Source organism: Halichoerus grypus, chromosome 8 (assembly GCF_964656455.1).
Source record: "Halichoerus grypus chromosome 8, mHalGry1.hap1.1, whole genome shotgun sequence".
Lineage (NCBI taxonomy): Eukaryota > Metazoa > Chordata > Mammalia > Carnivora > Phocidae > Halichoerus > Halichoerus grypus.
In genome coordinates, this window is record NC_135719.1 from 21,304,382 (window position 1) to 21,376,470 (window position 72,089).

At 38.8% G+C, this 72,089-nt stretch overlaps 1 long non-coding RNA gene across 3 annotated transcripts; it reads right to left on the reverse strand.

Moving 5' to 3' along the window:
• Nucleotides 1–37,663: 37,663 nt before the first annotated feature.
• Nucleotides 37,664–50,049, reverse strand: LOC118541384 (uncharacterized). Of its 3 annotated transcripts, none has more exons than XR_013450118.1 (5): nucleotides 49,623–50,049; nucleotides 47,498–47,605; nucleotides 42,908–43,044; nucleotides 39,954–40,060; nucleotides 37,664–38,153 (listed from the first exon to the last, which is right to left on the reverse strand). It is a non-coding gene; the product is annotated as an uncharacterized LOC118541384 (long non-coding RNA). The 3 variants fall into 3 exon arrangements; XR_013450117.1 differs by having other exon boundaries at nucleotides 39,931–40,060; XR_004920088.2 differs by lacking the exon at nucleotides 42,908–43,044 and having other exon boundaries at nucleotides 39,931–40,060.
• Between the last annotated feature and the right edge of the window lie 22,040 nt (nucleotides 50,050–72,089).

Here is a 72,089-nt window from a genome sequence, read left to right on the forward strand (position 1 = left end):
ATCAGTGGGGCCTCTTCAGTTGAGAACAGCAGAAATTGACCCTGATTTAAAAAAAGAAAGAAAGAAAGAAGAAAAAGAAAGAAAGAAAGAAGAAAGAAAGAAAGAAAGAAAGAAAGAAAGAGAAAAAGAAAAAGAAATTGACCCTGATTAAATCATGCAGAAAATAAATTTATGTAAGAGTGTTAAATAGGTTATATCACGAAAGGTATGAGAACGGGACAAGGGTCAAAGACACAGAGCACTTAATAACTAATCAGTGATATAGCCTGAATTGCTGGGACTTGATTGGACTGGCCTAGTTCCTTAGCAGTTTGTTTTCAGTGTTTCTGAGTGCTTATGTGTAAGGCTGATTATCTCTGTTACTACTATTACTACTACTGTTACTACTAGTAACAATATGGCTATATGACACATAATGAGATCCTACTCCATGGTGTTAAATGTTTTACGTGCTCATACAAACCTAGAAATTAGGAGTAGGCATATCTCCATTTAACACAAGAGGAAACTACAGCTTGCAGAAATTGACCTTCTGCAAAATGGTTAGCAGGTGGTGGGATTGGAAACTCAGTCTATATGAAGTCCAAGCTGTGTTCTTGTTTTTCTTTAAGATTTTATTTATTTATTTGAGAGACAGATCAGGAGCGGGGGAGGAGGGGTAGAGCAGGGCAGAGTGAGAGGGACAAGTGAACTCCCCACTGAGCCGGGAGCCCAACTCCACTCAGGGCTCAATCCCAGGACCCTGGAATCATGACCCAAGCCTAAGTCAGATGCTTAACTGACTGAACCACCGAGGCGCCCCATATGTTCTTAACTTCTATTCTAAATAATTCATTGTGTCAACTTAAAATATGATCTCAGTTAATATTGTTTAAGGAAGCACAGCGTATAGAATAAATTTATTTTTTTTTTATTTTTCTCCTGGTCATTTTACTGTTTCCTTTAGGCCTCCTGTAAACCTGTGTGAATAGATACTTATGATTAAAAATCCAGTGCAGGGCGCCTGGGTGGCTCAGTTGGTTAAGCGACTGCCTTCGGCTCAGGTCATGATCCTGGAGTCCCGGGATCAAGTCCTGCATTGGGCTCCCTGCTGAACAGGGAGCCTGCTTCTCCCTCTGACCCTCCCCGCTCTCATGCTCTCTCTATCTCATTCTCTCTCTCAAATAAATAAATAAAATCTTTAAAAAATAAAAATAAAAATAAAAATCCAGTGCATCTGATTTTCAACTTCCACTTAAATTTTACTACACACATACCACCAAGGAAAATAAGAAACCTGACTATAAGGAAAAGAAGAAAAGTTTTCTAAGATATGCTACCAAAGCATGAGTGAAACTCAACTAAGACTGTGTAATATACTAGTTACATTTTGAAAGGAACAGAATGCTTTTCTTACTACATGACAATTAGAAACACCATTTTAGATGTAAAAGACCTTTGAAAGACATCTTCATTTCCAGAAAGCTACCACCTCCAACATGGAGCACTTGACATGGGAAGCACAGGTTCTGCAGTGACTGTGAATTCTGGAAAGAAAAAGAGTAAAAATAAGTAAATAAGTAAATGAATGAATGAATGAATGAATGAATAAATAAATAAATGAATAAATAAATAAATAAATAAATAAAAATAGTAAGGAGAGAAGTTGATAGGGGTAAACTTAACTATCAGACTCATGATCAAAATCAGGTACAGAAGCTCTCGGCCAAAAGAATGCTGACATTGGTAGACTGTTGGCAGCTCTTGTAAGCCACGAGACTTCTTCACTGTACTCCTTGTAAACCAATCTTCCACTGTTTATATTTAGCTTCTGGTACAGATAGAAAGTGAGGATGCAGAATGTTTCTCACTGTAAATTAATTTTTCTATTTCTAACAAAAAACAAACAAACCAAAAAACCCTTGGAGTTCAGATTTCTGGTTAGGCAGAAACACAAGTGTATTAATTTCTTCTAAGGTAAGATATATAGAAAGACCTTCCTGTGTTTTGCTTTGGGTTGTTTTTTTTGTTGTTGTGTTCAAAATAGACTATTCAGTGGAATGAGACACGACTGATGAGAAGAATATATGCAGTTATATTCATTGCATTTGGTTAAAAATATTGTTTCCGTTTGTCACCAACTGATGGCCCAAATTAAGATGGAAGAGGCTTACCTCCAAAATAAAAGTTATTTACATTTCTATCTCTCACTCAAAATAAATACATACCTTCTGTCTGTATAATATGCAAACTAGAATCATTTAAATGAGGGGGAAAAAAGTAGTCCTGCCGAAAATAATGTTTTGCAAAGTTTTCAGGGAAGTGGTTGCAGCCTCTTGAGAACACTTTGAACCAGGGCTCAAATAAATGAGAGCGATGTCACCTCACACAGACTCCTAATCAGTCTGCTTTGTTCGGCAGCTCCTGTTTTCACTAGAAGTTCCTTCCTGATACCTGCACATATTCTTCTATTCATATGTAAATTGAATTAAAGCTGTTATTCTTTCTTCCCCACAATCTGATTTTAAAGTAATAATAAACTGTAGGCGAGGGTGCCAGGAGTAAAGGAGGCTAATGGACGCTGGTGGGTTCCGACTTGGCACCAAGGACATGGTAGCTGTCTTTTAGGAGAAGCTGTGCCTCTCTTTCCCCCAGGGATCTACTGGAACACGAAGGGGTGATCACTGGAGCTGTTATTGGCTTTAGACATTTCCATTGATAGGACATTTGGATGCCAAAGGCAGTTTTATGGCTCTCTAGACGGCCGTGATCACGGAGGAGGTGTGTAGATGGTCCCCGCTCTCTGTCGGGGGAGGGAAGATAGTCCGTTGGCCAGAAGAGGACAGGGAATCACACACCCTGGGTTCAACTCCTGGCTTTGCCAGTCACCTGCTGGACGCCTGGAAAAAGCCACATGAGATTACTGGGGCCTCCCTTCTTCTGTGTGCAGATTAATTGCCCGTGGCAAATGCTGTGGGCAAATTTCAAGGGCAATTGAGTCCTGTGTGCTTTCCTACTGCTCCCCTTTTGTTTATTTCCCTCTCTGTCTCTCTCTCCTTCTCTCGCTCCCTCTCTCTGTTTTGTTTTTAAGGTCATGAGATGCCAATTTTATGTGCAGTTAAGTTGTGCACGTCCCAAGCTAACTAGAGCACCTCAATCCACACTTTAAAAACATCAATTATAAACATATCCATGATATCTGATGTCTTAAGGGAGTAACCTAATTCTGCTTTGATGGAGTCATTTTATGTGGATGCTTCTTCCTATTTCTACAAGAATGCTGTAGTTATTAGCGTAAACCAAACAGGACATTCCACTCTTATGTGCCTTCATTTCTCAATCTGTTAAGAGGTTTTATGAGACAAAGAAACAAAGCACATCTACAGAGTGTCTCAATTTTTAAAGAAAAGAAAGGGTTAATAATGCAATTTCTATAAATACAGAATACCTACAGCTCCTGCTTATAATGTGCCCCGGGTTGTGTTCCCTATTTAAAATGATAGCTTGTAAGTATAATTTATTAAAGAACTTGAATTTTAAAAAAAGAATATAAAAAGAATTCTAAAAAGAATAAAAAAATAAAAAAGAAAGAACTTGAATAAACTATTTTCTCTCAGAGAGCTTTGTTATCAAGAGAGATGTCCGGGATCAGACAATTGCTCTTAAATCCCTTCTGTCAACTAACAACTGTGATTTTGAGAAAGTTACTCTCCTATAAGCCTTAGTTCCCTCCTCCCTCAAATGAGGTTGGGGGTGGGGGTGGGGCTTACCTGGTAGGATAGCTGTACAGATTAAATTAGATAATACATGAAAAATTCAGCCTCCATCAGGAGCTCAAAAAGCAGTGACAGTCATTATTCACAACCTCCCAAAAGTTCCTTTCATTTCAGGAAGACCGTGTGCCGAGAACCATTTAGAATCATATCGAACGCACGCCGGAAGTGTTCGGGGAAATTAACCAGGTTCTAAGAAAATAAATGTGTATTTCAGCATTTCAACCGTATTACTGCAGTCGTGTGGGCAGAATGGTGGTTGTGGGCGTCCCGCTTTTGCTCCCCTTCCCAGCCCGCTTGGCCCTGTTCCAAAGCCCGGAGGTGAGCAACCAACACTCCTTCCACTGATGGGGGCCAAGGTCCCTCCATCAGCTCTGGGTGCGGACCCGATAGATGTCCATGTCCTTATCGCTGCCCCCTTCCCGCGTCTTCAAAAGCTTCCCCTTCAGGCTTCTTTATAATTATTATAAATATACATATATTTAATATATTTATAATTTGCGTAGTGTAAAATTTAACAAGTGATGTTAGAGATAATAAACCCCACAACTTGCTATTTCTGTTTGAAAACCATGACACAGTGTGGTGAAAGCACCGAATAGTCTGGGGTTTGTTCCTGTTTGCAAGGGCTTTTGCTTCGCATATTTTACTGTCAGTTTCTTGACATTTTTGTCAGCTTAGAACCGGAGGGCATAGGTGCTGGCGGCAGGTCTCACCACATTTTTATTCTCCATTGCATTTTCAGAGACTAGGAAAAAAATACAATAAAACCGGGGGGCAGGCAGGGATGGGGGCGCTGAGGAAGAACCGGGAAGAGAGGTGATGGTGTCAAAGGCAGAGCAGCGTGAGGGGCCGACTGTGAAAGTCAGAATGGGCGGTTTTTCCACTGGCAGCTCTCGCTCCCCATCCAAGGTGAGCCCCCCACGCCCCCGCCCCTCACCCCTTCCTGACACAGAAGTGCTGAGATTTGCTGTGAAAGACAAGACACTTTCTCATTTCCTCCTTACGCAAGGCAGACAGAGGGAAATATTTGAATCTGTTGGCAAAAGAAATCTTTTTCTTTCTTTTCAACCCCCGACACCCTCCTCCCCACGACACCGCCCTCTCCAACAAACTGCATTTCAGGGCAGTGTCTGCACAAGACAGCTATTGTTTTCCTGGTAACATCAGCCCTGGCTCATATCAACCCTTAAGGTTTTCTGCCTTTTAGAACTAGAAGCCTTTATTTATTTATTTTTATTTATTAATTCATGTCAAAAATGTACATAACGACATTCAAGAAGTGATAATGTGGGAACACCTTTTCTCCCCACCCCAAAGCTTTTGTAAACAAAGGGGGAGAGAAAAAAAATGAACAGACTATCCTGGGCATCTTTTCGAGTTTGGCCCCCAATAACAGTTAAATAACAGTAGTGACATCAGCTCTATTATATATAGTTCAGAACCATCTTCCCAAGGAACCCCCACCTAAATTTTATTTTAATGTCTCTACATTTTATTTTTTATTTACTTTATTCTCTTTTCTCTTATTTCTCTCTATAGGAAGATTTTTCCCAAACTGTCCATGAAGTGGGAAAAATGTGTTTTATTAAGTAAAGTTGGATAATGCATATTCCCAAAGTTTCACCTAAAACGGAGCCCATTTTATTCATCAGAACATTTATTAATATGGAAGGGGGGCACAGAGCTCTGGGGTTAAGGGTCTGTAATTCTAACAACAGAGTTCTAATAGTAACCTTTTTGAGCACATTGATTGTAGGTTTTATTTAGTGTATCTGATTATTTGCTTTAATTGCAGAGGAAGTTCAAGTATTCGTTAATTTCAGGGAAGGCCAAAAGTTACTTCACAAACCATTACCAGAGTATGCTGATGTTCTCTTGGATATTAGAACAGAGCATTGATTAAGGCTTTAAAAAAATAGGGAGACAAGTGTGACAATAAATAAAATAGCTTTTAATAGCCTGCCTAGATGACCCTGTTGACATTAACAATATAAACAAAGTAAGATGGGGAACATGGTTAGGAGAATCACAGGAGGAGTATCTTGGTGAACATCTGCACACACATCAGTAGGGTGACCTCCTATCAGCAGAATTATTGAGTCAAAGGATTGCATTTTCACAAATTTGACAGATGTCACAAACCGCCCTCCAAGCAGGTCACATTGATTTATACTTCCCCCAAGATCTTTATTTATGCCTATGGTTCTTTTCTGTTAATTTTTCCCTTTCATATTACTTCATTTCTCTATCGGGCTCTAAATGAACTTTAGCTGATATTTGGAAAGGATTATATCCAATCTATAGATTAATTTGGGGAAACTGACATCATTATAGCATTGAATCTTACTCCAAAGGAGCACAAAATCACTTTTTTGCCCTTCATAGAATTTAGTGTTCTGTAAATGGGTTATGGATGATTCTTGAGGTGCTTAGGCATTTTAGATATTACCTTGTTATTTTAGATCAGGGATTGTCTGTTCTAAAGAAAACTTATTGGAACCCAGCCACGCCCATCATTTACATACAGTCTACCCTGCTTAAAGTTGTGTCCTTGCAACAGAGACCATCAGACCTGTAAAGCTTAAAATAGTTACCATCTGGCCCTTTACTGAAAAGTTTGTTGACTCCTGCTTTAGATCATTTGTTTCCTTCCATTATATTTTCAGTATTTACTTCTACATAGAAAATTTTTATTTGTAACTTCTCATTACTAAATTCCCTTGTTTGGAGTAATTTCCGATGATTCCCCTGAGGTTTCTAGGAATGCAAGATAGCATACAAAAATAATTATAATTTTATTGTCATATTCCCACTGTATTTATCTATTACTTTCATTTGTCTAGTTCTACTGACATATATATAATATTGTATGTGCTTCCTTTATATATAGAGTTATGTTTGCTTCTCTCTCTATATATTATACTGTTTATTCCTTTTTTATTAAAATACATTTCAATCAAAAATGGATGTTGAATGTAGTCAAGTGTTTTCCCACACCACTGAGATATGTTCTCCTTTGACCTTTGGATATGATGCATTTTTATGAATAGATTTTTCATTTTGAAGCCATTGGGGAAGAACTCCAACCACTTGGCTGGAATATGTTCTTTTTAATGACCAAGCTGAATTTTCTTTGCTAATAATGTATTAAGACTCTGCATCAGGGGCGCCTGGGTGGCTCAATCAGTTGACCGTCTGACTCTTGATTTCACCTCAGTTCATGATCTCAGGGTCATGAGATTGAGCCCCACATGGAGCTCGATGCTCAGCAAGGAGTCTGCTTGCGATTCTCTCTCTCCCTCTGCCCCTTCCCCTGCTCATACTCTGTCCCTCTCTTTTTCTAAAATAAATAAATAAATCTTTAAGAAAAAGACTGCATCAATATTCAAAAGTAAAATATATCTGTATTTTTTTAGTTCTGTGGTTTGTAATTTTAACATGTTAATGTCATGTTGGGTCTATAAAAATAGGTTCACTATTTCCTCTTTTCCCATGCCTTGGATTAATTAAGAGCATCAGAACGGTTTTTTTCCTTGAATAGTTAAAAGAATACCTATGAAACCATTTGGGCAGTGAGGTTTCCTGGACAATGTTGCTGTAATACATCTGACAATTTTCTACATTGCTAAGGGACAAAACGCTCTGCATTTATAGGAAGGAATTCAGTATCTTATATTTTTATTAAAAACTATCCATTTCATTTAGACTCTCTATTTGGATAGAATGTATTTAGATAATGCATTTTTTTCCCAGATCTGTAAAGATTTTAAAAATTTACTTTTCATGTATCCTTCATGATATTATTTATATACTTTAGGAAAATGAGAGTGAAATCAAGACAGAGAAGGATGTGTGATGAGAGATACGGTATCAATACCACAGGATGATTCACCAACTATATTTCCCTGGGTCAGAGCTGTCTAAAAAAGCAGTTGGCAAAAAGTAAAATCAGTGGGCCCCTGGACAAAGAAAATAATGAATTCTAAGTAATAGATAGAAAGGATACAAAAATGAAAGTTCTAAATGAGAAGGTGAAGAGGCATCTTTCAAAAATGAATGTAATAATTAGATACTTAAAGATAACAAACAAGGTTGTGCAGAGAATCTCTTTGGACAGTTCTGAATCAAACCATAAACAATGGCATGGTTATGAGCTTGTTGTACAGAAGGAGTTTAAGTAAAGAGAATATGTACAACCTGAAGATGAGGGGCATCCTTCACTCACATGGGCATTATAGCAGTGAATCGCCAGAAAAGAAAATATAACCAGAGCCCCCTATTGGTCCTGCAATGGCCAATATTTCTATAGTCATAATGTGTCATAGGTATTTGCAAATTTAGAATCAACCTAAAGGCAACACTTGAAAGGTTTTGATATGGTCTGAAAGTGATTTATATTTGCTGAAGTGTGGAAAGAAAGAGGGGGGAGGCTGGTGGGGAGGAACACAGGAAGGAAAGTTAGGGGCTTCAAATCCCCATCTTACACAGAGGAGAGCAAAGAGATGCTTTAACAAATAATAAAACATGGAACAGACTTTGAGGAACGTCATTTAAAATTATAAAATAACCAATGAAAACCAAAAATAGTAAGTTGATCTACCTGTCCAATGTTGTGGAGGTAGATAAGCAGGCTATTTATCTTCTTTCTTAGTGAGAATCAATCATTGATGTCTAACATTGACAAGCCAAACATTTCTTTTCTTTTCTTTTCAAGATTTATGTATCTATTTTAGAGAGAAAGAGCATGGTGGTGGTGGGGGGAGGGCCAGAGGAAGATAGAGAGAGAGAATCCTGAAGCAGACTCCCAGCTGAGCATGGACCCCCATGCAGGGCTTGATCCCAGGATCCTGAGTTCTGTGACCTGAGCAAAAACCAAGAGTCAGATTCTTAACCAACTGGGCCACCCAGGTGCCCCTTATTTCATCTTATCTATTTATTTTAAGTAGGCTCCACATCCAGCATGGAACCCAAAGTGGGGCTTGAACTCATGGCCCTGAGATCAAGACCTGAGCTGACATCAAGAGTGGGTGGCTTAGTCACCCTGGTGCCCTCACAAGCCAAACATTTCTATGAACGTTTGCTAGAGCTGTGGTGGTAGCTCTAGAAGGACTAAGAATAGAAATAAATAAGCATGGTTGCCTTTGGAAAGGAGGACTCTTGGGTGGGAGAAATTTACTTTGGAAGAGAGAATATAGCCTTTATATTTTAGTTGATAATTTTCTTCCTGCCGTGTTCATATATCAGTGCCGTAATAGTGTAAGAGTTTGTATAAGTATGGAATTTGTCTTTAGATAACTGATCTTTTTAGATTTTTTCCCCCAAGATCAGCAAATACACGAATGGAGACAATTCTTTGAAATCTAAAAAATATCCAGGTTATCATACAGTCAATCTTCGTTCAGAAAATCTGTATACTACTATGCAGACTTCTAAATCTTATTGCTGTTACCACTGTAAAGTTAGTTTTCTCATTTATTGTTTGGCTTAATTAGCTCAACTTTATTCAAAGGATCCGAAAACATATTTTTTGAAGATTTTATTTATTTATTTGAGAGAGAGAGACAGAGAAGAGAGAGAGAATGAACGGTGGGAAGGGACAGAGGGGGAGAAAGAGAGAGAGAGAGAAGCTGACTCCCTGCTGATCAGGGACCCCAATGCCGGGCATGATCCCAGGACTCTGAGATCATGACCTAAGCTGAAGGCAGATACTTAACCAACTGAGCCACCCAGGCATCCCCTGAAAACATATTTTATGAAACTTACCATGGTGAACATATTGTTGAATATATCTTGCCCTATCTCACTTTGTGTTGTATGAAATGAGTCAGATGAGTTAGATGAATCCTCATAAAGGAGATCTAACTTCTGGAACATTCTAATTCTCTGGAGGAACTGATATCATATTCCTTATTGAAAAAGAAGAAGAAGAAGAAGAAGAAGAAGAAGAAGAAGAAGAAGAAGAAGAAGAAGAAGAAGAAGAAGGAGGAGGAGGAGGAGGAGGGGGAGGAGGAGGAGGAGGAGGAGGAGGAGGAGGAGGAGGAAAGAAAGAAAGAAAGAAAGAAAGAAAGAAAGAAAGAAAGAAAGAAAGAAAGAAAGAAGGAAGGAAGGAAGGAAAGAAAGAAAGAAAAGAAAAAAAATAGCTAGTCATTTAGCCCAGTGATTTCCAGAACCAGTTGAACATCAGATTCACTTGGGTAGCTCAGAAAAAGCACAGATATTCTGGGTTCCCTCTGAGAAATGGCTGAGTAAGTCTGTGGGGGACCCCAGGAATCTCATTATCTTAAAAGGATTTTGAAGCATATTCAGGTTGGGAACTGCTACCTGCACTGCATTGGTTTCCTTTTTCCTGGCCAATAGGAAACGCCGAGCGAAATTACCTCTTCAACTTTAATAAATGTGAGCCTCCACAACCCCTGTATCTTTTCCCCTTGACCTTGGTTTTGTTTTGGTTTTTCTTTTTTTTTTTTTTTTTTTAGTTTCACTTGGCTATATCCTAGTCTTGATTTGATAAAAGTGAATGGACTTTCTAAACAGGTGGCTTAGATGGAGTTTGTTTTTATGCTACTTTTGTAATCCAAGAAAATCTGTTCTGCTAAAATCTATAGCTGCCTGGGAAGCAGGGCTTTAGCTGCCCACTTCACATGTTTCCCCCAGGGCTGTCAAAAGGACGGCAGTGTGGATATGGCAAGTTGCCCATATGCCCAAGTACAGTGGTATGTGAGCGTGAGCTCATCCAGCAAGAACTATGTATTTGCACTGTGTACAACTTGCAAAGAACAAAAGTCTTGAATAACGTGGAGGAGAGGCAAAGTTGTCCTGAGGAAACTCTCAGTGAGAATTCCGTTGTGGGTAGGGGAAAGATAGCACTTAGAGTCCTGTGGCTAGTATGGTGTTTAAATGTTTTGGGTGGAGAGGAAAAGTCATGCTTTGGATTTTTCTGTGACACAGATAGCTCGCTGTGGTATCTGCTTTTGCTATTTCAAGCAATTTTTAAAATCTGGATGTTGAGAGGTTATGTGTCCGGAGGCTCTCACTTCAGTGGGCTCTCAGAAGCAAGCTAGCAAAAAATTCCAGAAGTGACTGGAAAGTGTGATGGCCGCCACTGCTTGCCCTGGTTTCAGAATTCTTTCTCCCTTGATCTTCAAAACCAGACTCCTTCTAATTAGCATGTTTACAAGATATAAGGGAGAACAGAGTTGGTTATCAAGAATTCACCTTGATGTTGGATTGTCTAACCCACAAGGGTCACTCTTTCTTTCTATCTTAAAAGGCACTGGAGGAGGAAAGCAGTGAGGGGGTGGGAAGGAGATTTTCAAGTCCCGAAAGCTGTGTGGTAAACAGACTCAGACAAGTGAACTACTCTGGAATCACTGATTTTCGACTGGACATCACAAGGGGGCTACTGAGTTTGAACAATGACCCATTAGCCACAAGCCCCCAGGCAGGTGTCTTCAGAACTATGAAGAAAAAATTAAGCATGAAAAGTTTGTTGTATGTCTTGCTTGTGTTATAGTCCTAGCTGAGACAAAGTGAGTTTTGAGGAGTCCTGTCTTCTCTTCCCTAGTGAGCTTGGAATTGGATATTAAAGAAGAAAAACAAAGAGATATTTGTCTTAAAGCTTAGAGCACTGAACAAAACAGAGTGTGGGAGGCCAGTTAACCCTTCTCATGTGCTTCCAGAAAGCTGTTGCTTCGCTCTTTACATCTACACACATGCTCATAGAAAAACAAAAAAACATATAATATCATGCTCATTTGTACAAGGAAATACTGACTTGATGTATATGTGACACTTTAGTGTAGTTAGAAAAAAATGGTGAAGTTCATAGATTGGCCACTTCAAGAAAAGATGTTTGCTTTCTGCCTAGATCAAGGTAATGAGATCCAGATTGGGGGGAAAACGTTACACTACTTAAAACAAAATAGCATTTATTTCTCACTGTCCTTAGTGTGTGAGAGGGGAGATGCCCTTTCTCTAAGTTATATAATTAGCAAAAGTACTAGTGGTGGGAGAACTCTGGACAGGTTTGTGCATTTAGGATTATTTCTAAAATTTCTAAATATTTGAAATAAAAACAGAATCGTGGTAGACTGCAAAGTAAGTTCTTATTCTACCAAACGATCTTCCCCTTGCCCCCATTCCTCCCCATATGTGCCCGGAGAGAAAAAAGAAAAGTAATTCAAAGACTTCTCTAATGTTTGAAATACTAGAGGCTAAGAAATTCTAAGAGAATTTAGATAAATCAAAAATTCTCTTCCTTTCATCTCCTATAGTATGGAGTCTCCAGCAGTGGTACAAGGAAGACCCATGTGCGAAATACACCATGGATCCTCCTAATCCTCATTCAGTTGTAGGGATCAGTGATTTCAGAAACCAATAATTCTTGCAAAAGAACAAGCCAGGGGCTGTGTGTTATTTCTTTCACATCTATGGGCAAAAACAGCTTTCTATAACAACAACAACAACAACAAAATAAAACAAACAAACAAACAAACAAAAACCAATGCAATCCTATTGCCTTGAATTGCCTTAGGTAGAAATCATCTCTTTTCTCCCCCTCCCCCAAGGAGAAATTTTTGGCCACTTGTCGAGTGCAATAAATGCAGTTTTCCTGTCACTGAAATTTCTCCCCACTCCTCACTTGAGAGGACTAAAGCTTGTGCATTTCCAGGAATGTCCGCCTCTCTACCCCCTCAAAATGTTGCCCTACCTCTCACCCCATTTAGCCATGGGAACATTACAGATGATTAAATGAAGTTTATATGTGATGACAAGATATTACATTTACAGCCTTTTGAACTTTCTCCTACAGCACCCTTAGGTCATATGAGAACATCCAAGTAGGGACTCTGAGGAGCAATAACCAAAACCCTCTCTCCTCTTTGTTCCACCACTTTCGTAACAATGAGAAGTTCAGAGTTTTGATGAATGAGCTTCCACCACATGCCGGCTGCAGGTTTCAGGAGCCGTTACCAAAGCAGGTTGCTTGTTTCTCATCAGGAAGATGAACTGAGAGCTAACTGACCTTCATGTCATGGTATGTAAAAGTTCTGAGTTGTTTTGCTTATGGCCATTAACAAGGTCTTGGCTCAATAAGGAAAGTAACCATTTATTGACCATTTTCCCTATGCCAGGCCCCATATATGTAGCTCCCCTACATTTTCTGTGGAATCTTTTCAACAATATGCAAAGTAGGGTGGTTATCCACATTTGCAGGTAAGAACTACTGGTTTCTCTCTGTAGGTAAGAAATGGTGGATAAATGTGTATGGATGACCACCTACTTTGTACATTGTTGAAAAGATTATACAAAAAATGTGAGAGAGCTATGAATACAGGATGTTTGGATGTGCAATTCTACTTATAATATGCATTAAGACTGTATAAATTTTCTTCCTGCTACAAACCACCACAAAGTTAGTGACTTAGAATGATCCCCATTTATTACCTCAGTTCTGTCGGTCAGAAATCTGGCCAGGGCTCACCTGGGTCCTCTGCTCAGGGTCAAACAAGGTTGAAATCAACGTATCAGCTAGGTCTGAATTCTCATCTGGAGCTTAAGGTCTTTTTTTTTTTTTTTTTCCCTTAAGGTTTATTTATTGATTTTAGACAGAGAGAAAGAAAGAGAGAGTTCTCAAGTGAATGAACATTGGGAGGGTGGGGCAGAGGAAGAGGGAGAGAGAATCTCAAGGAGATGCCCTGCTGAGTGTAGACTCGGACACAGGGCTCAATCTCATGACTCTGAGATTATGACCTGAACTGAAATCAGTGGTCAGACTTTTAACCAACTGAGCCTTCCAGGTGCCCCTGGAACTCTTCTAAGCCTATTCAGGTGGTTGACAGAATTCAGTTCTTTGTGGCCGTAGGGCTTATGGTGACTTGTTCCTTTACAGCCAGCAGGAGAGTGTCTGCTGCAGCTCCTTGTCTCCATGAGAGTTCATCTAATTAGGTCAGCCTCACTCAGTATACGCTCCATTTGAATGGACTCGAAGTCAACTGATTAGGGACCATAATTACATCTGTAAAATCTCTTTTGCTTTATATCATAGCATACTCATGGGAATGATACTCCATTATATTCAGGGGTCCTGCTCAGAATTAAGTGGATGGAGATTTTAAAGAACACATACACCAGGGCTAGAATCTTGACGTCCATCTTAGAATCCTGCCTAATACAAAGGGTGTTATCTCTTTTTATCCCCATTGGTCACAATGTGGACATCAACTGGCAGAACTGTAGATTGTTTTATTTTAAAAAATATTTAATAAGATGTGGTTAAATTGTCCAAAAGCAAATTCAAAATATTCAGCTTTGTGAAAAATGTGTTATTTATATCTTATTTTCATAGGTATCTTATCTTTTAATTTTATGGATATTTTAAATATTTTGAAAAATAACTTTTTTAAAGTATACATAAAGAATAATTTTAATTGGCTGAGTTTTTTTTTTTTTTTTTTTTTTTTTATACTTTCTTGATTCACATTTGTGGGGCAAGACAGGCTGCTGTGGGCCCACAATATCCCTGCATGTCCTTGCTGGGTGTGCCAAACCACAAAGCTTAAGTGTCCTCACCCTGAGGTGGTTCTGTAGCTAGTCATGTAACTGATTAAATAGGTTAAGTTGACCACAACATGACTCCCCTGAGTCTGCTCACTTCCCAGGGGTATTAAGTGAGGCTACTGAGTACCTTTTGATATATTGTTTGCCATTTGAATATCCTTTAAATCAATAAAAGACAGACTTGCCCAATTCAATAAATGGGCAAAATACTTGAATAACCACTTGACAAATGAGCCATAGTCCCTCGCCTGGGGATATGCTAGGGTTAATTAAGAAAACTAACTTCACAACACCAAATCCCACTAAATTGGGCTCCATCAAAATGTAGGTTTAGAATTCTAGGGGACAAGAGTGTGGACACCCAACATGGCTTCAGTCTTCTGAGGAGATAATGAATCCATCGAGAAGTAGGAGAGAAGATGGAGATACTAGTGTAACATGAAGATGGACCACTTTGTCCCACCAAAGATTTCTCTTAAAAGAAAAATTTGTGACATTAGTTAGCAAAACATGTAGATAAATTCAAAGAAAAATAAGACCATTTTTTAAAAGATTTTATTTATTTATTTTAGAGAGAGAGAGCAAGCATGAGTCGGGAAGGGGCAGAGGGAAATAATCTCAAGCAGACTCCCCGCTGAACAAGGAGCCTGAGGTGGAGCTTAATTCCAGGGCCCCAGGATCATGACCTAAGCTGAAGGCAGATGCTTAACCGACTGAGCCACCCAGGTGCCCCAAGACCATTTTATACTATATTTATGTCATATTCTGCCAACTTGATGAAATAACTTGCCCTTATTTTGAACTAATTACACCTGTGAAATTATTACCACAAAACAAAGAAGAAAAAGAATGTGACAAAATAAGCTAAGTGGTAGATCTAAAAGATCAAACTAAGCAACAAAAATAAAAAATAATTGGTTTCGAAAATCAGTTTTTCCTCTATTCCAATGGAACTTCAGATACTTTTCCAATGTCACTTAAATATTTTTGCTTTTATGGCAGTAATTTTCCCTGGGTAATAAAATGCTGATGACTTTGGTGTAGCAATTTACACAAACCATAGTTTGAGGAAGATATAAGAAAGTCAATTGCAAATGAAAATTACACTCCTCAAACTTCTTCCACACCACATACAATCACCATGGGGTTAAGAAAAAAAAAAACAACAACTCTCCTTTCCCACAAAGACAGCCACTTTCCCAATGTCCCTTTCTCAATCAAGTTAAGAAACAAAGCCCTCTTGGGTAAATCATTGCAACGCTAATGAAATCCAGACAGGCAACTTGAAACTTGAAACAGAAAAAACAAAATTATCCAATGGAAATCATTTATTAGCAGTCCCTGGTTCATTGAAACTAACAAAATGTGGAAGAAACATGACCTGAATGTGTCACGGATGATAATGATCTTATGCCTATGCTGTGTTGGATCCAAAACACTTTTCTGAGTTTCCTAAGGGGTGGGAAATAAGCAGTTGACCATTAGTATAAATTAATAACTTCTGGGATAACTAACAGAATAGGCTAACAACTAGATTCATTGTTACCCAAGAGTTACAAGAAACTCAACACAACTCTAGCTGCAACCTTTCCTCAAGAGGTACTGAAGAAAGAAAATGACCCGCTAGCAATCCGTGTTGACCCTAGACCTGACACTTGCATTTAGAACCGATCATGAAAATAATGAAAAACTCCTATTGCCTCTAGTATAGATACAGTATACTTGTTTTTATCTATTCAGCTCTTTCCAGAATTGCACTTGCAAGTATTAAACCATCCCAGAGTGAATCAAGCAAGCAAGAGCAACCTCGTGTATTTTACTGTTTTGTATAAGTGTTGGCTTGTGGCCGCTCCTCTCTTGCCATCCCCCCCATCCACACACACACACACACACACACACTCACGCACAGAACTGAGCTCAGAAAGAGGAGTAAGCTTGGAAAAGTTAGAGGAGCAATGAGAAAGAGGAGAAAAAAGGACTCTGTAGATTTAGAAACCAACCTCTGGAGAAGAGGCTGTCTGCCCACTCAACATCTGTCCAATCAGCTTTTGAGAACATGCACCAATTGCTTTCCGGAAAATACTTCACCCACTTTACATGGAGTCCGATAAGACTATGTTAATCAGGTAGCTCCACTCACCCTTAGCGGAGGGGAAGGTACATGTAATTTTGGCCAGCTGAGCACCTTTATCCTCAGACTTTGAACTCTGAGTGGAGGGGCAGAAAGATTCAAAGTGTTTGAGGTCATTTATTCCAGGAGTAGTGTGTGGATGCAACAAGTCTGTTGCATTCTATCTCCATCACTTACAAAAATGCGCCTAAACATTTCACTTCAGGTTTCCATTCAAAGAAGCATTTATTTTAAGTAGACCTTTTAATTGAAGTATAATAAATATACAGAAAAATGCACAAATAGTAAACACAATCTGATGAAACTTTACAAGTAAAGCTGTGTCTCCACCATTCAAAAGATATCAAACTTCGTTACAAGAAGTGTGATCGACATACCAGCAGCCTTGGCATTATCTAGGAGCTTGTTAGAAATGCAGATTCTCGGGTCAGTCCTAGACAAGTTGAGTCAGAATCTGCATTTCACCAAGATTTCCAAAGAGATCCATATACACACTGAAGTTTGAGAAGCATAGGTATAGAACATGACCAGCTGTCTAGAAATTTCCCTTATTAATTTACTCAGTCATAGGCCCTCAAAAATAACCACTTTTCTGACTAACTCTGATTGGTTTTATCTGTTCTTAAACTTTCTATAAATTGATTCATGGTATGTATTTTGGGGGAATCTCTCTTCTTTTCATCAACATTATGTTTGGAAATCCTTCTACGCCATTGTATGCAGCAATTTGTTTATTTTTCATTGCTGAATGAACCTACCGCATCTTATGTATTCCATTGGTGATAATCATTTGGATTATTTTCATGTGGGGGCGATTATGAATAAGTCTGGTATGATCATGGCCTTTGGAGAACATATTTATGTATTTGTTGGGTGAATTTTGAAAATTAGAGTAGCAAGGTCATGGAAGATGTGTATGTTCAGTCATAGTAAATACTGACCAAATGTTTCCCGAAGTGGTTGTCCCAATTAAAACTCCCACTATCGGAGTATGAGAATTCTGCCTGTCCTACCATCCACTAACCAAGCTCTCCATCCATTGGCAGTCAGATGTTTGCTGGTTGTCTGGTGGTTGGATGGTTGGTTTAACAATTTGGTGGTTGTGTAGTGATCTCACATTGTCATCTGAATTTGCATTTCCCTGTTGATTAGAGCTATGGAGCACATATTCATATTTTTTGGTCATTTGGATATCCTCTTTTGTGAAGTGACTGTTAGAGTCTTCTGCCCAATTATTGAACTAGGTTCATCCATCATTTTCTTTTTGAATTGTAGAATTTCTAAAGAATTCTATAGTCTCTAAATGAGTCTTTTATCGGATATGTTTTTCTGTATCTTCCTCCACTTTGTGACTTGGCTTGATAAACTTTTTAAAAAAATTTTAATAAAATCCATTTATCTATCCTTTTCTATCTGGTTAGCTCACAAAATAATTCTGTTTACAAAATTGTGGTCGATGCAACTCTAATCTGATTTCCGTTTTGGTAGTGGAAGATAGGGAAAAAACAAAACAAAACTGGAAGATGATAATCCACCCAATTAGGGAAGATGACATGTTGCCGTGAAAAGTATGCCTTTTGCTTACACTGACATTATTTGTAGGAATAAGACATTACTTTTGTTGTAATCTCTAATGATACAATGGATAATTTTTACTCAGATACCTCTAATCCAAGAAGTAATACACAGTCACCCTGCCTAAATGATGGAACTATAGGTCAAATCTGCTGTGTTTATGTTACAGAGTGCTTCCAAACCATGGTTTCATCAGCCGAGGGCAACTCTGGTCCTTTGGAAGTTAATGCTCATGAATTCCTTACCAAGAATTTCCTTTCCCCAACATTATACTTTAAAACTAAAATTGAACAAATTGCTAATACAAAATAATCAATGACCAGTTTTACCTGTCAAGTATACACTAGTGTAATTACATAGATAATCTAAACAAACACATCATTTTACCTGCATTTCTTGGATAACAACTCTTCTTGTCAAATCTTTATTATGTACCTGCAGTGTATTAGATAGGAAGAAAGCCAGCAAGGTGAATAATTTTCCCTATGGGATCATAAGACTTTAGTAGGGTGTCTATGACATGGAAGAGAAAAACTTGCACCATCTCTCTTCTAAAAAAGGATGTAATATTAAAAAACAAAAATGCGGCCATGTCATCCTCAATTGCTGTAAGGAGAAGAATTAAAATGGCATGCTTTCTTTTCCCCAGCGCATATTGATTTATTGTGGCCAGCAGTGTAGAAAACAGGAACTGTGTATTAAGAACCATTTCAGAGTGCCTGGGTGGCTCAGTTGGTTAAGTGACTGCCTTTGGCTCAGGTCATGATCCTGGAGTCCTAGGTTCGAGTCCCATGTCGGGCTCCCTGCTCAGTGGGGAGTCTGCTTCTCCCTCTGACCCTTCCCCCTCCTGTGTTCTCTCTCATTCTTTCTCTCTCATAAATAAATAAATAAATAAAATTCTTAAAAAAAAAGAACCATTTCATGCAGGACACTCTATAGAATATTAGTTTATTTGACATCAAAACTGACAGGATGAGTAGTGTTAGTACTGTTTTACAAGTGAAGCAACTGGGATTCAGGGAAAGTTAAATGAACGGTATTATCCAAATCCCACAGCCAGTAGAGATTCCATGGACCTGAAGGGCATGACCTTCTGGTTTCATCACACTTTCACTTCTGGTTGGGATATCTCCTCAACTCGATTGAGTCCCTTTCCCAAGGAGGCTGGCCACTCCACATCCACGACTGCCCCCTCTCCTAGCAGAGCATTCACATTGGGCCATTCATCACAGCTGCCGACACCCATGGAGGAACCGCAAGTGTCTGCAGAATTCCGAGCACATCCGGTGTGACTGAGGAGCTACAAAGAAAGTCCTTATGCAGTAGACCTTCCCTGTGCGGTTTGTTGTGTGTCTGGACATATTTCTTGGGTTTTCTCGCTCCACCTTCAAGGCTCTAGCCTTCTTTCCAGGCTTCATCATTCGGTTTGCTTATGGAAAAATTTTCCGTCTCATTAGCTGTATTCAACTGGAATCTCTGGGACAAAACATCCTTTGTTCAACAAGGAATTAAGTAAAGACCGTAAGAGCTTGTAAACTTTCGATGGTCCTCGAACACTGGTTTTAATAATTATGTCTTGTGTGAATAATGAACACACCTGGACTATACCAGACCATACTTCATAAAGAGTCCTATTGTAGTTTGCACTGTCTTTGTATAAAAATGAATCATAATCTGGAGTGTGAAATAGCAGGAGGAGGGGATTCTAGTGGAAACAACATGGGCTTTGCCATCAGATCACCCCCCAACTCCATGCCTATCTTCACTTGTTGTGGGACCTCAGGCATGTCACCCAAGGCATCCGACTCTGTTTCTGAACCTTGCCATGGTGATAGGATGTCATGAGGACATGTGGCGAGCCATCAAGAGGATAAGGTTAGAAAAATACTATGCTGGAGGGTATTTTTGTTGTTGTTGTTGTTGGGGTTTTTTTTAAAAATCTTTTTAAAACCAAAATTCCTTTGGATAAGCACCCATCGTGTCAAGACACCGTACAAACATGTCAAATCCTGCCCAAGAGTCTGGCCATCTCCAGATATGAATGAAAGAAAATTGGCAGCACAGAGAATCAGTCGCTGGACGAGAGGAGGAGCCTGAGATGAATGTGATTTAGAAGACCAGGCACTGAGGTAAGTGAGAGGTCGTGAAGTCAAGCCAGTCCTGGGAGCGGATGGAAGACCACAAGTTACCAAATCCAAAATTCAGGAACTGGGGCCGAAGTCAGAAGCCTGACGTCAGAAGCCCGACTTATGAAGGAATTTAAATAGAACCTCTGTAGGTTTGGTAATCAGCAAGAAGCAGCCTCCTCTCTCAGACTGTACTTAGAAGACCAAGCAGCAGACCCAGGGTTAGAGTCTGGCCCTTTTTAAGTATTTTAAGAAATCTGTCTGCCAGTTAAGAGTCTTCCCCCAGTCAACATTCCTAGTTTCTTTACCTGGGTTTCATTTTATGATTTTCGAGTAGCCATTATAGGGTCACTTTCTTCTGAACATATCACGATTTATCAGTTGCTATCTTTAAACGAAGGGACATGACCACAGTAATATTCTTCTGTATTCCTGGAGGCCATACTTCCGGAAACTCAAAATTGCTTTGGCAAGAGGGGACAACTTAGATGACAAGGTCTGCCCTGCCCACCCCCCATCTGCTGCTAAGCTCTATCTCTAACCTGAATCTGTGTGCTGGATCTCAGTGTCAGACTTCATTTATGTCTGGAAAACAGAGTCTAAACCATTTTACAACATCTTCCTTTAAAGAGGGGAAGAAAGACTCCCTCCTGCTAATACTTCTCGTATCTAATCCTTATATGCAGGTTGCCAGATCTCTGACTAGGCTCATTAACTTACTTAATTATTAGATTTTAGAAATAATTGAACCCTCAATTTAAAAAGCCTCAGGGCATAGCTCAATAAAAACTTGCATTAAAATATCAATGAGCATCTGCAGTAATAACCAAAATAAAATCTATCTGCATAAAACTGCATAGTTTGCTCATGACTTTGGACAGACCGATTTATAAGATTAGTTTGGCCTCCTGTTGTAAAATGACTTTGTCAGAGCTCCCTCAGGCCTGGCGGACATGGTTTCCATTGATACGCGCTGCCTCCAATACCTGCCGAAAGATACGGGCTAAGTGCTGGGTCTGTCGGTCGGGAGACACTGATTTATACATCGTGTACTTGGGGGCTATGGCAGACAGTATCACAAATACCACAAGCCCTAGGTGGGTCCCATAACTTATCTGGGCCATAATTAACAAATTTTAAGATAAAGTTATTGGAATAGATGACTTCCATGTTTCTTTCCAGCTCAAACATTCTTTGAGTCTGTAAGAAGAGGAGCTTCTTACAGAGTTAACAGCATTACCAACCACACAGAATTCTGTTGATATTTTATACCTTGGTTATTATTCACCACAGCCGGCTATCTGATGTGTTTTCCAAACTTCAGGATCATGTTGCCATTAGCAGTTCATATTCATTTAGAATCCATGGGCCCGAAGTGATTTATGGAAGTTTTTAAAACAGAGAGAAGATGTGATCCCTGCCCTTGATGTGCTTACAGCACAACTTTTGTTTTGCAGTGCACTCAATTATAATAAGACTCCTTCTCCATATGCAGAAATATCTCCCAGAAATAATTAGCTGCAGACACAAAACAATTAGGTGGTTGCAACCTCATAAAATGCGGTTGTTAGTTAATTGGCTCATATTCACACTGTGATATTTGCATCTACCACCTTAACACCTGCAAAATTTTAGCTCACAAAAATAGAAGCGAGGTTTCAAAAGCATGGCCTGGCAAATGTAGTCTAAATAGTCACTGTGACCCGTATTTTCTATAGGCATCCTTAATAGCACTCAAAAATATTCAAGCATATGGAAATATAAAATGTTAATCTCTGGACTGCAGACTCTTTACGAGAATAATAAATACCAGGGGCTTTGGAGCAACACCCAGGCCTCACTTCTGTTTTTTGTCCAAACCTGTTTTCCTCTGTGGGTTCATCCCCTCAGGCTTCTTACACCTGAGGGCATCGGGTCGTATTTTCTTTTGAGTTTTGTGACAAATGAAAATGCCTCTCCAGTGGGAGGGCCTGTGCATGATAAGCAGACTACATATCAGTAAAGCATATTTGCTTCTAGTGGAGTTTTCCCCTTTCCCTCAGGGTTTGAACTGAATACTTCACTCTCCCAAGCTCTCCCTAGTGACCAACTGTATATTAACCATACCCAGCTTTAGAACCCCAAACACAGGGTTGCTTTTTGTTGTTGTTGTTGTTGCTTTATTTATCTGTGGCCTCAAATTTGGAGCCAGAATCCCACCACTTAGCTCTAACTGATTAAGGTAACCAGACCAGACTGCTTGATATACTGGCAATGACTCTCTCTTTGACCGACCTTTAGCCAGACTCCTCTGAGTGCTTTCTCCACTAGGTTCAAATCTTGGTTTATAAAGAATGGGACAAAACACCAAATATAGCTTCTACCAGGATGACCTTAGTTGCCTTAAAGTGCCTGCCTGAGAAAACTCAAGACTACCAGAGGAAAGTACTGTGTGTTCCAGCCAGCACCCCAGGATACAGCCCCTGGCTCTCAGCATCTCTGGGGGGGTGCATAATTTTGATAAGCACCAGTTAGCAAACCCAAGTGGGTTTCCCGGGGACCAACACCACTTCCTGCTTTTTGTAATCTTTCATTTCACTGATCTGAGGCCCCATGCACCCCCTTCTATTCCCTATTCTCCCTTTAAAACACCCGTTATCTCTGCAGTTGAGTTCAGTCCATACTGGACTTCCTTGCCTATCACAATCGTAAATTACTGATTAAAAACTGTCCTTACCCCTTCTGCTAGTGTCAGGCTCTGTTCATCATTGACAATACCTACTTAAATGCCCCAGGGCGCATGATGTCCAGAAAGTTGAAGCAGTTACCAAAGAGATGTCTTGGCCAAGAGGCTCTTGGACTGGCATCACCACAACCATGTTGGCTTTGGAGTTACTGACCGCACCCCTCGAATCCACAGTGACCCAGTATGAGAGTGCCCACATCAGGAAGGCAAAATCCTCGATGTTCCCAGAGAGATTTTTCAGCCTGGAGTCAGTGTCCACCCAAGGAGGGGAGTTTGGCCTCTTTGAAAAACCCAGGGATTTCCCAACTCCTTCCCTGTCGGCTTCCTCTGCAGAGCGGCCTGGTACTGGTTCCAAAGCCCTTTGGCTTGTTTAAACTGCTGAGGTGGGTGTTTTCAACACCTATTTGTTCTGCAAATCATTGGCTCCTTGCCACCAACTTTTGCTGGCCCTGATAACATCAGATCACAGCTGTGCCGGGTTGAGAATTCAAGCTACTTATCAGAAACCTGGCAGCTTTTGTGAGGCCTTGGTACATGAAGAAGTTCATTTCAGAGGAGGAGGTAGAAGGGGAGACAAAATGATGGGGGGCGTTCAGAAGAAAGGGAGTAGGAAAAGCTGGGAAAAAGAGAAGGAGGAAGAAAAGAAGAGAAAAATTCGAGCCTGACTTTGTAGTAGATGTCCCTATTCAGCAAGCCTAGGCAGCTTTTTTTTTTTTTTTTTTTTTTTTGGATTCACAAAGCAAGGTGTTGAGGGAAGGAGGAGAAAAAGAAAAGAAAGAAGAGAGAAAAGGAACAAGAAGACATTTTGAATATCAGAGAATTCCAGTAGGGGCCAAGCCAGATGCAGAGGGAATAAATGAAAGCCCAGTGCAGAGCCGAATGCCACAGCTGGAATCAAAACCAGAAGCAGGTACCTGGATGGCTGTCCTGTTACTACAACGCAGGTTCTGTTTACCCTTTCTTGACCAGAGGACACTCTCCGTTGACATAAAACACATCTCGCTTTGAGATACTAGCAGACGTATGCTGTACTCATTTCTTCATTGCAGGACCAAGATTGTTCTAAATATATTATGGAAAAGATCGAAATTAGATAGCCTTGAAAGACTACAATGAAAACATCTTTTGGGGCAGACAAAAAAGAGGATTGAGGGATGCGTGAAGTGTTAGAGAAGAAAAAAGCTGAAATGCCTTCTCTCAGTAGCTATTTATAGAAAAGACAACGGCAGAAACATATTTGCCAAAGGGAGAGGTGAGTCTTGTATGGATCAAGGTTAACACAGCTAAACTTTTAAAAGAGGTGAGCTCTGGTGAGCTCTATTCCCTTTATTTCTAGTATGATAACTTGGTAACTTATTGTTCATGGAAAGAGAATAACTAGGAAATAAAGTGACACTCGAAGGTCCATAAAATGAAAGTTGAATTCTAGTTTCGGGTAGGTTACTGACCATATGAACTTTCTTCTTCTGTCTCCCAAACACCCAATAAATGATAGTCAAAGATGATAAGGACTAAAAATAGATATAAATCTACAAAACCATGGGCCATCAGAGAACTGGAGATTTTGCACATTTCTGGAAACAGAAAATGCATGGGAGATGTTGTATTATAAAGCCAGCAGGGAAGACACAGCCCAGAATGGGTGTAGAGGGGGATAATGCTGGGGAGCTGCCAGGCTGGCTGGCAGGCTCCAGAGAGCTTCTGGTGTTAGACCGGGAGGAAGAAATGAGCCTGAATTGGAGGGATTGTGTCATGATCAGGGGTGAGCTTCCCCCATCACCCCAGCAGGCATAACTACTAGCAATCTGACGTTTACTCCAGGCAAAAAATAATAATAATAATAATAAATCACACCATCATACTCTATAGGGATTAAATTATCTAGAGGACCCTTAGTAGCTGGTGAAGGTTTAGTTCTGTAGAAGAAAGCTATTCTTCTTGTAGCCTTTATGGCTCTTTGTCTATGACCTTAAATCAGAAATCCAAGTCAAACCTGCATGCTCAGAGATTCAAATCAAACTTCTTCCTTCCTCATTCTTGAATAGGGATAAATTGGCATCTCCAGAAATTTAAGGAATATTTCAGCATGGAGAAAAAAGATTTTAAAAAAGGAAAAAAAGGCAAAAAAGGCAAACGGAACTAGAAATGGGCTCCAATAGGAGGGTGGGGAGAATAAGACAGAAAATCTCTAATAATTATCCTCAGAGAAATGTGGGAAGATATCATATTCATTAAACAAGAACAGGCTACCATGAAGAATGAACTATTGTTGAACCAGAAGGGTTTCTAGGAATTTAAGGAATGATTGCAGAGGGGAAAAAAAAAGAAAGAAGAGCTGAGAAATAAAGATAAATACATCTCTCAGAATGTGGAGCAAAGGAAAAGAGGCAAAATGTTGGAGTAAAGATAAGAAACAGGAGAGTTAACAACCAAAGTGTGATGTCTGATCAACAGTTGCATCAGGGAGAACAGAGCAAATGAGGTGGGGGGAAATCATCAAATCAATAGAAGCAGAGACTTTACAGGCATCAGAGAGACATGCAGTTTCAAAATGAAAGGGCTTGTTAAGTGCCAAGCACAAGGAATGAAAATGAAGCAAAACCTACATACATGAATGTGAAATTATAGAACACCAAAGATAAAACTGTATGATCTTAGAAGTTTCCACCCTGAGGAAAATAAGCCACCTAAAAAGACAGAAGGGGAAGGAGGAGGAGTAGGGAGAAGGGGAAGAGAAGAAGAGGAAGAAAGAGAACCATTATATCATTATTATTATTATTATTATTATATGAAATATCATGTTAGTAATAATAGAAACAAAGAAATTTCACACAGATTTGGTCACCATTCCTAGACCTCACACCTGCAAGTGATGAAAGTTGCTACAAACATACCTTTTTTTTTTTTTTTTTTTTTAAAGATTTTATTTATTTGAGAGAGGATGAGAGGAGAGAGAGAGAGCACATGAGAGGGGGGAGGGTCAGAGGGAGAAGCAGACTCCCTGCTGAGCAGGGAGCCCGATGCGGGACTCGATCCCGGGACTCCAGGATCATGACCTGAGCCGAAGGCAGTCGCCCAACCAACTGAGCCACCCAGGCGCCCTACAAACATACCTTTTGAAGATCATTTTAGGGGCGCCTGGGTGGCTCAGTTGTTTAAGCATCCAACTTTTTGATTTCATCTCAGTTAATGATCTCAGGGTCGTGAGATCGAGCCCCACGTCCAGCTCTGTACTGAGCATGGAGCCTGCTTAAGATCCTCTCCCTCTCCCTCTGTCCCATCCAACTGCTCCTGCATGCACTGTTCTCTCTCTCTCTTTCAAGAAAAAATCTTTAAAAAGAAATAAATAGAGATTATTTTAAAAAGCAATAAAGCAATTGGTTGTATTGTGGAGATCAAGAATTTCTCTTCTACATTAAACCACAAATTGGAATTGATAGTTTGCAGTTGGGGATAAAATTACAGCAACAGCATGTATGGATTCAAAAAATATATCTGAAACAAGATGGAAACAACGATGATTCTGGAACACACTTTTGAAAAAAAAATTGCTCCATAGAAACATAAAAGTAGGAAAAATTTTTCTAAATTAATAAGATGTCTATGTAACATTCATAGATTCTTCTATCACTAATTTACTAAATTAAATATAGTAAGTAAACAGTTGACTATTTTATGACACATAAATGTATGTATTCAAGTTAGGTCATACCTTCTGAAAAAGCTTTTCACTTGGAAAAATAGTCTGAAATGATTTCAGAATATAATAGAATTATGTTATTAATATTAATAAATTAGAAATAATATTAGGTCTGACAGATATTGAAAGGTAAAAGGAGGAAGTAGGTAGAAAAAGATATAGAGGTTTAATTATATTAAAAGAACCACAGAAAGATAAACTAAGTTGGATACATGAAATCCTCATCTATCATAATGGGAATTCAATAGCTGAATTTCAAGCAGCTAAATGAAGAAATAGAAACAGAAATAACATTATTTAATAATTTGAAGGCAAGAACTTCTAGAATTTTAACAAAAATGGGCAGAAGTGATTGCCTGTGGGAAAGAAAGAATATATTTGGGGCAATTGTGGGATTACATCTGAGCCTGTGGGCTATAGTTTGCCAATCCTTCCATCAACACATTAACCTGCTCTTTTCAATTTTTACTTTCAGTTTCACTTCTGAAGTCAGGGGTAGGAATGTGTTTTACTGAACCTAATCTGCAAACTTCCTCTATGTCTGCCATTATTATATACACATATTACTTCAAGTATCCTTACCATTCATGGCTGATTTTCTTCTCCATAATTTAGCTTTGTATCCCATAAACTGACAGTTACATAACATTTTTTATTGGAGGGGGGTTCTATTGACATATTTTTATTTATCAGATAAAATCTCAGTAAAAAGACTAAATCATTGTTTTCATGGGACGAGAGTAAAATGGAAGTGGCAAAATTTTATCAGTCTAGAGACTGAGGTATTTAGCGAATATTATGTAGGGTAGAGCATGGCCAGGTTGTATTTATAGGACTAAGTAGGCACAGAAGCTGAAATAAAGCCAGGAAGGGGCTGTTCATTTGATTGGTTGTTGCAGTCATGATTCATTTGAGATGACAGAACTGGGGCATATGAATGACCCAATAGATTCTATAACTAGATTCTTGAAATACCATCAAAGCAAAGTAGGGAAGGTCATCTATGATGTGTCAATCAATGGCCTGAGAACGGACGAGCAGTCTCTTTATGGTACTTTCTACAGAACAATCAGCTCTTGCTTTCTATACAGGTTCTCTATACTAAGATTTAAATTCCTGAGACAGAGAATCTTATTAGTATAGCCACTGCCCACTCTTTGGGCAAGGAAGAACAGACACCAATCCTTCACTACTCTTGGACTGTATGCAGTACAGCTGGGCAGTTCTTCAAAGAAAAATCAAGGTGTTGCTACCAGACAGATTAGGAATAAATCAATGGTGGGCAGACAAAAATAAATGATGTCTACTACAGTTTGGAATACTCACTATCAAATTTTTGGAAAGGTAAAAACATTGCTCATTTTAATAATCTGTGTCTCCCTAGCTAAAAGAGAGCAATTCATAGCTTTGATATCATGTAAAGATCCTTTTCTCCAAATAATGTTGATTTTCCTCCCTCCCTCCCTCGCCCTTCCTTCCTTCCTTCCTTCCTTCCTTCCTTCCTTCCTTCCTTCCTTCCTTCCTTCCTTCCTTATCTTCTTTCCCTTTCTTTCTTTCTTTCTTTCTTTTTTCTTTCTTTCTTTCTTTCTTTCTTTCTTTCTTTCTTTCTTTCTTTCTTTCTTTCTTTCTTCTTTCTTTCTCTTTTTTTCTTTCTTTTTCTTTCTTCCTCCCTTTCATCTCTCTCTCTCTTTCTGAAACTTTCTCTCAAGTATTCTTTTTTAGTTCCTCTGAGCTGATTGGAAAGGTTTCTCAATGCTATGGAATTGGGGGCTTTTAGATCAAGCAAGTACGGACTCTACAGTGTCACATAATCCAATCTCCTCTTTTATATCTTTGTATTAATTTAAAGTGGAAAAACAGCTGACCTAACAGAGTTAAAGACATATGCACATTAAATTGAACATGCAAATTTGAATTTTAGATAAAAATTGTAGACTTGTCACAATGGATGTTACTGAATTTTTTGTAGTTTACTGTGGAAGTAACAATACGCTGATAGCATAGCATTCAAATAAATAATGATTTGTGTATGTCAGTGAAACGCGTGTTGTTGCACATAGTTACCGCATTGGGAATGGTTCAGTCCCAGAGCTATGGCCACATAGTTTCAGGAAATGAATAAAATCTTGAAAATAAATAAATAAATTGACTTTAGAACTATACTTATGTGTCAGATGATAATGCTTGAGGTTTGCACACTCATTTGTATATCCAGTATTTCTCCAAGTGCTTTCTTTAGGGTAACAGCTCCACGAGAGTCTCGACCAAAAAAAGAGTTTTGGGGACTACCAGTTTGGGTAATGCATTTTTTCCCCCCAAATCAGCCTAAACTTTATTTATCCTATCATTTTTGCAGACTTACTTATCATAACATGTCTCTTCCCGACACATACAGCTGTACTAGTATACTAACTAACTACTTCTTACTAACAAACACATACTGCTACACTAGTATTTTTAGAGACCAAAAATGTAAATAACTAAACTATATGTCTGGTAATATGTAGTTGAGTAATGTTAATAATTGATCAAATTTTCTGTTTTATTTACCAAAAAACTTGAAAATGTAGAAATAAAATCTTAGACCCTTGGTTTACAGGCAAAAGGAAAAAAAAATAGTAAAAAATAAAAACGTGAAGCAAAGATATGAAATGGTTTTGCAATCATGCATTTTCCAACTTAAAAGGACAGGAGCTAGTGATAAAATGTTGTTCAGGGCACCTGGGTGTCTCAGTCAGTTAAGCATCTGCCTTCAACTCAGGTCATGATCTCAGGGTCCTGGAATTGAGCCCCATGTCAGGCTCCCTGCTTTGCGGGGAGCCTGCTTCTCCCTCTCCCTCTGTCTGCTGCTTGCCCTGCTTGTGCTCTCTCTCTCTCTCTCTGTCAAATAAATAAATAAAATCTTAAAAAAAAAAAAAAGAAAATGTTGTTCAAGGTTATATGTAAAAAGATGTGACATAGAAAATTTGGAGTGAGACTTTAGCATTTCTGGAGTTCTGATCCTGGCATTCCAGTTTGGGCTTAGAAGGTCAGAACAAAATAGTGGAGAAAGGAAAGAAACAGTAGCCTTGTCCACTACCTTTGTCCACTTGATAGTAGTCCTTATCACAGGATCATAAGCCCACAACCTAACTACAGATCACCTAACTATAAATATAATTTGGTTGTCTGGGGGCCCACAAGCATATGGAAAAATTCCAAGTCTTAAAATAAAGAGTGTGTATACATGTTTAGGAGTGGTGGAGCTTTTGAATGAGGGTATAGGAGAAGCTATTGACCACCAGAAATGCTCAAATAGATCCTTTGAGAAGTCAGTGAGGATACAAACATAAAAAGAAGTGGCTGAGTCAAAGTGCTAATTAATCAGCTCACGGATCAGAAGGAGCAGAACATTCCAATTGGCTGTTGCTTTCTATGGAAAAGAACTTTGGAGGGCGAAAGGAAGCAAACTTCTACATGAAAAGGAGGAAAGATAAAAGAAAGGCAGTGTGCAGAAAAGGAACAGTGGAATGAGGACTGCAGTAGAGATTGAGCTTCCAAAGGTGAACAACAGCTGTTCTGACATCACAAAAGAGAAGGGCAAAGAATTTATTAATTGAACATCTACTGATACTGGTGTTAAACGGGATCATTTACTTCATGAGCATTTACTACTATCAGCAACTTTGTTGAGTGTTTATTTTAAATTTACATATGAATTGAGGCTCTTAAGGGTTGATTAATTTGCCCAAATGTCATATATAGCAAGTGAATTTGCAACTGAGGCCTTGTGATCTAAGTGTCCACATTCAGGCTACTGCACACACACCCTTACCTCACGTCCCAAGAAGAGGAACTAGAACTTCTGGCCTCAGCATAAAATCGTTCTGCCTGATTGTGCTAGCATAAAGCGGTCCATTGGAGTTCAAGTGGGATTTGCCCAAATGGGTGTCTGTACTTCAATGGCTCTGAAGCAGACACCCACACGACATTTTGAAAGGACATCAATCAATATAGTCCATGGGTTTAAGGTACAAAGTGAAGAAAAATTATTTTACCTGTCCTCACAATGAAGATAACCTTCAATATAAATTCAGTTGACTCTATTTGTAAATTCAGGCAAATGTGTTATCAGTTTTAAAGTGCTTTTAATAAATAGAATTACAGAAAAAAAAGAAAGAAAAGAAATGTAAACCATTTAAATAACCAAATGTAGGTATTTATTCAAAATAGCACATTCTCTTTTGATGTCAAGTAAGATGATTTATTTTTTTAATATTTTTTTGTCTGTAAGTATTATATCTTGTAGTTCATGGACAATTTATAATAGGATTGTCCGCAGGAGGACACTTAAATTTATTTTCCCAATAATGCTATTTGTGTACAGGGTTTTGGAGCTTCCCCCATCTATCCAGAGTTTTTCTATCAATAAATACCTCTTACAGGATAGGAAAATTTACAAGGAACAAAGCTCATCTGCCACTGTTTTCCTTAAGGAAAACATATAGATGCACAAGGACCAGGTTTTTTGGAGCGCAGTAGTCTGTTGACCTGTGACATGGACAGGTAGATAGATAGATGGATGGAAAGAAGGAAAGGAAGGAGTGGAGGTAGGAAGGAAGGAAGGAAAGAAGAGAAGAGAAGAGAGGATAAAAGAGAGAGAAGAGAGAGAGGGAGAGAGAGAAGGAAGGAAGGAAGGGGGGAAGGAAGGAAGAAAGAGAGAGAGAAAAAAAGAAGAGAAAAGAAAAAAGAAGAGAGAAGAGAGAGAGGGAGGGAGGGAAAGAAGGAAGGAAGGAAGAAAAAAGGAAAGGGAAGGATAGAGAGAAGAAAGGAAGGAGAGAGGGAGCAAAGAAGGAAGGAAGAAAAAAGGTAATGCTATGCTCTAGAAGAATAAAACATTTTTTAAATAACTAGACTTTGTGTGGATTAGCGAGGGTATGCTTAAGGGCCACTGTGCTTTATGTAGCATACAAAGTAGTGACCAGCAGTCTGATGAGATGAGTTCTATTCCTTGCCACGAACTTTACAGCCTTAAACAAGTCTCTTAACCTTATGCACTTCCTTTTCGAACTTGAAAATCTTAATGTAGAGGAAAGCATGTTGACATGGTCTAAGCATGAGAGAATGTAGACATTTGAGAAGACCTGAAATGGTTAAAGGCATGGCCAGACTTGGGAAAGGCTTGTTGGGGCCACATGTTTTCCCAGTGTGTGACCTGCAGGCACACACCTGGGCTCGGTCAGGTTACACCTCACTCCTTCCCACCCCCAGGTCAGGCCCTGGTTGATGATAGATCCAGGCCCCTCCTTAATTAAGTATACCAATCACCTAAAGCAACAAGAGGGTATTAGGGAATATTGGATGTCACTCAGTCTCTCTTTAGACTTCCTTTCCCTTTAATTATTTCAAAAGAAAAACACTAACTTTAAAAAAAAAGTCAGAAATAACATAAGCAAAACCCCTTAAAGGAATAGATATCTGTAAAGATTAAGAAATGACTGCCTGGAGTTTTAACTGCCCTATATTTGCTGCTAAATTTAATGTTAGGTTGAATTTAGGCAGCTCTGTATTATCTTCTTTGCCCCTACTGATAGCTCATTCAGAGAACATCAATGATCAGTCACCATGTGTTTCCTAAAACAAAAGTTTGAAAATTCTTATTTGATTTTTTCTTACAATCATTTTATTGTTGTTGTTGTCCCTTAAATCTAAGGAGCTAGAACATACTTAAAAACATTACTGCTGCTTTCCTACTCAAGGAGTGCTTTTCTTCAGAAAGGTCCTGCAATCACCAATGGTTTGGGGAATTAACCACATCAAAGAGAAAGAAGGGAGCCTTTCATTTGTCCAATGGGATATGCAGGCAGGTGGGACAAACTCTCTCTCCAGCTACAAGTTTGATAAGACAATTACAAATTTACAATCTATCATACGCAAAGTATGTCCTGAGGATTTCAGTAGAACAGAGGCTTTGCCTTCTCCCATTTTGGAAAATACAACTCAGGAGATAAACTAATGTAACTTTTTTTTTTAAGTTGGTCACTATGAGTCTACACAAATCTCCTTTGTCCTCTCTTGTTTCATTTCATAGATGAATATTCCATCACAGCATTACTGAATGGTGTGTACAATATCAGGTCTAGAGTATCACTTAACACATTTCCTTATCCGAATTTCTTATCAGCCCCTTGATATCTCTACTGTGAATAATATCCCCATGAAAAAACAAATGCTCAGGGAAGTTAGGACTTGCTCAAGCCCACAGGGTGAAACCCACTCTAATCTCAAAAAGTCTGTTTTCTTGCTAGTATAGAATCCACAAAAGTGAAGTCTGACTTCAGTAACTTCTAGAGCAATCCACTTAGTGCTTTGCCCTTTCCAGTGACTTTCTATTTCCCTAGTCACTGCCAGCTCAGCCCTATTGGCTAATGTATTTACTTCTGAATTTTTACCACGATGCATCATTTGTGACAGTTTTATTTCCCATTCTCTATTCTTCCTCTCTTTTCAATATGATAATTATCCAATCTCTATAACTGTACAGATATCACTACATGATAATAGCATATTTACCCAAGTCATGTTTTATATTTTTGCAGTTCAGCAGAGTTCTCCTAAATAAAAATATTAACCTAATGAATTTACTGTTTGTGAGGATTTCAAAACACATTGGTTTGATAACCTAGAAAAAGTAAACTGATTCCTTGAAAAACACATTCTGCCAAAATTCACTCAGGAAGAAATAGATTATCTGAATAGACCTAAACTTATTTTAAAAATTGAATCAATAATTAATAACCTTCCCAAACAGAAAACACAATGTCCAGATGGGCTCACTGGTGAATTCTACCAAATATTTAAGGAAGATATTACACCAATTCTTTACAATCTTTTCAGGGGACAGAAGAGGTAATACTTCTTAACTCATCTGTGAGGGCACTATTGTCCTAATACCAAAGCCAGAAAAAGACATACAAGAAAAAAAAAACTAATGACCAATATTTCTTATGATCATGGATGCAAAAATCCTAAACAAAACATTAGCAAATTCAAATTTAAAAAGGTATAAAAGGAGTTATACACCACAACCAAGTAAGGTTTATCCCAGATATAAAAAACTAGTTCAAAATAGAAAATCAATTTTGTAATCCATTCACATTAACAGATTAAAAATAAAATCACATGATTATATCAACAGATGTAGAAGGAGCATTTGACAAAATGCAGCACTCATTCATGACAAAAAGTTTAAGTAAAATAAAAATAGAAAGGAAAGGAACATTCTCAACTTGATAAAGATTACAGAAGAAATCTACAGCTAACATCTTACTTAATGGTCAGAAACTGAAAGCTTTTCTGCTAAGATTAGATATAAGACAAAGATATATACTTTCACCGCTCCTTTCTGACATCATAGTAGAAATCTTTGCTAATGCAGTAAGGCAAGAAAAGGAAATAATAATATACAGATTGGGAAGGGAGACATAAAACTAGCTTTGTTCACAGATGACATTATTGCCTATCTAGAAAATCCAAAAGAATCAACAACAACAGCAAAAACCCTCATGGAACTAATAAACAATTATAGTGGCTTTGCATGATATAAAAGCCAACTGCTTTCCTATATACAAATAATGAACTACTGGTTAGTTCTTTAGAACTTAAAAAGACAATATCAATGACATTAGTACCCCCCAAAATGAAATTCTTAGGTATAAATCATAAAAATATATACAAGATGTATATGAAGAAAACCATAAAACTTTGGTGAATGAAATAAAAAAATAGCTAAATAAATGGTGACATATTCCATATTTACAGATAAGAACACTAGATTTAGAATTTAGAATAGACTAGACTAGAATTTAGAATACTTCAAATGTGGTATTGTCAAGATTCTAATTCCTCCCAAATGGATCTATAGATTTATTGTAATTCTAATTAAAATCCCAGCAAGGTATTAGTGGATATTAACAAATTGATTTTAAACTTTATATGGAGGGGTAAAGACTCAAAATAGCCAAAACAATATTGAAGGAGAAGAACAAAGTTGGAGAACTAATATTACCTGACACACTATAAGGCTTACTAGAAAGACTTAACTATAAAGCTATAGTAATGAAGAGAGTACTCAAGACATAGGCAGTAATCTCTTCAACATCAGCCTTAGCAACATTTTTTTGGATATGTTTCCTCAGGTGAGGGAAACAAAAGCAAAAATACACTATTGGGGTTACACCAAACTAAAAAGGTTTTGCATGACAAAGAAAACCACCAATGAAACAAAACAAAACAAAAAGAAACCTATTAAATGGGAGAAGATATTGCAAATGTTAGATCTGATAAGGGGTTAATATCCAAAATATATTAAGAAAACTCATACAACTCAACACACACACACAAAAAATATCTGATTAACAAATGGTCAGATGACCTGAAGAGGCATTTTTCCAAGAAGATGGAATGGCCAACAGACACATGAAAATATGCTCAACATCACTAGTCATCAAGGAAATGATGAGATACCACCTTACACCTGTCGGAATGACTAGTATCAAAAAGGCAAGGAATAACAGGTGGTGGTGAGGATGTGGAGAAAAGGGAACCCTCATGCTCTGTTGGTGAGGATGTAAATGGTGCAACCACTGTGGAACACAGTATGGGGGTTCCTTGAAAAATTAAAAATGGAAATACCATATGATTCAGTAATTCCACTACTGGGTATTTACCCAAAGAAAACAAAAACACTAAAGTGAAAAGATATATCCAAACCTATGTTTATTGCAGTATTATTTATAATAGCCAAAATATGGAAGCAACCTAAGGGTCCATTAATAGATGAATGCATAAAGAAGAAGTGTTATGTATGTATACAATGGAATATTAGTCATAAAAAAGGAATGAAATCTTGCCATTTGTGACAACATGAATGGACCTATAGGGTATCATGCTAAGTGAAATAAGTCAGAGAAAGACAAATACCATATGATTTCACTTATATGTGAAATCTAAACAAATACATACAGAGAACAAACTGGTAGTTGCTGGATGCACGGTAGGTGGGAGATGGGTAAAATGGGTGAAGATATTCAGAGGTACAAACTTCCGGGTAGAAAATAAGTCATGGGGATGAAAAGTATACTGAATATAGTCAGTAATATTGTAATAATGTTGTATGTAGCTAGTAACTACACCTACCGTGGTAAGCACTGTGTAATGTATAGAATTGTTAAATCACTATATTGTCCACCTGAAACCAATACAACACCGTATGCCAACTATATTTCAATACCAATTTTTTTAAATTGGTGATTTCTAGTCATAGAAAAAAAAACAATAGTTTACAAGGTTGCTAAGTTGTATATCCTCCACAGAAAGAATAAATTTGAAAAAAATGAGGACAAGAATTGAGTACATGAAGTTCAGAAAATCAGAGCCTAATATCTTTTTGAAGATCTTGGTTTTCCCTAGGGTAAGTATTTTCACAGATAGGAAATGCCAATGAGCCAACCACTCTACAAGAGAGATGTAGAGTTTTTTGCCTCAACTATTAATATTACAGCTTCAAATTAAGTTCACCACATTTAAAGTGAACTTGATTTTACATCTTTCTTAGTCCTTATAATGAAAGTTACAGTTTCAGTGAACAGGTTCTGTTAAACCCTAAACTTCACTGGTGTAATTAAGACTCATTTGAAGTAGAATTAACTTTGACATGTGGCAGGAGAGGCTATAGTTAATTCTTATTTCTTATTACTTCCTAACCTCAGATGTGTCAAGATGTGTACCTGGGATGGAGCAAGGGGGCCAAGTGTTCTCCCCCACTTTGTAAACACATCTTTTCCCAGATTCAAATTTCCCCTCAAGAGTGAGCCCCTGAGCCCCTGGCCCACTCTATACATTCTCTTGATAATTTAAGAATTATCCAACTTCAGGACTGGATGGATCCTCAGAAGCCATGGAGCTCAACTTCCCTTCAAGTATAGAAGTTCTCTCTGTGTCTACAGAAAACCTCTCTAGAAGGGGAATAGGAATATTAACATAAATTTATTTCTCTAATCAAGGAGTAGAATTCCCCTTAGACAGGTACATTTAGTCCTGCCTCATGTCTTGGAAGATATTGGGAATTATCTAAACTTAAGGTAAAAAATCAACTTCACTTCTAAGAATAGCAGTAAGGTAACTGGGAGATGACTTTCCAAAGAAAGAGGGAAGGAAATAGGCTAAGGGCAAGCTGAATGAAGTTTCCAGTAATCAATTTTTTAAAAATCAACAAATGATTTGTTCTTTTATCTAAAGCACAAACAAATAAATGTGAACTTCTAGTTAATAGAACTTTTCAAGTTATTGGAGTCTTGTTTTAGCTTTTTTAAAAAATATTCATAAACTGTTTTTCTTTCTAATTATAGCAGTATTATATGTCTACTGTAGATAATTTGGAAAACATAGAAAACAGTGAAAAAGAAATAAAATGTATCCATTATCTTTTTATCCACTCAGAATTACATGTCCGTAATATTTTGAATTTTTCTTTCATCTTCCTCACATGTGTTTATGCATACGTATTGATTTTATAGAATTAGGGGCATAAGGACATAGGAGCATATTGTGTTACATACATTACCTGCTTTTTTCACTGAAAGTAATTTCATACATAATTCTTAATATCATTTCATATCATCAAGGAGGGATATTACTGGCTAGATATTATACAACAATAAAAATGCAGGTCACCTGATTTCTGTTACATAGAGAGTAGCAACATTTTACTTCAACTGGGGAATGTTGAATTCATTAAACATTGTTAATGAAAACTTTTGGCAGGGTTGGGGGTAGAGTTAATATCCTCCCCTGCATTATATACCAAAATAAATCACTGGCAATTTAGGTTAAATGTAAAAAGTGAAACGCAAAAATTTTCTAAACATGCAGCAAAGCATAGAACAAAAGACTGTTAAGTTACAACTTAAGGAATTTCTATTTAACAAAATATAAAATCTTAATCAAATTAGGAAAAGTATTTGCAACATTTACAATAGCCAATGTATGTAAATATTTAATACATAAATATAAGTAACAGATAAAAATAATTAAAAATTAGAGAAGGATGAATACTCTAAAGAAAAATTCAAAAATCACATTGAGGCAAATTTGAGAAAGGAAAATACAAAATATTCAACTTTATTAGCAATCAAAGATGTACCTCTCACATGCCATTTTCTATTCTTTATTGATTTTCTTTTCATCAAATCAAAAAATCAACTGATATCATATATATTAATAATGTTGTTTATATTGTATACTTTTCTCCCAATGCATTATAAGCAGCCGTGTTATGTTCTTGCTTACGGTTGTATATGCCCAGTAACAGGCTCATGTCAGATATATGTAGCAGTCAACTCCTGCTGCATAACAAATCTCAAACTTTCAGTGGTCTGCAGCAATAAACATTTATTTTTTGTTCATGGCTTTCTGAGTCAGCTAGGATGGTTTGGCTTCATGTTAAATGTTTGCTGGGGTAGGCTTACCCCACGTGTGGCCCATCCTCTTCTTGGGACCAACAGGTCAGGCGGGCCATCTGCCTCTTCTGAGGATGGTGTAACTACAAGGAAGCATAACCAGCCCCAAAATGTCATTTCAAATCTTTCTTGCCTCATATCTTCTAACTTCACATAGACCAAAGGAAGTCACACTGCAAAGTCCAAAGCCAAAGGAAGGGAAGTATATTCTACCTTTTGTGAAAGTGCATTGCAAAGGTATATAGCAGACTAGGGGTATAGGTCGGATCAAGAATTGGGGCCACATCTTCTTTATGGAATATTATGCAGCCATCAAAAAACACGAAATCTTGCCATTTGCGATGACATGGATGGAACTGGAGGGTGTTATGCTAAGCTAAATAAGTCAATCAGAGAAGGACATGTATCATATGACCTCACTGATATGAGGAATTCTTAATCTCAGGAAACAAACTGAGGGTTGCTGGAGTGGGGGGTGGGGTGGGAGGGATGGGGTGACTGGGTGATAGACACTGGGGATGGTATGTGCTAAGGTGAGTGCTGTGAATTGTGTAAGACTGTTGAATCACAGACCTGTACCTCTGAAACAAATAATACATTATATGTTAAAAAAAAAAAAAAAAAAAGAAGAAGAAGAAGATAGTAGGAAGGGAAAAATGAAGGGGGGGAAATCGGAGGGGGAGACGAACCATGAGAGACTATGGACTCCGAGAAACAAACTGAGGGTTCTAGAGGGGAGGGGGGTGGGGGGATGGGTTAGCCTGGTGATGGGTATTGAGGAGGGCACGTTCTGCATGGAGCACTGGGTGTTATACGCAAACAATGAATCATGGAACACTACATCAAAAACTAATGATGTAATGTATGGTGATTAACATAACCTAATAAAATAAAATTAAAAAAAAGAATTGGGGCCAATAATCCTCCCCAGAATTGTATGTATGTATATATATAAAACATAAATATAAAACATTTATATGTATAATATGATATGTATTTATATATAACATAAAACAAAATGGAGATATCACTTTCATCTATCAATTATCAATAAACTTGATTACAATAGGCAAAGTTAGTAAGAATATGGAAAAGTGAGATTTATATCCTTTGGCCATGAAATTAACATTATAAATATAACCTGAGACGCACTCAAAAATTTATTTCCATGGGTGTTCATTACAGTATTATTTATATTAGAGAAAAATTGAAATCAATCTACTCTTACCCTGAGATAGCGGTTTCTTTTCTTCCTGTAATTTTACCTACAAAAGCCAACATTTCTCATTATTGCAAGTGATAGCTTGCAACTTTGGCCAAATAAAGAGAAATGCACTTGGGGCGCCTGGGTGGCTCAGTTGGTTAAGCGACTGCCTTCGGCTCAGGTCATGATCCCGGAGTCCCAGGATCGAGTCCCACATCGGGCTCCCTGCTCGGCGGGGAGTCTGCTTCTCCCTCTGACCCTCCCCCCTCTCATGCTCTCTGTATCTCATTCTCTCTCTCAAATAAATAAATAAAATTAAAAAAAAAAAAAAAAGAGAGAAATGCACTTTTCCCTATTAAATCTTCTATAACTATTTGAGTTCATTAACTAAAAAACATCACTTATTGAGTATCTACTAAATTTTAGGAATTAATTAGTCATATTTCTCCTGCCCATGAATTGCTCAGATAAACAGCAGAGGGCTTTAGAGTGTGAATGGATTTTAAAAAGTGCAATGATAAGTGTCCATGCCACATCTTAAAAGGTCCAGATGGAAGACAACTAACTCAGCTGGAAGAATCAGTGCAGATCCCATAAAGAGGAAGAGTAAAATTTTAGGCTTTGGGTCTAAGCGTTAGAAGAACAGAAAACCTTACCAAGAGTTCATCAGTATCAGTACCTCTGAAAATGCCAAAATTACTTTAATGTCTGTGTCCGTGGCTTTTGATTGATGTCTCTACCCCACTTCTAGAAAAAGAAGTGGGTGCCTTCTTCTAGGTCCAAAGCCTCCAGAAAAAAAAAAAAAAAAAAAAAAAAAAAAAAAAAATATATATATATATATATATTGAAAAATTGGCTTTGATAAGCAACCCAAAAGGGAACAGTGATAGATTTCAGGCTACCTGATAAGCTATGGAAAGCCTATTTTTTGTGGTGCTTACTCTGACTTCTGATTTTAGGTCCTGGTTTTAGTTTCTACTCTACAATCCCAAATGAAGTTCTACAGGAGGGAGAGAGAAGGGCTGGGACGATGTATTCACTTACCAGGGGTGGTTGGAAAAGAAACTAATTATAATTTAATAGTCTTCCTTTATTGCATAATATCCAAAATGTAAACTCAAGGAACACATTGTCTCCCAAAGGCCACTGTTACAGGAAGAAGGCCGTCAAGTAGGTGGCATGGCAAAAGGCCCTGGGAGACTTGTATGCCTTATATTTATTTTGCTTATCCACATATTAATTTGTTTAAGAAATATTGCAGCAAATACTGGACAGCTTGACCCCTTAGTTTCTTTTAAATGGTTTAGGAGCTTAAACAAATTGCTAACACCAGAGAAATATTGACAGGGAGAATGGTAAGCCATCTTCAAATCAAAGCCCACTGTGCCCTTGTTTAATTGGTTAGAAACACTGCATTCAAGACATAGAAGTCTGCCCTTCGATCTCTATCACACAGGACTCAAAAGACCAGGTCAGGAATTGAGTGCATCAGAAATTGTCCTTCTGCCCTAAACGTATAAATAAATGGAGACTCACAGAAACCAAACAACCCACCACTTCTTTTTATCACATTTGAGTAAAAAGGAGCTCCGAGGAGGGGGGCTGGGACCCCTGATTTGAACAGCATCAGCAAAAAGCAACTCATCTTTATCTGGAATTAACTACAAATTCAATTAGAATAAAAACCTTCGCCCACCTCGTGGAAAGGATTTTACACAAAGGAAACCAGATGTTTCAACAACATTGAGAGTGCTTTGCCTAGCGGCCCAAGGAATTTTCCATCTTGTAAGCCCAATCGCTGGTGAAAGTTACACAGATCCAGCGTCCTTAACTCGCAAAACGGCTTCCATTTCCTGGGCTCCTTTAATTAGATTTACTTCCTTAACCAAAGTAAGATTGGGTTGAAATAATGGTGGGGAGGAGGGGAGGGACTCAGCGGAACTTGGGTGGGCAAGTTTAGAGAAGGTGGAAGGGTAAGGGGCGGAGGTCTCTTTGGGGGTTCTTTCACAGATGAATCTTTTCTTATTGATTGTGAGCTTATTCAGTTGGGAAAAAAAATAGTGATAACATTAATCACTAGGGTTGTGCTAAGATCATACCTTAGTTCTATTTTCAGCTTTGAACAGATTATAGGACAATGGAGCATAAATGGAAAATGGAAGAGATTTAGAACAGACACATGTTATGTGGCATTTTTTTTTTTTTTTCACATGAGGGTAATAAACGTGGGGGACAGACAGTCTGTGAGGAAAGGTTGTAAAGGAAGAGACCCCAGAATCACTCATACCACACATAGGAAATACAGCACTAGCACCAAAGGAGTTGCTGAAGGCTTAAGTGACCTCTGCTTGGTTTATGGAGTCTTGAATTTGTATTTTTTAAGCCTGTCTTAATTTGTATTGAACCAGAATAGAGAGTGAGCCTGGGAGTCAAATGTATGCTTTTGCAAAAGAGAAAGTGAATTATAAAGGCTAAAATACAAGTGACCACGCTTTCAGAGCTATGTCTGTCACTAAATTAGACAAAACAAACCCATGTGGGGCTCAGTTTCCACTTTTTTCCATAGTATGGTGTTCAAATATGTCCTATCTTTGTTCAGACTTTTTGCATTATAAGAGTTTCCTAACAGCTATTTCTAGTCCTTTTCACCCTATTGTGGAGTAATTCTTCCCCCAAATACAGTAAGAATGAGTTTCCTAAAGTACAAATCTGGTGAGGAGAGCCTCTTGTTTAAAATGGTTAAGGTTGGGATGCCTGGGTGGCTCAGTCAGTTAAGTGTCTACCTTCCACTCAGGTCATGATCCCAGGATCCTGGGATTGAGCCCCATATCAGGCTCTCTGCTTAGCGGGAAGTCTGCTTCTCCCTCTGCAGCTCCCCCTGCTTGTGGTCTCTCTCTCTCTCTCTCTCTGTCTCTCTCTCACAAATAAATAAAATCTTAAAAAATGATGGTTAAAGTTCCCCATCTTCTTAAGAAAAACTATGCTAGCTCCTTACTCTTTACAAAGCCTCCTCCACTTTTCTGGATCATTTCCTGTTGCCACCCTCAATCCACTTCCTCGAATGTGTTATACCCTTCCTGACTCACCCTTGCCATTCCATCTATTTTCAAGCTTACTGACTTCATGCCTCCTGTGTACTCGGATACTTGTATAGGCAGTGGGAACAGACTGATGTACAAAAGAAGCAGAATCTCTGACATCATAGGCTGATCTTCTAGAGGGGGAATAGGGACTAAAAGCACATGAGCCAGTAAGTACATATGTGCGTATGAAGAGTACCATGAAGATAACCAAAGATGCAAAAGAACATAAGAGGGTGCTCAGTCCCAGTGTCAGGGGAGGTCTGTCCACAAAGCTAATGATGACCTGAGGAGAAATAAGACCTGGACTAGAAGGGTTGTAGTACACATGGTGATAAACCAGATGGTCAGGTGTGAGCTCTACATGGTAGGTGGAGCCCATAGGGTATCACCATCATTATACATAATATTCCTGGTTTCCAGAACGCTAAGTCCCCTTCTATGTATTGGTTACATCAAATTTGGCCAGAACAGTTCCTTCACTACACACCACGGGAGTTTGTTACATGCTTGGCCCCTGCAGGCATCTGAGTATGCCACTTTCTCTACGTACCCTGAAGACTCCACAGTGAAGTGCTTCCTCCTCTGTTCCCAGGCTACCTTCATGCCCCTTTTGTCATGTACCATTTTCCCATTGTTATTCTTCTCATGTGTGGCTCTCCAGATTATATTTGACTCATCTTCCTATCCCTAGGGTTTAACGCAGGTCCTTACAATTAGTGGGTGTTAAGTCATTGTTGAATAAGTGATGAAATGAATTAATGAATGAACACATGAGGAAATAAACAAATAAATGAAATTTTAGTAATGTAGTCTCAAGGGCAAATACCCAAAAATAGAAAAGTTCCATTCAAAATGCAGAGTATTTATCCCTTTGTTAATTAAATATCTCTTTGGTAGCCTACATTAACATTGCTGTATGTTCTCAGTAGATCACTCATGTGATCACTAGTTCTTTTTCTTGTGGTACTTGAAGAGTTGGGAAACACTTTTAGAATTGTTATTATGTTGTCATTTTATCCTGACTACGCATAGTGAAATAAATAGGCAGGTAACATTGCTCCTATTTACCTGACAGGGAAGTAGGCTCAGAGTGACTGAACACTCCTGTCTGGGACTGCAGAAGATTCAAGTGCCATAGTCTATTTTTTTTTTAAATTTAAGTCCACAGTAATTGAGCTGTTGATTATAAGTCATGCAGAACTTTTTTTAATTATTTTTTTAATTTTAGGATGATTTTCAATTTACATGCAATTATAAGAAATAATACAGAGCGACACTTTACCCAGTTTCCCCCAATGGTAGCATCTTGCAAAATAATAGTACAATGTAACAAGCAGGATATTTATTTTATTTTTATTTATTTATTTATTGGGGGGGTGGCAAAGGGAGAGAGAGAATCTTAAGCAGGCTCCATGCCCAGTGCAGAGCCTGACACAGGGCTCTAGCTCAAGACCCTGAGATCATGATCTGAGGTGAAATCAAGAGTCAGATGCTTAACTGACTGACCCACCCAGGTGCCCCAACAAACAAGATATTAACATTGATACAGTAAAGATACAGAACATTTCTACCATCACGAAAATCCTTCATATTGCCCTTTTGTAGCCACACCTACATCCTTCCACCCTCCCTCCTCCTTAACACCTGCTCTGTTCTCCATTTCTGTAATTTTGTTATTTCAATAATGTTATATAAATGGAATTAAACAGTATGTAACATTTTGAGATTGACTTTTGCCACTCACTATAATTTTCTGGAGATTCATACAGGCCATCATCACATGTATTAACAATTAGTTCCTTTTTATTGTTATGCATGTACCATAGTTTCTTTAACCATTTACCCGTTGAAGGATACCTGAATTGTATCCAATTGCTGGCTATTGCATATAAATGTGTTATAAACATTCATGTACAAGTTTTTGTGTGAACATACATTTTTATTAAACTTATATAAATGCCCAGGAGTACAACTGCTAGATCATATGGTAGTTGAATATTTAGTTTTTTAAGAAAATGTCAAACTGTTTTCCAGAGTTATTGTACCATTTTACTTTCCCATAAGCAATATATGAACAATCCAGTTTCTCTGCATGCTTATCAGCATTTGGTATTTTCATTATTGCTTATTTTAGCCATTCAGATGTGTAGAATGTGATTATATCTCACTGTGGTTTTAATTTGTATCTCTCTAATGGCTAATGATGGAAAACATTGTTTCTTGTGCTAATTTTTTAACTGTTGAGTTTTGATGGTTCTTTATATATTCTAGATACCAATCATTTGTTGGATATGTGCTTTGCAAATTTTTTTCCCAGTGTGTGGCTTGTCTTTTAATGTTCTTAATAGGTTGTTGCTGAACAAATATTTTTCTCATCACTATTTTACTCTGTCCCACAATTTGTTGAGGTTTGTTTTATGGCCATCTTAGTACATGCTCTGTGAGCACTTGGAAAGAATACACATTATGCTCTTGTTACATGAAGGGTTCTATACATGTCCATTGGATCCTTTTGGTTGATAATGTTTTTCTATACCCTGAGTGATTTCCTGTTCAGGTGTTCTATTAGTGTCAAGAAAGAGATCCAACTCTCCAATTATAATTGTGAATTTACCTATTTGTCTTCCAATTTTATCAGTTGATGTTTCATATATTTTTTAACTCTGTCATTTGGTGAATACTCGTTTAGGATTCCAAGTCTACCTTGTGTATTGGCCCTTTTATCACTAAGTAGCCTAATGTTTACATGATACATCTTTTTTCTCCCTTTTACTTCAACCTATCTATATCTTTATATTTAAAGGATGTTTCTTATAGACAGCATATAGCTCGGTTATGTTTTTTTTTTTAATCCATCCACCAATCTGTTTTTAATTGTTATATTTACACCTTTTACATTTCATGTAATCAGGGATCTTTTAGAGCTTAAGTGTGGCATCAATTTATTTTTTGTTTTCTGTTTTTTTCTTTTTCCTTTGTTTTATTTGTTCTGCTTTCCAATAAGTTATTGACATTTTTGTAATTCCATTTTTATTTATTATGCATTTTTGAGTGTGTCTCTTTGCATAACTTTCTCAATGGTTGCCCTAGGTATTACATCTTATATTCATAAATTATCACAATTTACCCTTATAGTCTTTTTACCCATGTGAGTGAAGTGTAGAAGACCGACCACTAAGTCACCATTTATTAAAACAGTTGTCTTAAATAATTCTTCTATATATAATCAGAACCACGTGAGACAGTTACACTTTTTGCTTCAACTCTCAAACATAATTTAGAAAAATCAAGAGGAGGGGTGCCTGGGTGGCTCAGTCGTTAAGCGTCTGCCTTCGACTCAGGTCATGATCCCAGGGTCCTGGGATCGAGCCCCGCATCGGGCTCCCTGCTCAGCGGGAAGCCTGCTTCTCCCTCTCCCACTCCCCCTGCTTGTGTTGCCTCTCTCGCTGTGTCTCTCTCTGTCAAATAAATAAATAAAATCTTTAAAAAAAAAAAAAAAGAAAAAAAGAAAAATCAAGAGAAGAAAAACCAATTGTATTTACCCATATTTTGCTTACTGTATTTTTCTTCCTTTGTGAAGATCCCAAATTTCTTCTTTTATCATGTCCTTTCTGTTTAGAGAATTTCCTCAGCCATTGTTTTAGGGTAGGTCTACAGGCAATATATCTTCTTGGTTTTCTTTTAAATGAGACTATCTTGATTTTCCTTCATTCCTAAAAGATATTTCGCTAAATATTGGATTTGAAGTTGACAGTTTTTTCCTTGAAAAATGTTGTGCCACTTTCTCGTGACCTCTCTGATTTCTGATTTAAAATCCAGTCATTTGAATTATTTTTGCTCCTATAAGTAAGGCTATCTTTTTTTTTTTTTTTTTTTTCCCCCACTCTTTTGAGGTTGCTTTTGTCTTTAGTTCTCAGAAGTTTGACTATGCTGTGTCTTGGTAAGTATTTCTTTGAATTTATCTTGTTTCGAATTTACTCAGCTTCTTAAATCTGTATGTTCATGTCTTTAGGGAGATCTCAGCCATTATTTCTTACAGGACATTTTTAGGCCTAACCTATTCTTTCTTTCTAGGCTTCTGGTAATGCAAATATTAGAGCTTTTGTAATTGTCCCAGAGGTCCTTGAGGTTCTATTCATTTTTCTTTTTAATCTATTTTCTCTTGGCTGTTCATTTTAGGCAGTTTATATAGTGCAATCTTACAGTTCACTGATATTTCCCACTGTCTTCTTCATTCAGTGGTTGAACCCTGTACATTGAGTTTTTTTGTTTTTGTATATTTTTTCAGCTTAAAAATTTTCCATTTGGTTCATTTTTATATCTTTTAATTTTTGCTTTGACTTCCTATTTCTTTGTTGAAGCTCAATATTTTTTTCATTAGTTTCAAGAATGTTTGTAGTTGCTCACTGGAACATTTTTATAATAGCTACTTTAAAATCTTGGTCAGATAATTCTAACATCTGTGTTATTTTGATGTTAGTATATATTTATTGTCTTTTTTTCATTCAGTTTGGGTTCTTCCTTGTTCTTGGTGTGATGAGTGATTTTTGATTGAATACCGAACATTTGGGTAGCCTGTTATGAGACTCTGGATCTTATTTAAACCTTCTCTTTTAACTGGCTTCCTCTGACACTATTCTGGTAGAAGAATGGTGATGTGTTCCTTCATTACTGCCAGATGGGGGTAGAAATTCAGCTTCCCCACTTGGCTTCTGTTGACATCTGAGAGGGCGAATGTTACTCATTACTGTTGGGTGGGCGTGGCTGTTCCAGTTCCCCATTAGACCTTCAACGATATTTCCCTGTACTGGATGGGTAGGAGTGCCTTGTTACTGCTCTGCATATGACCTCCACCAACATCACAGGGGTGGGGGCTCTTTACTGTGGCAGGGATGAAAGTCCTAACTCCCTACTTAGCCTTGTCTGACATTATCCAGTTATTTTTTGTGGTGTTTGCTAGAGTAGAATGGTTATTGTCCAAATGTTTGCTAGGTTGCCCTTTTCCTGGTCCTTTTGGCTAGAGAAAACAGGCTTCCATTGGGTCTCCTCTTGTCAGTGTCTATTACTATTTTTGAGTTGTTGGCTTTTTTAACTCCAGGCCTAATATATGTGAGGAAAAACAAAAACTCCGAAAACTCACCATCGTGTCATTCCTTGGGTCTTGAGATCCCTGGCTGGTCTGCCTTCCTCTCTTCAACTTTTTGAGCCTTCTTATATTTTTTTTTATATATAATTTCCAGAATTTTCTCTGTACATAGCAGGAAGAGAAAAAAAAGTAGGTGTACTCTACATTTCACAGGATTTTGAAAAAGAACAAAAGTAATGATCATAATACTATTTAATGAGAAGACAATCTAATTATTGTATTGCCACCATTTATCTTTAGGGGAAAATTCTTTTTCCATACTGATATAGAAGCTTAATCTTAATCAACATTTTCATTTTTAAAAACTAACATATTAGTTATGGCAAAACTAAAAATTTACCAAGAGCCTAAAGAAGTAATTCTGAGTCCTGTTTTTGCACTAACATAATTATTGCCCCGGACACCTCGTGAAGCTATAGGGAGAACCTGGTAGATGGTGGATCAGCAATTTTTAACCTTTAATTTCCCTCTTTATATAACTGCATAACAGCACTTAGTTCAGAAGCTGTTAAGACTAATTTACATCTCCCTGGACCTATAAACTTCAAAAAGTGCTCTTATTCTAAGCCCCAAAATAATACCATAAGTGAAGGAATCTAAGAATGCCTCTAAGAATGCATCTGATGATCATCCCAACCACAAAATTCAATCTATTTTGTTGTTGCTGGTACTTATTTTTTTCACAGACTTAATGCTTCTTCCCAATGCAGAATGGCAAAAGGATCTAATGCAAATTTAATACAGAATGTTTTAACATGTGGCAGGACGACGGGGTGATGGTGAAAAGGTCAGTTAACCAATGGGTTGGTTTATCATGATGGCACGAACAAATTATTTTCAATGATTCTCACACTAAATTTTCCAGATGTTTTGGCCATGTGCCAAGATAATTAATATTGCTAATCCACTGGCTGGAATCAAGTTGGCAAGCTAATACACAGAATTAGAAATCGGAACTCTGGGTTGGGTTGTTGGTAAGCCATGTGCCTTATGTTTAAATGAAACGTGATTGTCTCATCGCTGACCCAGACCAAAGATTTGCTGAGATACTTGAGATGATTACTCATCTTTCATCCTCAGAAAGTAAATCTAAGAAGAAAAGATGCCATATTTTTGTTTAATTTTTATGCCCAGGAGAGTTCTCTTTATATTCATGACAAATTTTATGTTTAACGCTTCTGTCCCTTAGAGATTTTCAGTGGAAAAGTTTAAAAGATAGACATTTATTTTGAGTGGAGAAAAAAATATATATGTCTATATAATACATACATATATATTTCTCAAAAAATTAAAAATAGATTTGCAGACTTTGCTGAGGCATTAAAAAGATTCAAATTTTCAACTACCAACAAATTACCCAATTTATTGATATGTGTGTTGTTCTTGCTTCTAAATATAGCAATGCTGCTTGAAATGCTCATGGTATGCATTTGCTTTAAGTGACTCTACCCTATAAAATTCATAGATGACACTGCATATGCTTTCTGAGTTTGTTTTAAACTAGAAAATGTGCATCCCACGCCCACCTACGTGGCACACAGAAAAAGTCTAGACATCAGGATAAAGCAACTAAATTGGGATTAAAAAAAAACTTGCCTTTTGGACACAGTTTGGCACACCACCACCCTAGATCTTATGCAGTCTCATTTCCCCTTGCACAGACCCACTGACAAGAGGGTATTACAATTTTTGCTGACACCAGTGACCTGGCATCGCTGATTTATTCCCTGCTTCGGTTTACAGAGGAATAAACCGGTAATTAATTATATATCAGAACATGAGAATCGACCTGGCAATAATGTACAGGCTAAGAACGCTCTATTTACATATGTAGGTTATTTAAAATATGTCTTGTTAAATAAATATTTAAAATACCTCCTTATTTAGCTTATAAACTGTTTGGACGGAGGCTGCAATGTGATTCGTTGCAGAATGTTCCAAAGAGTGAAAGAGTTGCCATCGAGTCTCATCTCTGCCTGACCTGCAAAATCTCCTGCCGGTGCATGTCAGGGCATACAGCAAGCATCCTTCAGGAAAACAACAACATAAACTCTCTATCTTGCCCCTGAAATATATAATATTGCTAGAAACATGATCCTCGAAAAATCATAAAACTTACCTTTATCTTGAGAACACGTATGGAGAACAGAGACCTAGACATAAATTAACCGCAGTCCACACGACCACTTCAGAGACAGGAGGTAAGCAGACAGGAAGTAAGAGAAACAGATGATTTTACAACAAAATATTCTCCCCAACTGTGGGTCACCCTTCCTGTGTCAATGTCCAGAATTATTTTTAAAGGAGAGGATGATAAAATACAGCACGAGGGTTTTCCACATCTCTCAAATCAGTAGTCAGAATTTCAGAACAACCCTAATAATAAGCACACGTGTGACAAGACCAACAGTGTGGGAGGACAGACCCTTTGTACCTTGCGGGAGGGCCGTGCTCAAAATCAGGCGGGGGGCCGAGCTCACCCTACAATTTGGTTTTGGTGCTCTGAAAGTTAGCTTTTTCCTGAAGGATCTCTCTGTGTACCTGAAACTGCCGGATTCTCTCCAGAGCGCGTTTGTTCTCTGCGGAAGGGAATCACAAACATATCAACTCCGGGCCCACCAGGGGGCGCAGTTCACCAGCACAAAACAGCCCTTCCCCAAAGGAAGCCGCTGAAGGCGCCTTTTGCTCTCCCATTTACCCAGCTGACAACGACCCTGATTTTTATCGGTTCTACTAGATGTGGCACTCTCATACCTAATCCTGATTTCATATTGTCTCATCTCATGCTGGGGGGCTACGTGTGGCTCAGTCATGGACGCATATGCACGCAGCTGATTTTGCAGTGGGACTTGAAAATTACTCCTTGTGATTTATAGAAATTCCTTGGTTCATTATGGGAAATAATTTCGTCCCTGCTTCCACGCCAGCTTTGGTGGACAAAACTGATAGATGTATCAAGCTACTTATTCTGTATTTATTCTACCACAAGGATGGAATTAGGAACCTGATCTTTAACGTGATGTGAGTTTGTGAGAGAAAGACAGACAGACAGACTCCCACAGGTCTTGAAGCCAGGCATCTACCACAGCTTGCTGATACCAAGCCCTTTGGCCGGAGCCCTGTGGCTGGGAAGGAAAACGGCTGTCAGAGAAAGGCCCCTGTTGATGATAAGCCCTTTGTGTGCAAGCTCAGACTTCACCACCAGCCTGTCCAAACAAAACAGCTGTGGAACTTAGTGGACCTGTGTGTGGATAGGAAACTCCAAGCCTGCTGAGGAGAAAAGACAATCTGAAGGGTATTCTCCACGTTAATGTGCTTTGCAAATGGCTTCAGAATCTATGGAAGGAATTGCCCTAGGGGAACCAAGTTTTACTTTTCATAAGGGTCTGTTGCTTGGGTTCCTTATCTTAAACCTTTCAGGCACTTCAGTTTCTACTCTGCTCATGGTCCCCCTGCAATTAAGACATAAGCTCTGAGTCAACAGGGTTGGTATCACTTGGGAACTTGTTAGAAATGCAGAACCTCAGGCCTCATCCCAAACCCCCTGAGTCAGAATCTGCCTTTAACAAAACCCCTTGGTGTTTGGAGTGCACGTTGGTAGTTGAACCTCTACTCACAGGGACCCCTGTCTTGGGATAGGTCTGCTTTTGTTAGAATGCAGATAGGATTCTCATAGAGGCGTCCTTCTAAGTAGGATGCATAGGTGTCGAGATTATTACATGGCCCCATGTTATATGCACCCAACCCTTGGGGCAGCAGCATGAGAAGAGAGAATTCAGTCTTTAAGGTAAAAGCCAACCAAACAACAACCCTCAGCTTCCAATCTTAGCTCCAGCATTTACAGCTCTTACTTTCTTCATTGTACCTCAGAGGTATTAACTCCACTGTGAAGGGTAAATGAACACCCGACACTCGGAAGATTCAGCGGACATTTTTCTTTCCCTTCTGAATTGAGTTTCCAATCTATGAATGTTATCCAGTGATTTGGTTATTAATTTTTTTCCCTCTTACAATTATTTTTTTCCTGCTAGTTTTTTGCTTGTTTTATTACTTATGAATAAAACACAGGTAAAGAAATATGGAATCTCAAGTCAGCCCACATATTTACTCATTAGTCGCCTTGTTGAGTGATTTTGGAGAAGGAGAAAATTCAAAGAACTACAACAGTGAAGTCCTGAGACCTGTCCTTAACACTGTCGTATCGAGGATATCAAGGATAATCGAAGGCGGGGAATCATTCTAGAGAAAGGAATAGAAAATACCCACTGAAAATACCTAAAAATGAGAAAGGAACAAACACATCTGTTACTACTATCACAGCATTGTCACAGCTGGATGGATTTAGTGACAGGTATTTGTGTTGTCGTATTATGACATATTGTCTATATTTCTTTGAAGAATGGGACTAAAGGAGCAGTATTCTACATTGCTCATTTTCTTTCTGGTCCTTTATATTATTCCTTGGCAAACTCTGTAATGTGATACACTGAATTTTGGCACAAATTCATTAGAAGGTAAAACCCACCTAGGTATCAACTGCTTGGTGACCAAATTGGATGTCATTTCTTCTGAAGAAAAAAATCAGTTATGGAAGAATTACAATAGGGGGTTTATTTCCTGTCAGAGTAGAGGTTTCACATGGCAAACTGAGAGGAAGAGTGGTCTGAATCTGATGTCTCAGTTTTGCTCAGGCCTGACGAACCAGGGTATCCAGATCCTTCCTACAAAGAAGAGCTCTTGCAGCCCCTCAGGAAGGCCCCCGGTCAGGGTGGGAGGGATGGAGGGATACCACCACCCGGCAAAATGTGAACATGAACACTTTGGGAGGTAGGGGGAGGGGGGGTGGTTGACTTGCAGCAAGGGAACCCATCTCCGGAGAGTTTTTGACAGCTTCCCCCAAGATCTTCTGTCCTACCCTTCCAGATGGCCTTCCTCATACTGCTTCTTTAGGATCTCCCGCTCAGTCTTCAAAGGAAATAGCTACATTCCAAAGAATGAACTAAAGAGAAGTATACACTTCTGATTCCAGACTCACTTCAAAGCAACCTATAGATTTAATAAAATATAAACGACACGGTTATTTACTCCCCTTCCCTAAACTGACCTCATTGTTTAATTCTATAGGCCACATAATTTCATTAATATTCTATTTCTATGCCAGGTCATCACATTTAATGTATTTGAACTTCTAGACATCCAATGGGACATTCAAAGAGAGTCAATGAAATGCCCCCTCCCCCCCCAATTTCTATTGCAAGCTTCTGGGAGAGGGAATGCTGAATTATCATAAGAATGTCTGATTTAGTAGAATTTCATCTTGACCAGGAATGAAGATCATAGGCAGAGGGAGGGAGATGGTCCTCATCCCTCATCCTATTTTAGACTCGCGGCCAATAACAAAAAAGAGTAGCCATCCCCACCCCACCCCCAAGCCTGATAGGAGAACAGGGTCTACCAGGCCTCATCTGACCTGGCTTACACAGGCTAGAAATCTGAAAGGATGAGCACCTCTGTTGCAGTGTGCTCCTGATGATTTAGATGCAAGAACTCTGTGACATGGAAGCTTTTTGCTCTCAAGAACACAGATCTTTCAGTACCTCCTGGGTTTCTTAATTTTTACAACCATCATCAAGGAAGAAAAAGTTCCTTTCTTTCTTGTCGAGCATTAATATACAAGCTGAATAATTAGTATGAGTTATCACTGTTCTTGTTTTAAGCCATGTAGCCACATTCACAAATATCAAAGTACTTTGCAAGATGAAAACAACCTCAGACATGTAGGAGTGAAGTGCTGCCAACATCTAGGAGAGAAAATAAAATGTCTTTCATTCTTTCATTCCATCTCTGGACCAAATTTCTTTGGAGAGGAACTTTTACTGGAATGGGGTAAAAATATGGAACGTCTGAATATAGCCCATAACTGGCTTTAATTGGTGTCCCTTTTTGACCTTCTGAAAAAAAAAAAAAAGAATCTAAACATTGTGAGGGTTTGGGGGACTAAGTTCTTCTCTTATCCTTGTAAGTGCTTCCAATCTGCAAAGGAAAGAGATGAATTCGAAAAAAAGAATGATTCTCATGATCAATCTCATAGTAGAGGAGTGGCTTTCCATGGCTCAGATTCTGGTGCATTTCATCCCAAGTTTATTTACAAAACCTCTGCTGTAAGAAGGCAAGAGAAAGTTTAGAAAAAGGAAGAATCCTCAGGAAGAAATAAAACTGGCATTCTTAGGAAGTTGATTATCAGAGCAGAATTGTCCGATATAGGATACATATTTCCACGTCAATTTCACTCTGAAATCATCAAGTAATAATAAACCTGCAGGAAGTGTCCCTTGCTGAATTACGATAAACAATTAACTGCTTCTAAAATAATCTTAAAATGAGGTGTCCTGGATATGAGTTAGGTAAAATACTTTAAATTTAAATAAGTATCTCACAGTAATAATTCCCTTACTTTTATATATACATACAAAAGATATATATATAGAGAGAGAGACAGAGATCTATATATACGTATATATAGATATATATCACTTCTCAGTTTTTGGTTTTTCTAATTTTTTTAATGCAAAAGTACCATTGAAATATACCAACACAGGGTCTGTCAACCCTAACACAGTTGATATTTGGAGCCAGGTAACTAATTTTTGTTGTGAGGGTCTGTCCTGTACACCATAGGATGTTTATGAGCATCCCTAACCTCTTTTTACTGGAGCCCTGCTGGGAGCATCCTCCTCCTCCCCAGCTGTGGCAATTGGAACTATCTGCAGATGTTGCCAAATGTCCCTGGGACCAAAATCAGCCCGGGTCTGAGAACCACAGCATTGGTGCTTTGCAGCACTAACCCCAAACATTCTGTGGCAAAATGGCGTTCTGCGGAAAATTGTATAACAACTCTTGCGTTTTAATTATTTTGTTGTTTGGCACGGTTGAGACTAAGCTTGTGATCCATCTTTAAGAGGACATGTTTTGGTTTTAGTGGGCGCAGTCAACTCCTTAAAAAACATTATCCCGATGGTTTCTAATGTAATCTGCTGTCAGATTTCGGACAGGTTCTATAGCCCTGCAACCCTGTTGTCTCTTTGATAAAACAATGAAACCACCAGCTTCCCTTACAAAGTAAGATCAATTATCCCAAATAATAGGCTAAATGTTCTGACTCTGTGAAGCATCTGGGAGAAGCCAAATCACACAAAATAATAATACAACAAGTATATGAGAGGTTACACAATTATTAACTATCAAGCATCACTGGCATAATGTACTTTTACTCTTCTGAAAGGGTTAAAGCATGCCCCTCACCATTTTTAAGAATGAACTTAAAAATCTGCAACAGAACAGTACCGAACTCCTCTCAAGAAATACCTTTTGTTCTTTGTACGCGTATTTTGAAACTCGGTTTCCAAAAGAAAATTACCCTCTCTTTTCAAACTAACCTTGGTAAATAGAAAGTTATATAATCTAATCGGAAGGGTGTTTTGGAAATAACTTTTCACTAGCAGATGGAACACAGGACAAAAGTACCTGTGGGAGGATCTATTTTCGTGGGCTCACCTGTCTTCTGAGAAACAGTGAAATCAGGTAATAAACATGAGGAGGGGGTAACATAGAGGTTGGCTTATTGGCAGTAGCCGATTCGCAGCTGGTCTAAGTACTGTCCCTAAATCATTCGACCGTGCCTGGGCTGTAGCTGAGCCCCGAACGGGGTGCTCTGTGATGTGTACTATGGGATCAGCAAGTAGGGCAGGAGTTGGGAACAGAGCACCAACCTTACATCTCTGTGTTTATTAAGCCGTATCGTTTGACGCTCACCTCCCTAAACGGTGTGCATGGTGTGTCACGGGATACTGTGATGCGTAAAAGAAAGTGATGGAGACAGAGTCAGTCACTCACACCAACAATGACTTCTTTCTTCAGCCCTTTGAAAGGGTCTTTGGACACAGTTTCCTTGTGTAACAATCACTAAACTCTATTCTCTCGGAATTGTGATCCATCCTTGCTCCTGGCTACCCTTTGAGTAACTTCTCCCCTTTCACTTGTGGTAGGTGACCTATTTTACAGGACGTTCACCAAACGTGGCTCTAGTTACCTCCAAAATTAATTCTAACAAAGGTAAGGCCATCTTGGGGGAATCAAAGTGCGCATGCCACATCCCGGGAAGCTTTGTCCAGAGGGATGCCCGCATAGGAAACGCTGCTGATTATGTCTGTTTTCACATTCTCTGGATGGAACCTGGGCTTAAAGACATCTTTTCATTTAAAGCGAATGTGTGAAAAGAAAATAAAACTGTCTCAACCTGCAAGCTCTGATTGCTGGGTAGAATTTGACAGCCTCTTCAAGGTGATACCACTAGAGCCCAGAACTTGGAAGGCATGACATAAAAACTCAGGAAAATCTGTTCTGACTTTCTGTCAAAAGAACCAGAACCTTTACGTGGGCCAGACATGCTGTGTCCATGGGCCTGTGTGAAGGACAAGGTCATTTACTACTTATAATGTCCTCATACAATCTGACAGTGTTTGCATATTAATACAAACTAGCATAATTTCAGAGGCAGAGAGTAGGGAGCATCTGTGGCTCAAATCAGCATTTGTTCTTACGGGTCATTCTTAGAGTGGCTTAGATTCCAAATCAAAGTCTGGAACCAAAATATAAAATATTCTGCTGTTGGTTGGAAAAATAATTTTTAAAACCAATTAACAGGAAGGCTTTTAGTTCATTTGTATAATAATGGCAATAACACCACATAGGTCTCCATCACAATTTTATGATTTTCTTGCACACTGTAGGATAGAGCTGGTTAAGGAACAAACAATCTCTTGTTGGTTGGCATCTTGCCTGTGTTTGTCATGGATCAAAAGGGGGCCAGGTGAGAACTCACAGTGAGACAAATCTATCATTCCTCCTGGATAAAACAGCCCAAGTGTAGTTCTGTGGCTATGTGAGTAGTCCATAAGATTTATGCTGCTTCGAAATATCATCTTCAAGCAAGAGAATTTGTTGTTGATACACCAATGAACTTTCTTCTTATTCCAACTGAATCCGTCACCATGGGCATATTGATTTCAGTTTCTTTGCCTCAGCATGTCCTTCCTTTCCTTTTTGAAGTAATCCCCCTTGAAATTTATAGTAAAAATGGAATTCATCATGTTCCTTCTTGGATCCACTCGTCTTGGAACTGAACCCCGCATGAACACAGACGTCCCAGAGAGTCCGAATTTGAACTTCTGTTTCTGGGCTGGAAACCGTATCAGTCATACCCTAGGCTAAGAAATGATTTAGGGTTTGTGGAATCTTTTCTTTTTCTCTTTGAACTAATCTCAAACAATACTCAATCGCAAGGTCATTGTCAATAGCTTGCTCCATTTGTCCTTTTCGAGAACCGTTCCTTCCAGGCTTGGCCAGCTGCAACCTCTTCACTTTCATATGCTGCCATGTAGCAGCCTTGGAACTCGGTCTGGCCTTGCATTTCAGCTGACTTTATGATTTAAATATAATTGCTGATGCACTTTCAGAAAACTTCAGGAAATTGTAAATGCTTATTTTAGTTGAGAACAGCAACGGTATTTTGTGTTGGAAGAATGTTAGCATGACTACTAGAAAAATGCACATTCATCATCCTCTATAATCTCGGACTTGTTAGCAGGTTTAGTCTGGAAATAGTTTCATAGAGTGTTTTGTCTATTTATTTTGGAGAGTCCAAAGTGTCTAAAGTGGGTTTGTGACATAATAGGTGAAAAAAGGAGCCAGGAGCCCATTTACTAGTCCCAGACTTACTGTTGGCTCATAGAATAGCCATCCCTGTTCTTCCTTCAGGCATCCCTTCACTACAGAGCTGTAAGATATTACAGTATGTCCCAGATGTCACTGGGCTCTAGTAGAAAGGGAATCCTAGGCAATCGCCATCCACTATTCTTGGGAGTTCATAGCATGGTTTCTGGAATCATCCTCACAGTCCGGTGGCATCCGAAGACTGGCTACTGGTGAATGGATGGTGCTTCTTGTCCCCTACCATCTACATCTTCCATCTGGCTGCTGCCAGGGTAGTCGTGCTGAAGCACACAACATGGTAGCTCTGTGTTGGCAGGATTAAGAACAAACTCCTAGGCATGGCATTCAAGGCTCCTCACTAATCTACACCTTCCCTTCAAGGCACTCTGTGTTTGGCCACTCAGAATTCCTTAATTTGCCCTGATACTGTTCTCTTCTCTCACACCTTCAAGTCTTTCTAAGTATACTTCCTGCTACTTTAAATGTTTTTCACTATTTCTTAGCCTGATACCAGGATCCATACACTTCAGTATCTACAGAGCTATGTCTTCTTACTTCAGTGAACCCCTTAAGTCCTAGGGGAGGAAAGGTGGCCTTCTCTTCATAGTTCCTTGGTCCTTTTACACCTAGTTTTTACCATTCTGCCCTCATTAGTTTACTTGTCTCTGTTCTCACATCTACCTCTTGGAGATTGTGATCTTCTTAAAGGGAGGACCTGAATCCTATTGGTTTTTGTCCCTCCATCCCATATTGCTTAACAAGTATGGAAGGGAGGAAGAAAGAGAGGAGTGAAGGATGGCTGTGGGTGTCTCACAAACATTATATTTGAATTTAACAGGTCCAAATGGGGTGTATCGTTTTTTCCCATCCCCACGTCCCACACACCACTGTGGTCTTTCCTTAGACTCCTCCGTTTCAAGCACCCATCTATTTAAGCCTTATACCTGCAAGTCTTCCTTGGGCCTCCCTTTCTTCTTCCACAGCCAGGCCCTGCCTAATCTGTCTTCCAGGCCCAGCCCAGTGTGGACCCCTCTCTCCTTCTCCACTCTCACATATTCTCTTCCTAAGCTACAGGGCACAAGAAATTCTGACAACTTGTATGCTCATAATAACCTTAATGTTCTTCCTCCACACCCCCTCAACTAGATCCTTCTCAACTGTTGTACTTCAGTTTAAACATTATTTCCTCAGAGACCTTTTTCTTTCTTCCTTATTGAAGTATTCACTCTCCTTCTCGTTCTCATCCTCCTCGTTAATTCTCTATGGCAGCCCATTTGGTCCCTTTACACATAGTCTTTACCACCCTGTGGCTCATTAGTTTATCCCCATCCTTGCACATCACCATTTGGATTCTTTTATGTATTTGTCTGTTTCTCTGTTATCTGTCCCTCTCTTCAGAATGTATGTTCCATGAGTCCTTGAGATCTTATTCATCCCCGGGTCCCTAGCACCTGGCTTTTTCAAGCTCTTCTTTCCTGCTACCTGCAAAGGACACTGCTTTCAAATGAGTCCATGCAACCCTTCCATGACAGTATAAGTGTGAGTAGGTTTTCTTCACATCTCTTTTTCTCACCTGATGAATAGTAGCCCCTACGAGGAGACCTACTCACTCTTGGAACTCACTTGCTCTGGGAGGGTAGAACTCCAATAATGCGTGCAGCTTTCTACCAGCATTCGTTTATAAAGTTAGAGAATTCAAAAGCCTAAGCCTAGATCCTAAAGAGTAAATATGCCCCCATAAGAGAACAGCTCATTAGTATGTGAAATCAAAACATGTAACACAGCCTGAAGTCCACCAGTGAGAAGTGATGCAGATCTTATTAACAAAGTGTTAAGTGATAAACATTCAGCATGAAGAAGGAGGAAAGGTAAACTTCTAATGGACCCTAAGAACTTTAATGGGGGATCCCCCTATTTAAAATTCCATAGTTACACTTAACCAAAGCAATAGTTCCTATTTGAAACTTTTCCAACTGGTTTTACCTTTTAGTCCATCTCATGACAAAACATTACTGTTAAAAGCATTAAAAAATATATTAGTGTTAATTTGAAACCATATCTCAAATGGGTGTAGGGTCCTAAAGACAGTGTATTTTTATTTATCAAGATTTCTTGCATTCAGCCCAGGAAGGGTTCTGGGCTCTTCAGACTGTGAGGTTTTGCTGCATGTGGGTCCTGTGTAAATAGATCTGGTTGTACTTCATGTCCAGCTGTTGGTGCTTAACAAAACTAAGATGCTCTTGAGAACACCAGATGGTCCAATCATGGAAGTGTAAAGAGGGGATCTCCTTTGGGGTTTTTATTGCCCATTAGAAGTTTACCTATCCCCCTTTTGTATGCTAAATTTTCATCGTTACATCACCTTCCAAAGAGCATCTGAATTATTTCTCATTGGTATACTTCAGGAGAGGGCAACAAGTCTTAATTTTATTTATTAACCATTATGTGTTTGGGGGTATTTTTCTCATTGGAAATGTAGGCTTTTGACAGAGTCATTGAATTCTCCCATTTAAAGAAAAAAATGAATGTTTTTTTAAAGCATTTTAGATCTCATGATTCTATGATGAATTCATGAGACAACAATTCAAATGGACTATTAGAAAAATATTCCAGCTGGGAAATAACACCTCAGGGGAAGAGGGAGAAGTCCCGCTGCTTGAGTCAGACTGGTTTGGATGGAACTCGGGTGGGGGAAGGAAGAGGGAGACCAAGCCAAAGGGAACTGGCTCTGCATAACCCAACATGGTCTTTCCATCTCTAATTTCTGAGTTGTGACTCTTGTGGGAATTTTTCAACCCATAAAGTGTGCCCTTTTTCTGTCCTTGGTAATGGCCTAATGAAATAAACACTCATAAATATATGGACTTCCTAAAGATAAGATCTGAATATCAGCCTTCTCCCTCTCTCTCTCTCTCTCTCTTTTTTACCTGGCAGTAGATGTTTTACCATCAGTGTATTGGTCATGTGATCTCTTTGAGTTTTTTTTTTTTCCCCATCCCACACTGAACATCGGAACACTTAACAATTTGATTCTTTAATTTTTTTAATTTTTTTTTCGAGATTTAGTTATCTATTTGAGAGAGGGAAAGAGAGAGAGCGTGCATGCACATGGGAGGTGGGACAGAAGGAAAGAATCCCAAGCAGACTTCCTGCTGATAGTGGAAGCTAACCCGGGGCTCAATCCCACGACCCAAGAGATCATGACCTGAACCGAAACCAGGATCAACTGACTGAGCCATCCAGGCGGCCCAACATTTGGTTCTTTTAAATGTTCTGATGTTTAAGTACCTAGTGCTAAGTCATTAAGAAGAAGGGAGAATTCCAGATTGGGGTTGTCAGAAAGGCTTTGCTTAAAGAAGCAGGGTTGAAGAAGGGACATGTGTAACCATGAGAAACAAAGAGTGTGGACGTTGTGGAAGAGGGCCAGTCAGTAGAGACAAAGGGACTGCAGCTTGAGCATTTTCTATGACATTCCTTATTGCCCTGGATTTACATTCTCTATCCTGGTGTCCACCGCTAGGCTCTGTGCGAATGGTGGGCATTGCTATTAGCTCGAGTTGTTTCTAGTGCCTGATGCATTTCTTGCTATAGTGTGACACACACCTTCGGGGATGCTGGCCGAGCTCATTGTGTGAATGAATTACTTCAGAACTGGTCCACCTCCAGAATCTTTGCAAGCTTCTGTTCTCCTCTCTCCTTCCCACCCCCATCTCTACGGGACAAATCCTTTTTCCTTATGACCCCCTTTGGCTAATTAATCTGCTCTCCTGGGCTGTCTTCATGTGCCTCTTGCTTTACCCCATGCAGTGTCAGAATTTGCAACATTCCCCTTTCTGGCACTCAAGTTTTTTGCATCATTGTCATTTACCACACTCTTGTACCTTTTCTCACCTGGAGTTTACCAGCCAATGTGTTTCTGCTCTCAAGCTGCCTACTCATCCTGGATATGATATTGGTTTTACCCATATTTCCACCAGCATTGCATTCAGTTACTTCTCATATATAGTTCCATAGTAAAGAGTTTAAAAATATAACCCCATGCCTTAATAGTTTCCCTTACTCTCAGAAGGAAACCTCACTGCCGTTGTATTGAAGACAGTGACTGCCTAGTTTAGACACCATCATTCTACCATTCCTTCTTCACTGGTCCTCTCCTCTCAGCAAATCCACAACTACAAGGCACTCCAAGAAATCTGGGCTCCGTAGTCCATTAAGCTTAGAAATGATGACATGCCATGTCCTCATTTGGGATACTTACAAGACAAATCCAGCCAATTAAAAATGATGAAGAACCTTGTTCTACTTAGTTTAACTTAGAGTCCTTAAATGTTTTTGAACATGGAACTATTTTTTTTTTCTTTGAGTAACACCCATTAACACTACAAAACTCTTGAGATATCGAACATACTTTGGAATACTGCCTTAGCATATAACATGTCCAAATCCATACTATTAAATAAATTAATTAAAGTAAACAAATTAAACCCTCCATAGTGTTGATAACCCTCAAGATTTTGTCTTCTCATGTTTCCTTTCTTTGACCATTGTGCTTATTGAGATGAGGTCTTGGTCTCTAACCCCCTTCAAGTAGTCTCTTCACTTTATGTAGTTACCACTTACATGTAGACATCCCATCGGTAGCTCTAGTCTCAAACTCTGTCCTAAATTAAAATGCTCTATTTCTGACTGTGTGCTTGAAATCTCCACTGGGTGACCTCTTGTAGCACCAACCTAAATATGTCTAACTCAGCTCATTGTGACCGACTCCCACACTGAACCCGCTCTCAGTTGGTGGTGCCAGGATCTTCTTTGTCCCAACATCGATCATTTGAATTGAATAGGGAAAAGTAGAGGTGAGCATTTTCTTTCAAATCAGATATACCTGGAGTTCAATTCAGGCTGTGATTTACTAATCATTTCAGCTTCAAGATCCTCCTCTATAAAATAATGGCAAGAATAAACAATGCGTACCTATAGAGTTCTCACAAGCTTAGCGGATACTTCATGAACGCAATGTCTTGCAAAAGGAAAACCCTTTGAAATATCTCATAGATTCATTTCATCTTTCTATTCTTCTTCTACTCCTGGTTCAGACTCTGATAATCACTTAATAGTCCCAATAATTTGTTTTTAGGACTTTAATATCTCTCTTCCCTCCGTATTCACTATGCACAGTTTTACTGCTTATATATAAAATATAAATATGGAATTATGCACAGTTATATTGTTGTACTGTAACAATGATATCCTTCGAGGAAGAGAAGAAGACATTTACATGATATAAAATCTTCTCATCATACGGTGAGAAAGTTATGCTTTATTTCAATGGGCATTTGGAGTTATGATTTGACTTAAACTGTAACTAAATATTTGGAACAATGGGATTCTTTAGAATAAAGTTTTGTTAAGTGCATTTCTCATTGTCTCCTGGGAACAGAGAGGGCTGAGAAATGTGGTTTAAGACAAGAGTACATCCTGTCAATATTACTGATTGTTTTATCAACTCAACTTTTAGATACATGGCCCATACCCAAAACAGGAGAGAGAGAAAAAATGACAGTAGCTGAGAGATATAAAATTTCCTTCTAACTTCACAACTTGACATTTAAAAAATATTTATAATTTACAAGAATAAATAATGAGGTAATGGTCCATAAGGTTCTCTGGGGCCAATTTGGATTTAAAGCAGTGGTGGGTCACTCCCAAATATCTAAAGTTCACATTCAGTTTGGATCATGACCAAGGCATTCAAAAGAATAGATGGAAGTTTCTCAAACCACTGGAGATTGGAAATGTGAGCTGGAAATCTCATGTGTCTTCATGGTATTTTTGATTCTTCTGGTTTAGGCAGAAATGAGAAATTAAGTTTAAGTTAAACATTTCACATTACTAAAAAATAAACTGATGGGTGTCCAAATACTTTATAGTACTTATTAAGGACACCCTCTTTCCAAAATTCACCATCGTTTTTATAAAATGGTCTTCCTGATCTGTCTTAATTTGATTTTAATTAATCCATTCTTTTAGATAGTAAACAATAGGAGAAATCATGCAGTTACCCAAATAATCTTTCAATAGTCAGCTGATCCCTCAATTTTAGAAGTCATTTGAAGTGCACCTCCACCAACATACTTTTCTCAGTTCTTTATAGTTATTTAAAGTGCTGTGCCTGTTGGGAGGGAAATCACACCTCATTTGGTTTAGCTACATTAAGGTTGGGTCTACACAACTGGAGATGAAATGGAGTAAGACTGAAAAATATAGGTAGCCTGATTTACTGGAAAATGTGGATATTGTGTCATCGGGGCAATAGTAAGGATGGCACCTCCAAGTCCGTGCTCTTTGTCTTGATGGTGAAAATGAACTGCGAAGTCAAATCAACTGAAATATTTTTGTTTTGACATGAACTAGATGAAATGGTTAAAATGTGCAATATAACGCTTTCCATTATGTAAATCACAGACAGAAAATTTCAGTGGTTCTCAAGGACAGAAGGACTAATCAGCTCCAAAAAGTATATGAAGATAATCTCATCTTGGCTTTCAGTTGTCCTAAGTTTGGGAACATGTGCCCTAACCTTGGAGCTCATTACTCTTTCCATGTCATCATGGTTTTATTTAAAGCAGAAGGAGCTCAGGAAGGAACTATGCCATACTTATGACTGCAACCAATAAACAGGCAGAATGGTTTCTGAGAGCTACTCCTTTTTTCCGACCAAGTGCAACTTGTCCTTACACATAGTAGGTGAACATTAGTAAATAGATTGAATTTAATGGATTTCTTTTGGGCAACATCATTTGGGCTTAAAAAAAAAAAAAACACGCTGATGAGAAAGGAAAATGCCAAGGCGGAGTCCCACAGTTGAATTGCTTTTGCCTCCTTCCACCCTACCCCACTCCCAATTCAAATGCCCGTGCCTAGGAATCAAGGGAAGATGGGAAATCTTCACTGAATAAAGGGAAGGGTTTATTTCCCCAACACTGAAAACACACAGACTTCGGTTCAGGTTCTGAATCCACCATCTCTTCATTGCCATATGGAGTGCCTTATGTACACAGTCCTTCAACAAACCCTGCAAGGGTTCTCATGAGGCACATGATGCTCAGGGCACTGGGGAGAGAGCAGACTGCACAACGTTGCCCAGATGCCGGGCTAGATCTTGAGGTCATCCATATTGCAAGATGCTTATGAATGTCCTTTCACAACAACCCCTCTGTTTTGGGATCTCTCTAGTGGAACCTGGGAATCTGGATGTAGTAGGCATGAGCCAGAGAAACAAATATGGTGAGAACACAGTTTCCCTCCTCTAGGCATTCTTCAACTGGGATAGTGGCATGCATATGATTCATTCAGGAGTCTGCCAAGAATAGAGGTATAAACTAAGCATTCTGGCAATAGGATATTTTTGAAATCTGGCCACGGGAGTTAGAAAAGAAGCATTGCATGTTTTTTATGGGAGGATCACCGGGGACAAGAGATGTGACAACATTTTAAAAATTGCATCATCAATATAAACATGTAGATATGTTTGTATATGACTATCCATGCATATGTATGACTATATGTGTGTATGATCTCGTCAATGTCATGCTTATCTTACACACTGTCGAGGATGTTTCAAGTTGTCATTATGTCAGAGGACTTAAAAAATAAGCTCTAAGTTGTTCAACACGTGAGATCAACTTTATATTCTGAAATTAATAGGCAACTGCATTAACACTTTTTTGATAAGCATAATTATGTTTTCCCCAAACTTTTAGTATTATCTCACTTGGCGGGGTGTGTTTGTATGTGTATGTGTGTTTCTGGCTTCCTTTTTTTTTTTTCATCCTCATTGCTGTTACTTGTTTATTTGTTTGCTTCACTCCACCATATTATGTGGGCAAAATCTTCAGTTAAGACCAAGCAATACAACATAGGTCAACATTCACTATAAGTTAAAATTATTTCTCTTTCATTCTTTTTGATAAGCTAGAAAAAAACACTCCTTACTCTTTTAAAACGCCTAAATTAGCATTTCCCTTGATTTTTTGTGTAGTCTAGAGTCAGTAGAATTCCGGAGAGATTTTTATGTTTTGTTTTTTTTTTCTTTTCTCTTCTTCAACCCCTCCCACCAGATGCCCACAGGCATTTGAGTAGACCCCTAATGGAAGTTGTGACCCACTCCACACCCACAATACCATTTGCAACAGCACGGACAAAACCATAAGCACAGAGGGACTTGGACTTCTAATGTCACCGCTGTTATCCTTACCCGTGGGATCTTTATTTTGTCATTTTTGTGGTCGTGACAAGTCACTGACGACTAATGTAAACAGGGGAGCTCTGGAAAGCAGGCCCCTGAGCTGCTCTTCTGGAAGCTTCTTTCCCACTGGAGAAGGCATCTCTAGGTGCCTCCTTCTGAGCCCTAGTTTGGACTCCAAGGCTCTCCATGGCCAGCCTTCTTACTGCAAGAGTACACTTTGATATGAAGTCTTATCAAGTGCTTTCCTTTGATGGGGTACAGAAATGGTGTGTTTTGCAATACCTTCCCCCATAAATCTAGCAGTCAGCCTCGGAAGACCGTCGGCTTTTCAAGGTGCTCTTTAGCTAAAGCCCACTGCAAACATGCCCGGTTATTTCCTTTCACACCTGATTTCTTTCCAGAGTCCATGAACTCAGCACCTGGTGAAGCCATACTTGAAAAATAATTTAATGTCACCATTCAGTCGGTTGTCAGTTACAAGGCCTGAAATTCTTCTGGGGGCATCTCAGGATGCCTTGCTTTTATTCATTATTAAGAAGCGTTTGGGCAGTCAAAAGACTGGGCTTTGGGGAAAAAAAAGCTTGTTTGGGAGCTCAATTCTGACTTTACCATTGGAGACTTTGGGAGAGTTCTTTCACCCAGCATTTCCATTTGTCCTATAAATATAGTAGTATATACTATATCTAAGTATAGATTGAGAATAGTTGCAGGAACTGTTTTTTTAGAAAGTATGTGTGTAAAAAGCCAAGCACATAGTAGGTTTTTCAAAAATAACATTAAAAAAAAACCCACCCATCTATTGAATACAGTTTTAAGGACTTTTTAAATAAGAAAACCTCTTAAAATGGATTGAAATTGCTTTTGTTCTCTCAGTATAAGGCTTTTAGCAATTTCTTTAAAGAATGAAGATCCTCATCCCCTCTCTCTGTAGTCTGAAGTGACTAGAAAGCTTTGCCTGGAGAAAAGTCAGACTGAGTTCCCAGATGACAATGGTTTCTACCAATTAGACCCGAAAAGGGTACAGTTGACTTAAAGGTGATGCTCATTTAAAATAATTAACCACTCCCTATTTGAGAGCTGGACATTATGGCCAGTTTTTATTTGTTTTACTTCACACACCACTCCCTTGTTTCCAGCAATTTTTCAGTATACTAAAAATAGTCTCACCCTAAACCTAACTGGGCTGGCCTCTGATTTTTTCATTATACTCCCCGGTCTTCTCACTGCTCTAAATCTCTGACTATCGTGCCAGAATGTTATGGAGAATGTGTTTTGTTTATTTGAACTAAGCCAGTGACCTTTTCAAACATTCTCATCATGAGCTGCCTATTACATAAAGTACCTTCTGTGCATAATGAACAAATAGGATCACATTCCAGGGCCTTATGGGATAGAACGAATTTCCCCTTAGATCGTCAACTTTTTAAAGAGATGTTCTGCAGAACCGGCAATGTTAACATGATATGATGGAGACACATCATGACAAAATAGCATTTTGTCACAATGGTGATGTGTGAACTTCAGAAGATTTGGATCCCGAGTTTGGACTCACTGCCAAGAATGTGGATTCTTTTTAAAGTGTCCAGATGTCTTATGTCTGTAGGACTGGGCTTTTAGAAATTGTTTATTTGTTGGTTTATATCAGGACAAGAAAGAGTACATTGCCTTCTTGAATCTAATTCAAGTCGCTTCAAGAGTCTGAGAAACATACCATACCTTCAGACACTTATTTTTATCTCTTCTGTGGTAGACTTTTATTGACTGGATCAAAGCTAGGCTTATTAAAAAACAAAACAAAAACAAAAACAAGCCTTTTATTTTAAGCAAAGTCAAAATGTTAAATATAATTTCATAAAAACGTGGGGAATGGGATGGAAGATGAAGGGAGTTATTAGAAGCTGACTTTTTCTAACCTTGACGTTTCTCCAGAAGTGCCAAGCAATCGGTGTTCTTAGGACTTTTCTCCACTGTGTGTCTGAGGGTCACCTGTGTACAGCGCCCTCTATAGGTACCTTCCAGGGGTGACCATCAGTGGTGGCAATGGGATGGCCAAGGTGCAAATTTATCATCTGATTCACTTTGACTATCCTTTTTCTAAAACATCAAGAGCACCAAGGATTTGAATTCACTCAGAAAGACACGACTCACTTTTTTTCATCTACTTTATTTCTTGGGAAATACGACCAGCTCCAGGTGATAAAGAGAGGGACCCAACGGTCCCATTTAGAAATTCATGTCCTTTAAGAGCAGGAATTTTTACTGTTTTGTTCACTGCTGTGCCCACAGTGTCTAGAAACATCCAGGCCATGTGGTGGTGGCTGCTTACCTATTTATTACAGGAATGCATGGACTGTTCAGACCAATATTACTGATTGCCTCTATTTTGAGCATAAAAATCAGATATGCATTATCCTACTCACAGAGTTGGCTGCTCTTTTTGGTTGTTTGTGCAGATGAGAGTTAGGCTTTCCTACAATAGTGAGTTAATTGTTCATGGAAATGATTTGATCGCAAGAAAAGCCTTATACCTGGTGGCAGGACTAAGGATATATCTTTGTGATGTGATCCCTGGGTGACACCGTGGATGGTATTCACCTTCCCTCATATTGGATTTGTTCATATATTGCTCGTGAGCACTTTTCCAAACATCGTAAGCAGTTATGATTTTCATAATTCTGGTTAGCAGGTCTTAACATTTTTGCAAGAGAGCCATCAAGAGGAAGAAATTATGGAAACCTTAATGAACCCACGGTCATTTCAATGGTACAATATTTACACCTAAGACTACAGCGCTGGCGATGCGACTACTCAAGACAGCCCCTTGAGAAATTGAAACATCAGGGAGGAGTCCTTTGGTATTACACTGTCCTGAGGTCTAACATCAAATTACATTCGGTTTGTTTGTTCACTTTTCAACCAGCGATGCACTTGAAAATATGCAGTCTCACAGGGAAAGAATAATTTAGAAACTTGTAAATTTACAGTTAGGTAATTGACAAGCCTAACAAAGACCCAGGAGAGACCTTAAGAGTCACAGGGCCAATCTTTCTGCTTTGTGCACTATTTATACCAAGAGGAGGGGGGAGAAAAGGTGGCAACTACCTTGTACCGATTAGCATTATATAAGCTATGGACACATTCTAGGGAGGAATGAAAGAGATATCTACAGAGTATCTGTGTGGTGCTTCACCAAATGTTGCCTTATTTAATCCTCTCAACAACCCTGTATCATGTTGTGCCGCTCCCTTTACTTTTATATACATGAGTCACCACTTTCCCAGAAAATTAAATGAGATAATGCAACTAAAGGTGTTACCTAAACCACAGTGTGCCATGCCAGTATTCGATACCACTAGAGCACATGAATTTGTAAGAACGCGCTGTTCTTACAGACCTACAGTCTCAGTGAGCTGGTGGCAGAAGGCCTTCCGTCCTGCTGTGTAGCACCTCACATCAATGACGAAGGGCACTGGGGTAGGGGTGGGGGGGGGGAGGCAAAGAACTAATTAGTGCAAAATTTGTTAGTTCTTGGGGGATTTCGCTTCCATTACTCCAGCTCACTAATGAATAATAAGTCTTTTACTGGCTTCCTGGCTTCTCAGGACCTAGAAGTCAGGGTGCCAACAGACTCTCGCTGAACCTGGTAGCAGGAAAGAAGGAAAAGCTGGTCCCTCCCCAAGGGGTGTTGTAATTGGCAAAGAAAATATGAGGATCCTGGCATAGGAAGCAGTTTCTGGAGCTTGAAGCTAGCTAAGGCTTTTCCTAAACTCCAGTTCTGGGTGCAATAACGAGCAGTATCCACAGCAGAATCTGTCAGCAGCTTCTCAGGGACTAGAAGCAGACAAATACCATAGCAGAACAGGGGCAAGATGGGCTGCAATGCTTCTTCATGAATACGTCAGGCTCTGGTGAGCACAGAAAGAGCCAGGTTTGGATAAATCAGGGAGGCGGTTAGGCGAGTGTTAGTTGGGACTTAAGGAAGGGGTCCTTTGCCTTGAAGGCCCATAAACTTGTACTCTTGCCTTAATTATATAGTGTAGTTCCTTAGAGAAGGGTGTGTGTAGGTAGGCGAGACTGTGACATCATCTCTCAGCTGGCTGGAGAAGAAAGTGCTGGTCTTAGAGGCACGGAAAGCTGAGTCTGGGTGGTGGTGAACGTAGATGATCCTCTTGGGTTTCACACTGCCCAACAGAGCAATGGCTTGATGGCATTTGGCTGTGATGAGATGGAGAGTCGCGCTCTCCATTTTGTGGGAATATAAATAATCCCTGAACCTCTCCAAATCAAATGTCCATGTCCAAATGAATCCAACCTTTACTGAGTGGACTTGGGCATCCATGTGTTTTTGGTTTTTGTTGAAGTCTCTCAAGTGATTTTCGTTGTCATCAAGCTTAAGAACCATTGGCTTCAAAGTTCTCGGATGGAAATTTGCAAGGTGATGTTCAGTCTGGACAGATCACTTTTCCTGTTGTTACTCAGCTGTTAGTTATCCAAGGGGACACCTGGATACATGTCAAAGGGCAATTATTGGGAGGCAATTATCCTGGCTGGTGGAAACTGACACCATCTTGGTGGGTCTTATAAGGTATTCACTTGCTACCTAAGCTCCATGGTCTGTTCCACGTTAGGAATGAGGAAGTAACAAGTTAGGAGCCCACCATGGTCTGTTCCATAGGGAACATACTGTGAGTCTTATTTCTTTGATTATATAGAGGAGTATCAAGGAAAGTCTTCTCCCCATTCCTTGATAATCCCCGTCTCTTGGATTTAGGTGGCTGCCTCCTTTTGAAATTAGCCACCTTGCCAATCTCTCTCACTGACTGCTACAAATGGCTGCTGAAGTTGTATAAAGTTTATTGATGCTTCTTGTTTGGGTTCACAGATTATAACATTTTTCTACCGGGCTGGCGTTATTGGGATTATACTAGAAGGCTGGAGACAAAATTCCCATAGTTTTGGTGGACAGAATGACTAGTTTTCAAAGTAGAGACTGGATAGTTACAAAGGGGTCAAGGATCTAGGAGATATTAGAAAGTCATTAGGACAAGGTATGTGTGTAAGGAAGCCTACTGATGATTGCTAGGATCTCTCCCCAATTCCAAAAGTTAGAAGAGAGAACAGCCAGAGCAGAATTGGCCAGAACCTGGGGTTCTGACAGAGCACCAGAGGCTTATCTAGATGGGGGCTGATCTTTGAAAAAAAATTCAGACTCTAGAGAGATCCAAGAGTAGTTGAATGGTAGATATGGAAGCAAGAAGGCAAAACGGGGCTTCAGGGATGTCTAGCAACAGTCATGGGGAGAGGCGGAAGACAGGGGGCAAACAGCATTTAGGAAGTATGGCCACACTCATGGAACTCTGGTCTTCAGCACTAGAATTATGGGAAAACATGCCAGAATCTAGAACTTTGTTCTGGGTTCTTTAGAAGACACGTACCATATAGGAAAGCAAGGCAAGGAGGTGTATTTGGGCAAGAGGAAGTATATGGAATTGGGCTAAGAGTTAAAGGCTTGTCCTGTGAAGAAGTCTGGACCTGGCCTCAAGAAATGGGGAACAGATTTTGTCCAGCGGCCAAAGGGACTTTGTGCTTGGCCAATGAGCTTCTGCTCTGTGGCTCCCTGAATTCCCCCTGGCCCAGGGGCAGGATGATTTCCAGAGTCATTTCAGGGCTGGACCTGTAGGTTGAGGTTAAGTGGTTTCAGCTTCTGAGGTTGGAAAGATGGAGAGGCAGAAGCCAAAGGGATCCTCACCATTAAGTTTTTTTTTTTTTTTTTAACTCGGTTTTACTTTCCCTCCCCAGCTACAGTTTTGTTGTGTGGGTGTATTGTAGTAGTCTGTTCAGAGAAGAAGATTAGATAAATGATTCTAAGTCAAACATAGCTAGAAGCGACAGCATTGTGTAAAGAGCAAAAATGATTTACTACCGAAAACAGTCAAACGTATTTGATGTTCTTTTATGCTCTAGCATATCTGGTATTATATGGGACCCATAAATATACTTTAAGTGCACATGGTTACATACTAAGAAGCCATAGCTATGATAGAGGGATATTATTGATAAAATATTTTAAAAATCACTACTATCCCCATTTCAACATATTTTAAAGTGTACACTTATTTAAAACATTTTACTTTTATTTAAGTCTCTGTAAAACTTTATTCTCATTTTCCCGCTTGAAGAGAAAAAATCTGAAATCTTTGGAAGATGTATTGTTGCCCTATTACGCATGATATTCACACCCACCCACCCCCCAATAAAACAACCTGAAAAGGAGTTTGGGAAGTGTTGTGTTAACCAACATAGCGCTGAGTTCGCAACTAAATAACCAGCTACATGCCCCCCTTTTGTGTCATCAAGTAGTGTGCATTCTTAAAGTGATAATGGAACTAAATTTGGAGAGAACGGGCCCTCAAGTTTCAATTTATTTGTTTCACAATCACAGACTCAAACTGAAGGGGAAATTAGGCTGCAGTTTGATAAATAAAGCACTATACATTCAAAAACAAAATGCAAAATGAAAACTTTGAGAACTTCAAATAATCAAGGATCTTAGATTAATTCCATCAGTGG